Genomic DNA, 67,461 nt, shown 5'->3' on the forward strand with positions numbered 1-67,461 from the left:
GTCGTGAGCCTTGTCTCATAGCTAACCATGCTATAGGAATGCTATAGGAATGCTATAGGAATGAGTCTGGTTTTCAAAATAATCGTTATATAAAATTAGATGCATCTATTTTGGTTCATGATAATATTTCAATTAGAAAAAGAGCACAAGAAAAGATATTTTCATGTTTCAAAATATGAACTCTAATCAAATAATTAATATTTTAAAAATTAAGAAATTCTGAAATATTAACAATCTCTAATATTTTTTTATCTCAATAAACATTTTATAACGCATACCTTTCCGAAATTCATAACATCACTCATATCAGCCTCCACTTCTGTTATAACTTCATCCCGATCTACTACAATCACAGGTAGGACTCCATTTTCCATCACTAAATCAGATTCCACTTGTGGGTTTGGATTTGGAACTGAATTTGGATTTGGATCCTCGGTTACTTAGTGAAAAATAAAAATGTAAATTCCTTGATTAATAAAAATGACAAGGTACATGATTGCGGAAATACCATCATCCAACCTTTTCACCAACTCATCATGCGTCTCCCCTAATGAAACTTTTTGTTCCTCTATTGTCATTTTTGCTTGTGGATAATCAGAAATAACCTACAGTAACAATTCATATAAACATAATAAAACTTGTCACATTCAACTCAATGATGCATGCATCCAAAACTTGTTGAATTTGAGAATTGAGATATAAGGATTAGGTTGATAACAAAATTTGTGACATACCAGAACTTTCCAGTGGCTGCAATGACTTTTAATATGTTCCTTATTGTTAGATAATTATGGGACCACATCATATATATATGTAATGTTATCATTAAATCCAGTTATTATGGTAAGAGTATAAATTGTTGATGGACCGATTTATAGAATATTTACTTACCTTGTGGGTTGAGTTCCCGGTTTGACTCAAGATCCTCAAGATCCGTTCCATCTCTCACATTAGGGTTTATCTCCATTTATAAATACATGTGATGAGGAGCAGATCAAGACACACGAAATACACATGAAAATTCATTAGGGTTTGCTGAGGGATTTTAGAGAGAGCTCTTGAAATCAACTAGAAAAACCCAACCTAGTTATTCAAATCCGAAGATCATAATGAAATCAGGTATGTAATTGTTATTTCATGTTTAAGTTTTCTTTTAATCAGATTCGAGAGTAAAGATCTAAAGTTTATACTTCCGCGTTTTATGTTTTGGTTATGAAAATAACCAACAATTGGTATCAGAGCTTACTTGAATCTATTATCAGAAAGTAATTTTGGGTTGGTTCCAGATCTCTAAGACTAATATTCGGATATAAAGCAGTTTTTTTTTTTGTTTTAGGTTGTACACATCAGTATAGAACCTATGTGTAAAGTAGACAGTGCTTTTCAAAGAGTTGTTTGTCAAATTCAGTAAACTTATGTTTTAAGAGATTTGAATAAATCACTAAATAAAAGACAGACAAATAGTTGTTTGAATGTCTTGAACGAACGTCCGTAAGATGATCATAATACACAAAAGTGCTACTATTTGAAAAGTTACGTATCGTTCTTCATGCTTATCTCTTATGCATCTTTTAGAAGAAATCAAGTATCAATATTTAATTTTCTTTCTTGAAAATTGTAATCTTTCTCCTTTAATTAAAAAAAAGGTGATGATCATTTGGTTTTCGATCATGACAATTTTTTTTGTTTTATTATTATTATTATTATTATTATTATTATTATTATTTTTTTTTTTTGAGGTGTTTTCTTTTGATACCTTTTCTTTGTTTACGTTTAAATATTTTATTTTGGAATAACAAATATATGGTTATCTTTTGTTAGTAACCGAGAGTCAAAGACACATTTGGTATGACCAAAGTTCTTTTGATTTCATAATATATGTAAGAATCTAATTATAAGGTATTAGAAGGTATTTTTTTTAAAGGTATCAAATTGGATATTCATGTACAAACATGTGACCACTAGTTTTGTTATTAATCCTTTTCTAGATTTTATTTAATAGGATTAATTGGGTCTTATTAAATATATTAAGTTCGATAACGATCATATTTTAGGAATCTATGTTTTTAGCGCAGAAGGTAATATGGCGCATTACATAAATTATGATAGATTAATTTCTATTTTGGGCTTACAATCAAACATTGGAACCTATAAAAAAAATAAAGATATTTTTTTTGATGTGTGATCGATATAATATTGTTACCCAAGTAATCTCTATTATTTTAATCAATTTGGTTATTCGATATTTGCTTATGTGAATTGTGTTCCACCTAAAGGTATACCTTATACACAATGTCACAGTTTGACAAATATTTTATGTTATCAATAAACTAAAGTTATGACATGTTTATTTATTTTCAGAGTAAAGTAATTGACACAATATATCGCCAAAGTGATCTCTTTTGTGAAAATTAATTTACAAAGAACTTAAATTTTATGGTTTATGTTTATTAATACGGATATTAATCGACCCAAAGGTAGGTTAATATTTGGCTGGATAAACACATGTTTGATGATAAATATGCGATAATTTTTAGGTTACATGCCACTAATAAGTCAATTCAAAGAGGGGTTTACTGATTGACATGATATATTGTCAATTCTTATTATTAAAATTTATAGTTTATGTGTTTATTAATGCGGGTATTAGCCAACCCAAACGTAGACTGGTATTTGGCCGAATAAACACATATGTGGTGATAAACATGTGATAATTTTTTTTGGTTCAATGTGATTAATAAGTCAATCCAAAGAGGGGCTTATTAATTGACATAATTTATTGTCAATGTTTATTACTAAAACATGGTTATCTCTTGCAAGTTAAGATTATTGTCCAAAGACTTGATATTAATGTTGTGTTGATACCTTGTAAAGATGTCATAAAACGAATTTATTGATTATGGTTTATGGATTAATGACCATAAAAATAGATTTACTTATGTTCTCAAAACAACAAATTTGAATTATGTTATTATATCTGGAAACATTGATTATATTTATGATTCATGTACTCAATGAGATTAAGTTTAAGGAATGGAATGAGGGCATTATGTTAGTTCTCAATTGCATGGATATTGGCATTGCATTTTGGATAGAGCAACATTCTTTGAGGATGTTGAGTTTGAGGGAGAAACAAGGTTAAAACATTGTCCTAAAGGAGGAATCAATCTTGATTCCTATCATTGCTTTCGGTAGTATGCAGATTATGAATCAGTGATCGACAATGTTATGCAATATCCTATTCTGAATACACAAACTCAACAACCTCAACTTTAGATATCCTATGTGTGGTACCACATTTTTCATCAATTTATTATCTCTTTTGGTTTTAAGGTAAATACAGTAGATGATTTTGTGTATCACAGATTAAGTGAGAGTAAATTTATGTTTTCTGTTTTTAGGCAGATATCTACACAACCCAAGTTTGGATCATAAGAAAGCAGCCAAATGGATTTTGAGATATCTATATATAACAAAAGGCTACATGTTAAACTATAGGAAATCAGATGTTTTGGAGATCATTATTGAGAATCTGATTTTATTAAATGCCAAAATGGTCACCGATCCATATCGGGATACTTTTACATTTTAGCATGATGAGTCATTTCATGGAATAGACTTCGGTAGCTTCTTCCATAATGGCAGCATAATTTTTAGCATGGAATATGGTTGTGGAAATTTGTCACGAGGCTACACATTATTGGTATTGAAAGACCACTAAAGTTGTGATAATAAGTCAGCAATGTTATATTCCAATAACAGAAGTTCTATTAAGTCAAAGCATATTGACATCAACTTTCCTTCTGTTAATACAATAGTGCAAAATAGAAATATATATAGCACATATGAACAAACTCCATAAAAGCGGATCCGCTCATAAAGGGATTATCTCCCTAGGTCTTTCATGAGCATACTACACACGTTAGTGTGATATTTGGTTTTAGTGGGAGTTGTTATGGTGCTTTATGTGTTGTTTAACAGCAATTATGTTTTTCTGTACATAATTAAGGATTCGGTTAACTCCATCATTAGTTGCACTTATTTGAAGTTTGATCTCACTTCAATCTAAACAGGAACTCGTTGGAAATCTATTTAGATTTTAAAACCACACATCATGTTTAATCTATGTCGTTAGTTATATATGTATATGTGACCATTGATAGGTATAGTTACGTAAATTGTAACGAAGACCGCTTTGATCCTATACTATTATGATTAGTGGACAAGATTGTTTAAGGGTACCAATGTTATGATAACATTCATTAAAGCGCTTATACAGTTATACGTATATTTATATATTCGTGGTCCAGTGGGAGATTGTTAGATAATTATGGGACCACATCATATATATGTAATGTTATCATTAAATCCAGTTATTATGGTAAGAGTATAAATTGTTGATGGACCGATTTATAGAATATTTACTTACATTTGTGGGTTGAGTTCCCGGTTTGACTCAAGATCCTCAAGATCCCTTCCATCTCTCACATTAGGGTTTATCTCCATCTATAAATACATGTGATGAGGAGCAGATCAAGACACACGAAATACACATGAAAATTCATTAGGGTTTATTGAGGGATTTTAGAGAGAGCTCTTGAGATCAACTAGAAAACCCAACCTAGTTATTCAGATCCGAAGATCATAATGAAATCAGGTATGTAATTGTTATTTCATGTTTAAGTTTTCTTTTAATCAGATTCGAGATTAAAGATCCAAAGTTTATACTTCCGCGTTTTATGTTTTGGTTATGAAAATAACCAACACTTATTTCCTCTCCTTGTTCAGCAGTCTCTTGCCTCATTTCTATAACCCTGGGGTTTAAACTTCAAATAAGGCTTATAAGTTGTTTACCACAGTTATAATGTTATGATTAAAAAAAAGTAATAAAACACTCACTGGTGGTTTTCAGGAGAAGAAAACAAGTTATCATGATGACTATTATCAGTGACTACAGGAGGTATGACTGATTTCTCTATAGTTTCAGTTGTCTTTGTTTCTGTCAAAGGGGGACGGATTGATTGCTCCAAGGTTTCAGTTGACTGTGTGTTTATGACAGGTGGAGGGGTGGAATCAGTATCATCTGAGGGTTCAGTTGTATGTGTGTTTGTAACCTCAGGCAAAGAAGCTTCACTTTTCGGCATGTTTGTCACCGGAGGCGGTGGCAGTGGCGGCTCAGATGTTTCAGTTGTCTGTGGGTGGGCAATCACAGGTGGTGTTAATTGTTCCAAAGTCTCAGTTATCTCTGTGCTTGTAATAGGAAGTGAGGTTGAATTCTCTGAAGTTTCAGGTGTCTGTATCTCCATTATTGCATACACCTAGAAAAAATGGTCACAATCATCATTGGGGAACATCTTAACAACATATATAGAACGTTCTTGTACAAAAGATGAACAAATATCACAAAGATTCAATTTAAAAGAAACATAGATTTATAAACATCTCCCAGGATGTTGTTCAAACAAAAAGCTTCATCCAATATTCATTTCAAACCTAACGCTTTCTGAAAACAAAATTTATGTACGCAGATTACATAAATGTGTTACACAATCAGCTCCAAGAACTAGTGATATCTCAATTTACGAATCTGTTAACGTAACGTAGTCCCCTAATTAAAGGATTAACCAATCTGTATGGAAACAAAATTACTCGAATGATGTGTTTAAATTAGGGGTTTGTGCCGATTCGTTAAACCCAAATCAGAAACCCATCGGATTTAAAGAGATCACTACCTGATGGTGTAACCGATGCTTCGGGATCAGGTTCCAGAGGCCGAGACATCCGATTGGGGTGAATACGTCGTCCTTTAATACCAGTGCTCATTAGATCCTACAAAAGCACATCAAAATTGAAGGGATAACAGGTGATCTGAATTCAAACAAAGTAAAGCAAAATTATACGGTTGTACAATATTCGTGTCTGTGATGAGTACATACCGATTCTGAGATCAGGATGAATGATTGCGATGTTCATCTTCGATCCTTTTTTCTTTGCCAACGCCCTCTTCCTTCTGCTCTGTTAGATGAAGAAAGGTGAAATGAGATAGCAGTCGATGCTGATTTTATGGCAGTCGATGGTTTGCAGGGAAGATGGTTTGAGGTGTAATGGCACAAGCTGATGCTTCCTTCAAACGCAAACAGGGAAGATGCTTCTGGATATATTTCTAGTGGTTGTTGTTTCGTTGTCACACCCCGAACCAGAACGGCGGAAACGTCCGGGGTTAGGTGACTTCATTTTGTAATATCATCACAGTGTATATAATTGAAACAAAACATCATCATCATCACACATACAATATAACAACCATCATAGTTTACATAAGTGTGTTGGGTTACAAATTACATTCCAAATGTTTAATGTATGATGATAACAAAATACAACAAAAATCCACCTGTTCTGGATGTCCAATCTGCTTAACGATTCCCTGAGAATACAAGTTATTTTGAAAACGGTCAACATATATAATGTTGGTGAGTTCATAAGCATGTTTGTAAGAAAAGTTTTGTATCATTTGTAAACTCCAGAAAATCCGATATTTCCCGTAAAAGTGGTTTGAGAGTTTTGTTTCAAATCGTGTATTACAGCATGTGTGTTCATATTTTTGAAAATATATAAGGAGAGAGTTCCAGAAAATCCTATATTTTCTATTGTAGCGTAATGTATAATGTATTTTCCCAGAAAATCCGATATTTTCTGCTTGTAAAAGTGTTGTAGTCTTAAAACCCTAAGACCGAAAAATGGTGTTTGTATGGTTTCGTATCAGCATCAAAGTATATGTATTCCGTAAATTTTTACAGTGGAGTTAATCTCTATGTGAATTGTTATAACCATACTTGATATGACTATTATGCATGTCATGACGTTTTTCAGGCGTCGCTTGTTTAAGGTAAGACATTTGTCACCCTAGACTGGCCTAGTCTAGCTATAGCGAACAACTCAGGTATGGGGCTGTCAACCCCGTATAGATCTATACACAAATTCTCGCTCTCCCTCCAGGAGACTCTAGTTATAACTACAGGACTTAAGGTTGTACACTAGGTAGGTACGAATGAAAGAACGTCTCACAAGAACCTTAACTATGTTTACGCGAATATTGTAACACACTATTTAATGTTTTAAACAATGTTTCCGTGTATGTATTTAGGTTACAAGGCCCAATGTGTATGTACATGAATGAATGAGGCCCAATAAGCATGAAATGTGTATACAAGGTCTATCGAGCATGTAAATGGGTCAACGAGGCCCAATAAACATGTAAAGAGTATACAGGACCTATCAAGCATGTAAATGGGTCACTAAGGCCCAATAAACATGTAATGAATGTATCAGGCCCAGTAAGCATGTAAATGGACCACGAAGGCCCAATAACATGAAAATGGGTAAACAAGGCCCAATAAAAGTGAGAATGACGTAATTAGCCCGTTTGTTATCATATTGCTTGTTTTAGCTCAATTATTTAACAAAATGACATAAAAGGCCCACTTTTTGTAAAAATAACATTCTTCGCCCATTAAGCCGAAAATTTACAATTAATGCACAACTTTTGGTAAAAATGACACTTTAGGCCCATTAAGACCAAAAGTTTACATTTAAGGGCCCATTTTGAATAAAATGACATTTTCAGCCAACTTTTGATAAAAAATAACATTTTCGGCCCAAATTTAATAGAAATGACATTTTCAACCGATTTAACCGAAAATTTACATTTTTGGCCCATGTTTGTTTAAAATAACAATTTAATCCATAAAAAGTCAATAATTACCTTTTTAGGCCCATGAAACTATGAATTTCTAAACAAGACCCATTTTGTGAAAATTGACAAATTTAGCCTATTAAAACCGTGAAGGCCCAAATAGAAGCCCATTTTGTGAAAATTAACACTTTTGGCCCCTTTGAAACCGTGAATATCATAAAGATCCATTTTTTTATTTAAAAATGACTCTTTTGGTCCTCTAAAAAACCGTGAGTGTTATAAAGGCCTCATCTTTTGTTTATTTGTCAAATATGGCCCCTTATACAGTTTTATTTAGTTTTCAAACCTCCTTAGCATGTTTAATCCTTTCAACTTCATAGTAAGTCACATAAGATGGTTTAGTTTACAAACATCACCAAGTTTAGTAGATATTTCGAGTTTGGTGAAGATTTAACATGTTTTCATAACATAATCACAACATATAACATGAAAACACACATATACATGCATAAATACATAGATCTAACACAAAAGCAACTTGTATCCTCCCCCAAAACATAGTAAAAACCGAAAACAAGGGGGTATGAACTCACCTTGATGATGGATTCGGTTTTGAAGAAGGGAAGGAGGTGTTTTCAGTCTTGCAAGCTCCTTTGATGAGATTTTCGGTTCCTAGAGTGTTCTAGGAGCATAAACACCAGATTGGGGAGGTTTTGAAGGAAGATCTTAGCATAAGATGGATTTATTCAACTTAAGAGTGAAGTAGCTTACCTAGTATGCGAGTTTGAAGGACCTTCTTGATCACACACACACACACTAACTCACGATTTCTTGTAGGAGAAATTAGAGACTTCTTGAGAGTTATTAGAGGATTTTAGGGATTGAAGATGGATGAAGTGGGGAGGGGTGTGGGATATTCGGCCGTAAGTAGAGAGGAAGGAGGATACAGATTAGACATTATTGCATGGAGGATAATAGGTTTCTAGATGTATGTGATTACCTTGATACATGAAGTTTAATTATGTCTTGTCAAGCCTAAATTAAATTCCATTTCCCTTTTTTTTTTACCGAGAATGGAGTGAGGGAAAGAAAGAAATGTGGTGTTGGGCTTGAATTGTGCATATAAAAGTCGAGAGTATGTTAGCCCAATAAGGATTTTCGGCCCATTGGGCCCACATATGTGTTTACGGCCCAAAATGACAAAGGAATGGGTTTTCGGCCCAATAAGGGCCATGATGAGTCTTATGGCCCAAAATCAATTACTTAGCGAATGTAGGCCCAATTAGGGCCCAAATGAGGTATCTTAACCCAAAATAATCAAGTTTTGGGTTTATTGGCCCATTAGGCCCAATAAATGATTACTGGCCCAATAAGGGTTTGAACCGGGAAATTAGGGTTACAAGCCCTAAATTGAGTGAGTGTAGTGCATTGAATTAGGTTTAGGGCTTCACGAGTGAGTTTTGATCCAAATAGTTGTTTTTGAGTGAATAATATGTATAACATCAAACTTAGAGTTACAAGATACATCAAAGGTTAATCATACATAGACATAATTTCCTAGACAAAAATGCTAGTTGTGACATCATCCCCCCGTTAGAGGGAATTTCATCCCGAAATTCTTTTGAAAGTTATTCTTAGGAACTAGAGAAAAGGTGAGGGTACTTTTGCATCATTTAATCTTCGTGTTGCCTTGTGAATTCCGGCCCGCGCTTTGCGTTCCATCGAACCTTCACAATCGGAATGCGGCTTTGTTTTGTACGCTTCACTTCCCTGTCCATTATCTCAACCGGCTCTTCGACGAACAGGAGATTCTCGTTTACTTCGATCTCATCCAGGGGAACGACGAGGGTTATCAGATAAGCACTTTTTGTGACAACCCAAAATTTCTATCTTGTAAAGCCATTCAATTCAATCAAAAGTCAGACTTGTTTCTTCTATCTTTTAGCATTGTTAAGGGTCTGTTTGAGTGTTCTAAGCCTAGTACATTCAAGGATTGTGTGATAGGATGTGTTAACTAAAGTTCATTGTGTTGCATTCAAGCTGGAAACTCCATCACAAGGAGTTTACGGCCGCAAACTAGATTTTACGGTCATAAACTCTTGGCAGTCGTGAACCCTTTCCTATATCATATACTTCCTTCATTATTTCTTCACTTCTCACATCTTCAAGTCAAGAACACTCATTTCTCTCTCAAGTATCATTAAGAACACTTCCATTTCTCTTCAAATATGTAAGTTATCCATCCCCTTTGCTAGTTAATCTTCATGATCATATGAATCCTATGAATCACATCCTTTAATTCATCACTTTTCCTTCAAGATCTTCAAGCCTTCATCTTTTCACCGAGAACACCAAGAACATACACTTGTTCTTGGGGTCGTGAACACCTTCAAGACTGCCATTAAGTAAGTATCTTTTCCATTCACTTGTTATCCATTAGAAGCTCTTAAATCCCCATGAAACAAACACCTAAAATGCAACATCTTCAAGAGTTTACGGTCGTAAACCCTTCATAGGATCATGATATGGCCGTAAACCCCTCTTAGACCAAGCTTTGGTTGTAAACACTTAATCATTCTTGGCCGTAAACACTCCTTGGCCGTGAACACACCCTTGTGTGGCCGTAAACTCCTTTCATACAATCATATGTGATTGTAACACTTTATTTCAAGTGTTTCCTAGTCCCTAAGGTTGTTTCCCTTGCATGATTAGTTGTTATAGACACTAATTATATACATATATGTATCAATATATGTCATTTAGGACTCATTTGTGCCTCGGGACTTCACTCGTGGAACTTCTCATCCTTACTCGAATCTTCAATTGAATCACCCACATAAGGTGAGTTCATACCCCTATAATCAATCTTTTAAATAGTTTTAAATGCTTTTAAGGGGGGGGGGGAATACAAGTAAAACACAAGAAATGTTGCGTTTTAAAATATAAACTACTTATTATGTCTTTGTACCAATGAACTGTAGTTAGAACACGAAACTTTTATTAGAACAATGATATAAGCTTATAAACTTTAATAAGCTTAACTTAAAGAACAAAAGGATTTTTTTATGAACTTATATGTTAAATATAAAAAGGGTTTTCCACATTATTACTTGTAAAGTCGTTAATCCAGCTTGTGAGACACGTCTTCTAGTACTCATATGAGTACCAGCGAAAGTCTACCCTTACGACCAGAGTCTCGTGGAGGGAGAGCGTGAGTTTGTGTATAAATCTATACGGGATTCACAATCCCGCACCTCGCTGTTAGCTACAGCCAGACCGGCAGGTCTGCAGGTGACAAATGTCATATTCTTTTCGACGTCTACAATACGTCGTGGTTAACCGGTCCAATCAGTATGGTCATAAAACTCACAAATAGATAAAAAACGATATATTTACGTAGTAATAAACTTTTCATGAACAAATCTCAAAGGACACTAACTATATGATTATCCAATGTATACTCTAGGGTTAGATAGAACTGAAGTCCGATAGACAGTGGAATGTGTGCTTTCCGCCTCATTTCCTGTTCCTTGTTTGGTTGTGGGCTTAGGGAAGATTCACCCAGTCAACTGTCTATTAGATCTTGGTTATATGCAGCTCGTATGTATTAGGTAATCATAGGAGGGTAGTATCGTCGTATCAGGTATCCAGAACAACCAAGTCTTTATTCAGTTTAACATATCAACAAAACTATACATCATTGTAGTAAGTATAGGGAGTATACTTGTGCTTTTCAAACTTAGAACAACATGGACATCTGTAAGGGTCGAAATGTTGTAATTAGTCGAAGTATGTTTTGTACCCTTCGAACATTTTGTAATCTATTTTACTAGGGCATTGTATTCGAAGCTTAACGCATAGTCCTTAGTATATTTTTTGTACGCTTTCCTCTTCTATAAATAGGAGTGTTTACTAGAGTCATAAGTACGAGTCTTTACAGTATTGTCATTTGTACTCTGTAAAACTTGAGAGCGTAATAGAGCTGAAACAAGATCATATTTACATCTGTGTTCAAATCTCTCAATCCTACTTTGATCATTAAACTCTGATTCATTTATTCATTGTTTCATCAATTGGTATTAGAGAAGGAATCATATCTCTGATCTGGTTTTCATTTTTTCAAAAGTTTTTAAATCAACTTTTTGGTTTAAGAAATTCCGCACTTTTTGAAAGTGAAAAATTCATTGGATCTAAGTCTGTGATTCGATTCTGCACTTGAATCATTAAATCAAGTGTTCTGCTAGTGATTCTGATTTGAATAATATAGTTTGTTGTCAAATTCTCAAAGTTTCTTCAAAAATTCTCAATGATTTATTCCGTACATCAATGGCGTCTTTCAATCTTAATTCCATGACTTCATTTTCTCATCTTCTAGGATCATCCACCATAATTCCTATGCTAATTCCTGAGTATTACGATCAATGGGCTGATCGTATGCAGGATTATCTCAACGGATTGGATGAAGAACTGTGGAATTGCATTTCTGGAAATATCAATCCACCAACGAATGTACAACCAATTGGATCATCTTCTGGAAGTTCTGAAGTTGAGAATCAGTCTGATCGTCTGAAAAAGCTAGAGAAGAGATGCATAAGAGACCTAAGAGGTGCTTTGCCTCCAGTTGTTTACAACTATGTGAGGAGTTGTACAACTGTAAAGGAGATCTGGAACATTCTCAAGGAGAAATTTCAGGGAAGTGAAAAGACAAAAGTTAACTTAGTGAAGCAATTCTTAGTGGAACTGAAGGACTTTAGACAGAAAGATGGTGAAACGATTGAAGTTTACTACGATCGTCTTAATGAATTAATCTATCGATACAATCGATATGGTATCACCAGATCAGCCATGGAGTTCAATTTAATTTTTGTTATGGGTCTTCGTAAGGAGTGGCATAGTGTGAGCATGATGGTTAAGAATCAATAGAGCTTTGATACGTCAACTTTGAATGACTTGTACAATCAGCTGAAGTCTCATGAAAGCAAAGTGAACGAAATTGCTGAAGAATCGAAGGCAAGTTTGGGAGGTCCACTAGCTTTGGTTTCGAAGATCTCTGAAAGGGAAGCTGAGAAAGATGTTTCGGACGAAGACGAAGGGTTCATTATGAACTCAGATGATGAGGCGATTGCTTTCTATTCAAACAATCGTGTGAAAAAGTTCTTCAAAAAGCCATTCAATCCGAAGGCAAAGTCATCTGAGACAAAAGGGAATTTTATGAGTAAAAGTGTTGGGGATGAGAAGAAGAAGGAAGAGAAGAAAGATACGAAGTTTATTGAGGGAAAAACAGATAAGAAGTTAAAGGGAGATGATGGGATTGATTGTCATTATTGCAACGGGGCTAATCATTTAGCTAATGATTGCATGCTGAGGAAGAAAGATGAGAAAAAGAATAACACGAAGGATGAAGCGTACTATGTGGAAAAGATGGAGGAGGTGCGTGCGAAGGCAAAGAATCTTTCATTAATTGCTCGTGGTGAAAAAGAAGAAGATGGAACTTATCAAATTTGGTCATCAGAATCAGATGATGAGGAGATGCGAAATCCAACCCATGGAGAAATGTTTGCAAAGATGGAAGAAGAATCAGTTGAGGAGGCATACGAAGTTCATGGGAGATGCTTCGTATCAAAAGCCGCTGACAAATCTCCGATGACCACAAAGGTACGTAATATTCTTGAATCTTTCAATATTCCAATACATGCTTATAATTCTGAATTAGTATCTTTCGATGAAACTGTTACTTATTTTGATTCAATTGTGGTATCTGCTAGCAATGAGGCTAAGAAGCTGTCTATGCAGTTGCTAGAGACACAGAAGAAACTAGATTCGAAAATTACTAAGATAGATTGTTTAGAACTTCAAATAACTAATATCATGGTTGATAGGGATAACTTGTCTAGTGAATCTAAACTGTTGTTAGCTCAGAGGAACATTTACTATAATTCAGCTAAAAGATTGTATGGGAAATTAACTGAACTACATCATTCGTGCGAAATCAGTAAAGAACAACATAGAAAATTGCTACCATTTTTAGCTTATGAAAGAGCTACGGTAGATAACATTTCGTATGATTGTGAAAAAGAAATAGCTGATTTTAACAAAGTTCCGAATGATAAGTATAGATATGGAATAGTCCAAGTAGATGAATGTCTTGATTCAATTGAATTGGTTAAAATTGTAAATGATACTTTGACTAAGTCTGAACAAATTCACATCTTGAAAAAGACTGAGAATTCAACATCTGATTCTCAATCTAATTTTGCTGATATTGAGGATAATTCTGACAATATTAGTGAAATCAGTGATATTGAGGATGTTGATTGTTCTCAATTTTCTATTATAAATGTTGCTTCATCATTTAAAGGAAAAGAAAAAGGTAAGGATTTGTTGGTTGAGATTGACACTGATCAACCCTCAACTTCGAAAGTTTGTGATGAGGACTTTGTGGAAGTCAGAGACAACCAAACAGATGATAGTGATGATGAGAAAGAAGAGAAACAAATAAAGAAAAAGGTAGTTACAAAGGAAAAAGAAATTCCTCGTATAGTTGTTGAACAAGTGTATGGAGATACACAAAAGTTCGAAAAAGTGCTGACTGAACAAGGTGCTCATTACCTAGAAGCGAATACGGTGGTTTACCCGATCTTCAAGTGTACTGATGATGTTGTTTTTCCAAACCAAGTCTTCGTAACTACTGGAAATGTTGAAAATATCAAACCCGAATTAAAGAAGTTAGTTGAGGAGGATAATTCAAAAACAACTGATGAAGGCTTTTTCGCAAATCAAAACACAATTGAAAACAACTTAACAAAGAATTCGTATGTGTTTCAATGACAAAAACCACAAAGCCAATGGGTTGAAAAATCAAAAATTGAAAAAGAGAATACAAAACATGTTGAAAAGGAAAATGAAAAAGTTGTCAAACTAAACTCTAAGGAATTTAAAGATCAAATTGACAAATTTTCGAAGGAAAATAACATTTCAAAACGACAAGCAAGAAAGAAAATATTTTGGCAAAATGTTGAGTCTCAAAAGATGTCTGAATCACAATCAACCAAAAATGTTTTCAAAGCTAAAAATTCCTCTTTTTCAACAAAACCCAACATTCATCTCAATCAACTCATACAAGGTCTGAAGTGAATAAGCAACCAAAGTTTTCGAAAGTTTCTGACACTAACAAATCAAGAGCATTTTCAAATAAATCTAATTCAAATCAACAAGTCTTTCAACATCAACATTTTAAATCAACTGTTGATACATCATATGCTCATTCTTCTCTAACAAATCCAAAAGTTAATTTTGTTCCTCAAAAGCCAAATTTTCCTAATCATACGAAGAAACAAACACTAAAGGCTTCGCATGAAAAAGGCATAACTTCAAGGAAAAATATAGATCACTGGCTCGAAGCACGAGGAAAAGATTATCAATCCAACAAATACTCAGAAAAACAAATCAACAAAGCTTATGAAAAGTATTTCAATACTTCTTCGAATGGAAGTTCATCCTCAAAAGATTCGAATATCTCCATCAAAGCTTGGAGACCATTCCCAAAAGCGAAGACAGTTCAGTCACAAACTCAAAATGCGAAGGGTAAAGTCAGTGTACATCCGAAACCAACAAAATCTTATGTTTCGGTTCCTACAAATGATGATGTGGACATTATTGATAGTCTCAAAACTAAAGTTTGTGACTGGGTCAAAAATTCTTCATTTAATTCCATGTTGAAATCTAATTTCCAAGGACCCAAAAAGTCTTGGGTACCTAAATTTTTTCACTGATTGTAGGTACTATGTGACGAGCAATATGATAACAAGTGGTACATTGATAGTGGTTGCTCTCGTCACATGACTGGGAAGAAGGAAAATTTACGAGATTTTCGAAGTCTCAAAAATGCTGGAGTAGTAAAATTTGGGAACAATCAAAAATGTCAAGTCAAAGGATATGGAAAGATCACAAATGGACAATTCACAGTGAATCGTGTTGCATATGTTGAAGGTCTCCAACATAACTTGATAAGTGTTTCTCAACTTGTTGTGGGCACTGGCAATCAAGTTCTCTTTAACGAAGAAGGAAGTATTATTTCGAATGTCAACACAAACGAAGTGTTACTGAAATCCAAAAGGAAAGGTGACATGTTCACTCTGGACATCAATCCTATTATAGGCAAACCTGTTGTATGCCTTCTTTCGAAAGCCACATCTGATCTAAGCTGGCTATGGCATCGAAGACTTTCACATCTCAACTTTCGAAACATCAATAAACTGGTGGTACAAGATTTGGTAAGAGGTTTACCTGTACTTAAATTTGATAATGACTCTTTATGTGCAGCTTGTGAAGTTGGCAAGCAACATAAACAAGGTCATCCAATTACGATAGATTTGAAAATTGTTGCACCTCTGGAGCTTTTACATATTGATTTGTGTGGTCCTTCGACTGTTTCAACTCTCAACAAGAAACGGTACATTTTAGTTATTGTTGATGATTTTTCCAGATTCACGTGGTTTTATTTTCTCAGGCTTAAATCCGAAGTTGCACAAATCATGATTGATTTTATCAAAAAGATGGAAACAACATTAAAGAAGATTGTTCGAAAAATCAAGAGTGATCATGGAACTGAATTTAAGAACAATGTTCTTAATTCATTTTTGGTGGACAAAGGGATTTCGCATAATTTTTCATCTCCATACACACCACAACAAAATGATGTTGTAGAACGAAGGAATCGATCACTATGCGAAGTAGCAAGAACCATGTTGGCATATGCGAATTTACCTCAATATCTTTGGGCTGAGGCCATATCCACTGCATGTTTTACACAGAACAGATCTTTCATACACAGGCGTTTTAATATTACACCATACGAAATTCTGAATAATCGTAAACCTAATGTGAAATTTTTTCATGTTTTCGGATGTAGGTGTTTTATTATGAATCTCAAGGATCATCTTTCGAAATTTCAAGCAAAAGCTGATGAAGGGATTTTTCTTGGTATTCGCACAATTCTGTCGCATATCGTGTGTTAAATAAGCGAACACGAAAAGTGGAAGAAACTTTCAATCTCACATTCGATGATTACTATGTTAAAGAAAATAAGCATAAATTTACAATTCATCCAATTTTACAAGAAACACAAGTTGAAATTGAATCTTTACAAATGGATGATATTGATTATGATTTGATTTTTGGAATTTCAGATCATGCAGTCGATGCTGAAATTCATGCTCCTGATAATCACATACCAGAATTTGCAAAGTTTACTGATGACTCACCATCAATTCCTCAAGAAGGCGAAAGTATGCAAAATAATCCAGTGGAGGGGGAGCACTTGGATTCGAATACTTTAAATGACGAAGTGCATTCTTTCGAGGGGGAGAAAGAAAAATTGAATGCTGATGTTGAGGGGGAGCCTAGAATTGAGGGGGAGCATAATGTTGAGGGGGAGCATATAGAAAATATTGCAAATAATAATGATTTTGATGATGTTTGTTCGATTGCAGGTTCTGAGAATGATGATATATACGAAGATGCTCCTTTGGAATTTGATCCAGCATATCCACCAATGGAAAAATGGACAAGAGATCATCCAAAGGATCAAGTAATTGGGAATCCACAAGAGGGAGTTTTAACAAGAGCTCAAATACGTGCAAAGAATGAGGTATTAAATACTCATCAAGAATTTTGCATGTTCAATGTTTTCATATCTAAACTTGAACCAAAAACAATTAAGGTTGCAATGGAACACTCAGATTGGGTTGTTGCAATGCAATCTGAATTGTCTGAATTCGAACGAAACAAGGTTTGGAGATTAATTCCTAAACCTGAAAATGTTTCGATTGTCGGGTTAAAATGGATTTTCAAAAATAAAACTGACAAAGTTGGAAACATTGTTCGAAACAAAGCCGGACTTGTTGTTAAAGGATATTCACAACAAGAAGGAATCGACTATGAAGAAACTTTTGCCCCTGTCACAAGACTCGAGGCTGTTCGAATATTTCTGGCTTATGCAGCTCATAAAGATTTTGATGTTTATCAAATGGATGTGAAGTGTGCATTCTTAAATGGAGAGCTTGAAGAGACTGTTTATGTGGAACAATCCCCAGGTTTTATTAACGAAGAATATCCACATTATGTTTATATTTTAGATAAGGCAGTTTATGGTTTAAAACAAGCACCAAGAGCATGGTATGCCACTCTTACTTCGTTTTTGAAACAATCTAAATTTAAACAAGGATCTGTTGACCCCACATTATTTCGAAAGAAAGTTGGGAATCATCTAATGCTTGTTCAAATTTATGTTGATGATATTATTTTTGGCTCAACTGACCCTGCTTTGTCTAAAGAATTCGAAGATTTGATGAAAAGTAAGTTCGAAATGAGCATGATGGGCAAAATCAATAATTTTCTTGGATTAAATATTCGTCAAAACAGAGAAGGGATTTTCATCAATCAAGAAAAATATACGAAGAATCTGCTCGAAAAATTTGGATTGACGAATAGCACAAAGTTACGAGTTCCAATGGCAACGGGCATAAAGTTAACACCATCATTAGATAAACATGCAGTTGACATAACTTTATATAGGAGCATGATTGGTTCATTACTTTATCTTACAGCAAGTAGACCTGACATCATGTTTTCTGTGTGTAATTGTGCTAGGTATCAGTCTAATCCACGAGAACCACATCTCACTGCTGTGAAGAATATCTTTCGTTATCTTAAAGGAACAATTTCGTTAGGATTGTGGTATCCTTCGAAAACTGGGTTCTTTGTACAATCATATTCGGGTGCAGACTTGGGTGGTTGTAATCTTGATCGAAAAAGTACAAGTGGTGGATGTCAATTTCTTGATGGCAAATTAGTGAGCTGGCAATCGAAAAAGCAAACATGTGTATCAATCTCAACAGCTGAAGCAGAATATGTGGCTGCTGCTGCTTGCACTTCACAAATAATATGGATTCAAAGTCAATTACGTGATTATGCAACTAATATGAAAAAGATTCCATTATATTGTGATTCTCAAAGTGCAAAAGAATTTTTCATAATCATGTGCAGCATTCGAAGACTAAACATATAGCTCTTCGTTATCATTTTATCAAGGATCACGTGGAGGATGAGAATATTGAAGTACATTTTGTGAAAACAACTGATCAGTTAGCTGATATTTTCACGAAGACATTAGATGAAAAATCTCTTGTGCGAATTATAGAAGGACTTGGAATGATCGATGGAAATTCAGTTCCATGCGAAAAAGAAGAATGATGGGTGACAAAGCATGAATCAGAGGCGTTGAATAAAAGATAACGCAAAGTCATTCAGTATTCAGCGGTTACTGTTCATAGTCAACGCTTCGACCCCTTCGAATTCGCACGTTTGTCACTTATTTTAAGGGTTGATTCAGTGGTTACTGTTCATAGTCAACGCTTCGACCTCTTCGAATTCGTATATTAATCACTTCTCAGGGGATGATAAAATTTCGTGTTTTTGCAACAAGTACAATATATTCTTATTTTCGAAAAATCAACACTCCAAAAAGATTTTCTTTTGTTTTGTCATTTAAATTTTCAAAAATTCAAAAATCCAAAAAGATTTTCTTTTGTTTTGTCATTTAAATTTTCGAAAATTCAAAAATCCAAAAAGATTTTCTTTTGTTTTGTCATTTAAATTTTCGAAAATTCAAAAATCCAAAAAGATTTTCATTTGTTTTTGTTCTGTCATTTCATTCTCGAAAATTCAAAAATCCAAAAAGATTTTCATTTGTTTTTGTTCTGTCATTTCATTCTCGAAAATTCAAAAATCCAAAAAGATTTTAGCTTGTTCTGTCTTTATTTTCGAAAAATCAAAACAACAAAAATATTTTGATTCTTACTTCTTTTTAGTATTTTGTTGCAGATTATCATGACGATACAGAGGGGACTTTGCATGCAGTATTAGGGTCAGGTAAATTTTTTCGTATGAATTGATCAATATTTTTCGCATTTTGAACTAGTTAAGTTGTCCCTAGAAGCATGTTGTTGCATGTTGTCCAAAAGCCTCCAATGACTCAATGTGTGTGTACGAAAGCCTTAATGAAATTCTTCATACGAAAATTTCTTCCCAATCAGGCTTATATTCACATTAGTCTCTGAGCTACCTGACTCTTCTCATATGAGTAAAGAGTTTACTGTTTTGTCCAAATATAACAGAGGTACACTTCGTGTCTTCACCAATCTTTTTCATCTAAAATTTCTTTCACAATCACACACAAAGACATATGTCCGAGAGGTCTTTGATCAAACCAATCGAGACTTAGACATATCAACAATCTGTGTTAATGATCTTACATCATGAGACCGTGATGAAAGTGAAACCCAAATTTCTTGCAAATTAAGGAATTGACGGGGAACTATGTTCCAGATTTTACGAAACATTTGTTTCAGTACCTATTTTCAAAATTCCAAATCATATTCATTTCATATGAGTGATCTTGATCAAACATTCGAAACCCACGATGTTTGTTACCCAACAAGATCCAGCACAATTTTTTTTTCATGAATATGATTTCTGTGCGAGTTTACTTCGAATCCCAAAGTTATTTTAAACATTTTTCAAAACACACTTGCACACTGACTACACTGGTCAAACAAGTAATTTCTGTTACAATTACTCACCTTATGTTAAGGCTGATATGTAACGAAATTTATTAAGCCACCTATGTAGCTTTACAAAAGATGCCCTTCAAAACTTCTCTACAAGTTTTCGATTGTAATTCACGGGAACATACACAAGTTGTTGATCATCTCTCTTGATGATTAATGAAGCAACCTTTGCCTGGGGTTTAACTGCATTCGTGTCAAATTAAATTTTTGACATCACAAAATCCCAAAATTTTTATTTCATTGTTTCTTGTCTAACTTTCTTTGGAACACTGCACTCACGAAATCCTTGAGGTTCTGAGTAATACCAACTCAGGCTGATGATTTCGAACTTCTGGCGCATGACATCGCTATTCAACCCAAAAGTGAAAGAGCCTTGCTTCCATACGAAGAGTCATAACGGTTACAAATCATCTTGGGGATAACAATACAGGCTGTCTACATATGATGTATGGTATTCTGTCCGGTTCTCAAGGAGATGTGACAGTTCCTTTTTGACGCATGGCTACTTTTACGCAGTAATGGTCCGATTTTCAAGGTGCCATGTTGGATCTCATTAAATGCATCCCGCTTCAAATTCAAAAATTCAAGGTAACATATAAAAGGGGATTCAAGGGTTCATTCTCAGTTTACGCGATCAAAACAAAAAATTCCTAAATTCTCTGTTCATCATCATCTTCAAACCCTAACAATGGCAACTTCTGCTCATGTTGATCCTTCCACTGAAGATATTTCATCTGCACCAGTAATGAAGATTCAATCCACTAACTATTATGTGGATGGTGAAATTTCTCAATACCTAGAAGAATTAAAGATGCTCATCGTTGCTTTGAAGCACTCTGTTTTATCTACGGCGATGTTCAATTCTTTTTCTGTTCCATTATCCTGGCTTTCTCAAGCAGGATCCACTGCGACTTACAACAAAGCATCTGATACGATCACTTTCCATCTAGTGAACGACAAAAAGGTTAGGCTATCCAAGAAACTCTTCTGCCAGATTCTTGATATTCCGAATTCGCCTCCTTATGTTGATTTCACATTCCCTCAAATTGTCTATATGTTTAATGAGATGGGATATCAGCCACCATTGTCCAAAATAAGTGATTTTAAGAAATCTGGTCTTCCAAGACTGTGGAATTTCTTATTTGGTATTTTTCTACGCTGTTTAACTGGGAGAACAGTTGGTTTAGACAAAGGAAGAATGGAGGTGTATGCAATGGTTGCAGGTCTATACTACAATCTTCAAGTGGACTATTCTACACAATTATGGAAGGAATTCCAAAAGGGTGTAGAACATACGAACGCCCTTCACGGTATTTCGTGTGCAAGATATTGGAGCCTGATTCTGCAATATTTTTATAATAAGGAAGGGATTTTGGTACCAAATGACGAAGAAAAAGTTGCTTTTCAATCATACCAATATTCGAAGGAAGTTGTAGATAATGCTGATGATTTCCTAACTGTGGCTCGAATTCCAGATGCGATGCTCAAAAGGGTTGATCCTACGAATTCTGTTTTGGTGGCATATTTGCAAACCATTGATTCTTCTGTTCAGACTGGGATTTTGTTGCCTAGGGAAGAAAAGAAGTCTAAAAAATCAAAGAAGTCTGATCCTGCTTCATCTGAAAAGACAACCAAGGATTCGAAATCCTCGAAGTCTCCAAAGAAAAAGCCTGAAACTGGTGAAGTATCTATTGATGAGACCCAAGTGATTGAGCCTATCATTGCAGAAACTCAAGAGAATGTCATTATTCCTTCGAAGACTGGAATGTTTCGAACAATTAAAATGAAATCCACTCACAAACGCAAGTCTCCTACACAGAAAATGGTTCGAAAACCTCAAATCACTCATCAAGGAGTGTTAATTCGCGAAGTACCAGCACCTGTCTCTCCGGTGTCCAAGAAAAGAATGGCTGAGGATATGGCCAAACGTTTGTCCAAGAAGAAAAAGAGGAAGACTCGAAAGCTGGTGATTACCACTGAGTCCACTGAGGATGATGAAGAACGAATTCCTGAAACTCCTGAACCAACTCTTAATGATCAGACTTCGACTCCTGAGCAAATACTCATTATACCACCCGAAGATTCGATTACCAAGTCAGTTTCTGAGGCGGTTCGAACTTCAGGCATCCCTGCACGCGTATCTGATACGGATGCAAATGTCGATATGGGTGAAGACGGTTCGAAAAATGCAGCTTCAGGTCATACTACTTCTACTCCTTTTGAACATATTGTTTCGTTACCATTATCCACTACTCCTCTCACATCAACTGCACATTCCCCAACATTCGAACATATTCTTGATCAACCTTTTACTTCCATTTTTTCTTCACAATCTACTGAGCCACCCAAATCAACTTCTCCTATTCAAGACACTACTTTTATGGAGACAGAGACTGACAATGAAGGGTTTGGAGGAACGTTTGAAGACTTGGAATTTCAAGATGAAGAAGAACAATTTCCAGATCACATGTTGATGACCATGAAGCAGTTTAAGATCTTAAATCAGAAGTTGAATTCCATACTTCAGTCTCAAGCGGATATGGGGGTGGTTCTTCTGTTTCAAGTTTGGAGGTTGACACTATGATCAAGATGTTCGAAGCCAGAATGGTGAGCAAAGTATCTGGCATGATTAAAGATTCTGAATCTCGAGTCTTGGAGAAAGTTGATCTCAATGATCAAAACACTGAAATTCGACTCAATTCTCAAAGTTCGAAATTTGCTAGTGATTTGAAAGAGTTGAAGAATGTAGCAAAGGAACGACATGTGCTTTTTGTTCAAGATGTGAAGAAAGTACGAGAGGATGTCAACTTGCAGATTCACGAACTTCTTGACGATATGAAAAGAGAAATCGCTACGGCTCAACAAGACTATGCTTCCTTGCATCAAAAAGTTGATATAATTTGTGACGCTGTCACCAAATTTGTCAAGTTATATGAAAATTTGAGTCCTCAAATTTCTCAAATTTCAACAACAGAAAGTGCGAATTTTGAAGAAGTAATTTCTCTACTCAAGGAGTTCATGGAACTTTCTGTCAAGCCGGTTTCGTCTCCACTGATGACTCCTGAATTTTTGTCTCGGAAGTTTATCCAATTCGAAGTCATTCTTAACAAACAACTTGCTCCTCTCTTTCGCATATCAAGTCTTCTTCCAGCCACAAATTCCCCACCTGCTATCACAGGGGTGCAAGGGGGAGAAAGGAAAACCAGTGAGTCGAAGACTAGTGGAGAAGATGCGAAAGTGGTGGGAAAAGTCTTTTCTTCGAAAATCCCAACAACAAAGTCAGTAATAGTTTCGGCTGGGATGGTGACTTCTACAGTTGTAACAACATTACCCATTACAAGAACTTTTTCGAAAGGGATTGTAATTGGTAAATCTTCGGAGACTGGTGGAAGTGGTTCAATTCCAAAAGAGATAATTGATAATTCAGCATTGAAAGACAAGGGGAAATCAATTGTTGTCGAAAAGTCGAAGGAAGAAAAGAAGGCTGAAGCTGAAGCTGAGATCGAAAAGCTCAGAATCGTTCAAAGTATAATGGCTCCGCGAGCAAGTGATCCAAAGGGAATGGATAAAGGGGATCCAACGAAACACTATAACTATGAAACAATCGAAGCCAAGGTTGCATTCAATCACATGTATTCGTTTGAAAAGAAACCAAAGCAGAGTTACCTGGTCACGAATACTGATGCAAGCCAGCTAGATTTCCCGATAAATGAAATGATGTTTATCATGCCTCAGTTCAAGGCAGAAGGGAATTTTAAAAACAAGGATGAAGGGACACACATGAAAATTCGTTTTCATGTTGTTCTAGGAAAAGCCCCTGAGGATGTTTGGTCTTTGATCAAAATCAAGAAGGTGATAAGTATGAAAAAGGATGTGGTTTTCGAAAACACAGTCCAAAATTTTAAATATGTGATTGCCAGGGAAGATGGAAAAATTTACGAATTCACTGTTGCAGATTTTCATTTAATGAACTTGTATGATCTTATACAAGTTGCATTACTTTTGAAAGATAAATCCTTTTCATTCCTTCAAAACACAGAACCAGAAGAATTCAAGATTGGAGTTGCTCACATCAAAATCTTCATCGAAAATTACTATGAGTGTTTGGCAATGACTGATGTGGAGTTAGCAACAGCTAAAGGAATGGAAATAACTGCTCCAATGGCTCCTTCGAAGACTCAGGCTGATTTGAAGAAGTATGCTAATGGTGAAATTTGCCTAAAGCCTTTTGGATTAGTCTTCGCAGGAAAAGACAAAGCTGGAAAAGCGAAAAGGTTTTTATTCCAGGCAAGTAAAGTGGAGAGATACACTACGTCTCAATATACGAACTTAATTGTTCGTATGAATCACTGCAAGAAGAACAATGAAGGAGATAAGAAAGAGTTGAAGAAAATTATCTCTTGGTACACAGAGATTCGAAGGGTGTTGCTGTATTCCATCACACTTCTTACAAACTGAAGACTTCGACTATGATTACAAAGGGGGAGATTGTAAGGGTCGAAATGTTGTAATTAGTCGAAGTATGTTTTGTACCCTTCGAACATTTTGTAATCTATTTTACTAGGGCATTGTATTCGAAGCTTAACGCATAGTCCTTAGTATATTTTTTGTACGCTTTCCTCTTCTATAAATAGGAGTGTTTACTAGAGTCATAAGTACGAGTCTTTACAGTATTGTCATTTGTACTCTGTAAAACTTGAGAGCGTAATAGAGCTGAAACAAGATCATATTTACATCTGTGTTCAAATCTCTCAATCCTACTTTGATCATTAAACTCTGATTCATTTTATACTCGATTCATTGTTTCATCAACATCTAGTCAGTTTTTATAAAAGATATAGGATTTTCTGGTAAACATCATTCTTTTTAAGCTAAACAGTTTTGATTGTACTTTCTGAAAACAATAGCGTTTTACCAAAAACAACGTTTCACAATTAAGTTGGCTAAACTAGTAACTTATCAGTAAAAAGTTTAATTCATTTTATTAAACCAGTATAACTTAAAGGACCTTTAGTGGTTAATTCTATAATACCTTAGTTTATACATCAGGGTTATATATAATTAATATCCGATAGGCAGTTGAATGGGTGTTTTCAGCCTCATTTCCTGTTCCTTGTTTGGTTGTGGGCTTAGGTCAGATTCACACAATTAACTATCCATTCGATATTAGATTATATATAACTAGTATAAACTAAGTGATTATAGAAGGAACTATTGTGGTTACCATTTTTACTAAAGGAAATATAGGTTTCCTTAAAGAATGTTTTCATCAAATATAAAGGAACTATTACAGTTAACTCCGTAAGTACCAAATGAATACGCCAGGGTTGTATACAATGAAGATCTAACAAACAATGGGATGTGTGCTTTCCGCCTCATTTCCTGTTCCTTGTTTGGTTGTGGGCTTGGGGCAGATTCACACAATCGATTGTATGTTTGATCTGGATTGTATATAACCTGTATCCATTTAGTACTCATAGAAGGAATTGTAGAGTCATTTTTACTTTCATTCATCATATCAGAAGATATAGGATTTTCTAGAGCAACAGGCGAACTTTTCTAAAAGAACTTACAACTTACATTACATCACTAAAATACTTATGAACTCACCAGCTTAAATGTTGATCTACTCTTTCAAAATAACTTGTATTCTCAGGGAACTAGTAGACAGGTACGCGCCCAGGGATTCAGAAGATGGAGCATAGTAGCTTCATGTCTTGTTTTGTTATTTACTTGGAGTCAACCTTTTGTGAATCACATACTTTGTAAACACTTTAATATTAATGCAATGGTTGCTTGTTACTTTGATTACTATGATGCATGTGTTGTGATACTAAACATGATGTCCTCTGCCCCTGAACGTTTCCGTTGTTCCGGTTTGGGGGTGTGACACTTTTTCAGATTCGACACGTGGAACACGGGGTGTACGTTGTTGACTCCGCAGGTAGCTGCAACTTATATGCCACCGAACCAATCCGGGCAAGAATCTCGAACGGTCCAATGTATCGTGGATTTAGTTTTCCCCGCTTCCCAAACCGGATCATTCCTTTCCAGGGAGAGACCTTCAATAACACTCGATCCCCGACTTGAAATTTCCAGAGGCTTTCGCCGTTTATCAGCATAGCTCTTTTGTCGGTCTCGTGATGCTTGGAGTCGTGCCTTGATTTGAACTATTTTCTCCGTCGTTTCTCGAATGATCCCGGGTCCTGTAAAAGTGTTGTTTGGTGTTTGTCCTCTTGCCAACTGAGTGTCTCCCACCTCAGCCCAACAAAGAGGTGATCTGCATTTTCGGCCATACAAAGCTTCAAAAGGAGCAACATTAATGCTTGTGTGATAGTTGTTGTTGTATGAGAATTCGATTAGGGAAAATGGGTATCCCATGCTTTGCCAAAATCAATCACACAGGCTCAGAGCATGTCTTCAAGCGTTTGAATGGTTCGCTCACTTTGGTCGTCGGTCTGAGGGTGATAAGCAGTGCTCATATCCAGATGTGTCCCTAATGCCTTTTGGAGCGACTACCAAAATCGAGAGGTAAATCTACTATCTCAATCGGAGATAATAGATATCGGCACCCCATGAAGTCTCACCACATCTTTTATGTAGATTTGTGTTAACCTTTCCATTTTGTATGACTCCTTTATTGGTAGGAAATGGGCAGATTTGGTCAACCGATCGACAATCACCCAGATAGCGTCCAATCCGTCTGCTGTCTTGGGTAATTTGGTTATGAAATCCATGGTAATCCTTTCCCATTTCCACTCGGGGATTTCGGGTTGTTGCAGTAATCCTGAGGGCTTCTGATATTCCACTTTAACCTTGGCGCAAGTGAGGCACTTGCTCACGTAAGTGGCAATTTCTGCTTTCATGTTTGGCCACCAATATTGTTGCTTCAGATCCAAGTACATTTTATCAGCACCGGGATGGACTGAATATATTGTCTTGTGCGCTTCGTTCATGACCACGTCTCTGAACCCTCCAAACTTTAGGATCCAGATTCGGTTCATGAGGTAATAAGCTCCATCCATTTTGATTTTGAGATTCTTGTCCATCCCACGTAGCGCTTCGGTCGCAACGTTTTCTGACTTCAGGGCCTCCAATTGAGCATCCCTACTTTGCGTGGACAAGTGGGATTTGATGGTCAATGTTAGGGTCTTTGTTCGTCGACTCATGTATTCTTTCCTACTCAGGGCATCGGCCACCACATTAGCCTTGCATGGGTGGTACTTGATCTCGCATTCATAATCGTTGAGCAGTTCTACCCACCTTCGTTGCCTCATGTTTAGCTCCTTTTGATTTAGAATGTACTGGAGGCTTTTGTGGTCCGTGAAGATGGTTCACTTTGTACCATAGAGGTAGTGCCTCCAAATTTTTAGGGCGAAGACCACAGCTCCCAGCTCGAGATCATGGGTGGTGTAATTTACCTCGTGTGTTTTCAATTGTCTGGACACGTAAGCTATCACTTTTCCGTGCTGCATAAGAACACAGCCTAACCCTTGATTCGAAGAGTCCCAATATACTACGAAGTCTTCAGTTCCTTCTGGCAAAGATAACATCGGAGCACTACAGAGGGCTCGCTTCAGGGTTTGAAAAGCAGCTTCTTGTTTGCCAGTCCAGTTGAAGGGTACGCCCTTCTGGGTTAGAGTGGTGAGGGGCTTGGCAGTCTTGGAGAAATTCTGAATGAACCTTCTATAGTAACCAGCAAGGCCCAAGAATTTCCTGATCCCCGTTGGCGTTTTCGGAATCGCCCAGCCTTCAATAGCTTTGATCTTGGAAGGATCCACATGACTTCCCTCCTCACTGACTACATAACCCAAGAAATTCACACTGCAAATCCAGAACTCGCATTTAGAGAGTTTTGTATATAGCTTTTCAGCTCTAAGAGTTTCCAAGATCTGGTGTAGATGCTGACCGTGCTCCTCCTTACTTCGAGAGTATATGAGTATGTCATCAATGAAAACGATTACAAAATTATCGAGGAATAGGCGGAAGACTCGATTCATGAGGTCCATAAATGTTGTGGGAGCATTTATCAGACCGAAAGGCATAACAACGAATTCGTAATGGCCATATCGAGTTCGGAAAGTGGTTTTAGGAATATCTTCTTCCCGGACTCGGAGCTGATGATAACCGTACCTTAGATCTATTTTAGAAAAATAACTGGCTCCTTGAAGCTGGTCGAATAGATAATCAATCCGAGGAAGTGGATATCGATTTTTGATGGTGATTTTGTTCAACTCCCGATAGTCGATGCACATTCTGAAGGATCTGTCCTTCTTCTTGACAAACAAGACCGGAGCTCCCCAGGGTGAGAAGCTCGGCCTGATGAATCCTTTGTTCAGAACTTCGCTTAATTGACTTGATAACTCCTGCATTTCGACGGGAGCTAACCTGTAGGGTGATTTGGCAATTGATGTGGCTCCCCGTATTAGGTCGATTCGAAATTCAACCTGTCTTTGTGGGGGTATTCCCGGAAGGTCTTCAGGAAATACGTCCGGAAAGTCACATGCCACTGGGATATCTTTAATGTTTATTTCATCTTCTGTTTTATCTACAACATGGGCGAGGAAGGCACAATTTTTCTTGTGCAGACATTTTTGTGCCTTGATGCACGAGATAAGACGAAGATTGGCGCCAGGTTTATCACTGTAGATTATTAGGGTTTCACGGTTGGGGAGGTGAAGGCGAACGACCTTCTCGTGACACATAATATCAGCATGGTGGGGGCTTAACCAATCCATGCCGATTATCACATCAAAACTCCTAATATTAACTGGCATCAAATCTATTTGAAATGAGTGGTTGTTTAATGTTAATGTGCATCCTACGTAAACGTCTTTGGTTGTTTCAGTTTTCCCATTAGCCATCTCCACCATGAAGGCTTCGCGTAGCTTTTGGGGTTGTTGGTTTAGCAAGTGTTTGATTTATTACTCACGAAACTCCGCTCAGCCCCACTATCAAATAGAATGCATGCGTAAGTGTTGTTTAGGGGAAACGTACCAGTAACAACCTTCGGGTCGTGAACTGCCTCTCCTTAAACCAATTTCAGGACCCTGCCTGATCCTCCTGCTCCTTGGTTGTTGGCTTTGGGGCAATTTCGCCTAAAATGGCCAGTTCCTCCACATCCATAACAAGTATGATTGGCCCCGACATTATTGTTGTTGTTGTTGTTATTGTTGTTGTTGGTTCTGTTGAGGTTGAGATCTGCAGTACCGGGCGGTGTGCCCCTTGCGGTTGCAGTTGGTACACTGCATTTCTCTACACTCGCCATTGTGGTGGTAGTTGCATTTGTTACATTTTGGTAAGGTTCCTGAGTATGGCCTGGTATTGGTTTGCGCCGATGAGGTTGGAGCAGCTGGGGTTGGTGCAACTTGAGCGGTAGCAGCATGCACTGCTACGGTTTGCTGCTTTTTAGAGGATCCCTGGTTCTGTCATCCCTTTCATTTATTGTCCCCAATTTTCTTGTTATTCCCTTCCTTCTTGACCTCCGTCTCAGCAGTTTTGGCTCATTTCTTGTTGCCATGGTCGTAAAGCTTCTTAGATAGCCTTTTCGCACTGTCATAAGTCTCAAGGTTTGCTGCTATTACATTTCCTTGGATTGGAGAAGTTAGTCCCCAAATGAACCGCCCAATCTTCTTTCCTTCTGAGGTGATCATACCCGGGCACAGAAGTGCCAATTCACTGAATCTTGAGAAGTAAGCATCGATGTCTGAGTTTTGTACTGTAAGATTTCATAGCTCCTGCTCCAATTTCTGTACTTCCCCACGAGGACAGTACTCTGCCATCAACATTTCCTTGAGCTCCCCCCATGGCATGGCATTTGCCACTGGGAGTGTCATAGCCTCCACATGACCATTCCACCACGAAAGCGCTTGATCGACAAACGTGCAAGCTGCAAATTTCACCTTGCATTCTTCAGGACATCCGCAGATCTCAAAAACTGACTCGATCTTTTCTATCCATCGCTTTAAAGTTATTACGCCTCCAGTCCCATTGAATGTTCGAGGTTTGGCATTTGAGAAGTCTTTGTACGTACAGACTTTTGTAGGACCTTGGTTCATTCCTTGGTTCGAGCTTCTAATTCCTTGACCGTTAATGCCACCGTTGTTTCCATTATGAATGTGAGCCAATGTTGCGGTGACCGCAACCGATACTGCTGCCTGGAATGCAGCAGAGTTTACCTCCGGCGGAGGCGGTGGTGGTGGTGCCGTGTTGTTTTTCCTATGAATGTATCTTCGAGGCATCTTCTGTCATGGAACAAAAAGATGGTGAGTATATAGTGGTTCGTGGTTTCGAGTTCCTTTGGCATATAGCGGTTTCGGTGGTTCGGTTGTGCATATAAGTGAATTCATACAATATCATGAAACAAGGAAAATAGAACACATAGCAGATAACAACATCACAAATAAAACATAGAACCATTTCATTACTAATAACTTTGTAGTACAATGCATGAAAATTCGACTTGGGAGGCGTACAGTACATCGGGAAAATAAAATATGTCAGCATAACAGCTCTATGAGTAGTGTAGTCACTTAATCATAAAGTCGGTCCTACATACAATAGTACATAAAAGAGAACCATAACAATAGTGGTAGTGGGTGGAGCTGATCCTAGTCGTGGCGGGAAGTGTCTGGTGGTGATGCTCAGATGCCGAAATGACGCACCAAAAGGTCAGCCAATTCACTCATCTCCCGATTGATTTCATCCCTCTCTTGCTCCGCTCAAACTGCTCTTTCTTCCGCTGTAAAAAGTTGTTGCCTAAGAGTGGCAACTTCCTCCTCCAAGGAGCGCATCCGGTCTGTGGGGTACTCCTGTGCTATGCGCGGATCTGGTATCATCTCTAAAGGGTAGGATTCACTAGGAACTTCCCCAACGCCCTCTACCTCTTCAGTCTCCTCTTCGGATCCCTCATCCTCGTAATTTGTCTCTAGATACTCTTCAGGTCCTATTCCTGGATCTGCCTCTTGAACCATTTCAGGTTCCTCCTCCATCCACCCGTGGACCACGAGGGCCTGATAGTAAAGATCACCTTGCTGGTATTCAACCATGATGTCTGTGCGAGAATTGGAGGTGTGAGAAGTGTGTAAGGGGGTGTATGTAGATAGCATTCTAAAATACTCTTATAGTATTTTAATTGTTTATGTTTGAGTTCCTTAAAAACTTTTTGGATACGAGGTTGGTAAGTTTCTAGATTCATTGCCCACCATGATCACTCCCAAACACACGTTGGTCGTATTTTGAATAAATATAGTTGATCAGACTATATTTACCCCCAATACGATTACATAACTGCCCAGGTTTAACCGCGATGTTCAACTCATCTAAAGACTTTTATTGCTTCTTACTGTGGCAGTACCCTAAAATGCACACATAGGTATGTATTTTATTTTCGTTAAAAGTAATTTTAGTCCCAATGTATTTATAGTTGCATATCTTGTATGGTTAGATATGCCAGTTCACTATAAACATTGCTCGGATACCAATCTGTCACACCCCCGAACCAGAACGGCGGAAACGTCCGGGGTTGGGTGACTTCATCTTGTAATATCATCACAGTGTATGTAATTGAAACAAAACATCATCATCATCACACATACAATATAACAACCATCATAGTTTACATAGTGTGTTGGGTTACAAATTACATTCCAAATGTTTAATGTATGATGATAACAAAATACAACAAAAATCCACTTGTTCTGGATGTCCAATCTGCTTAACGATTCCCTGAGAATACAAGTTATTTTGAAAACGGTCAACATACATAATGTTGGTGAGTTCATAAGCATGTTTTTAAGAAAAGTTTTGTATCATTTGTAAACTCCAGAAAATCCGATATTTTCCGTAAAAATGGTTTGAGAGTTTTGTTTCAAATCTTGTATTACAACATCTGTGTTCATATTTTCGAAAATGTATAAGGAGAGAGTTCCAGAAAATCCGATATTTTTTGTTGTAAGTAAAACATAATGTATAATGTATTTTCCCAGAAAATCTGATATTTTCTGCTTGTAAAAGTGTTGTAGTCTTAAAACCCTAAGACCGAAAAATGGTGTTTGTATGGTTTCGTATCAGCATCAAACTATATGTATTCCGTAAACTTGACAGTGGATTTAATCTCTATGTGAGTTGTTATAACCATACTTGATATGACTGTTATGCCTGTCGTGACGTTTTTCAGACATCGCTTGTTTAAGGTAAGACATTTGTCACCCTAGACTGGCCTAGTCTAGCTGTAGCGAACAGCTCAGGTGTGTGGCTGTCAACCCCGTATAGATCTATACACAAACTCTCGCTCTCCCTCCAAGAGATTGTGGTTATAACTACAGGACTTAAGGTTGTACACTAGGTAGGTACGAATGAAAGAACGTCTCACAAGAACCTTAACTATGTTTACGCGAATATTGTAACACACTATTTAATGTTTTAAATAATGTTTTTGTGTATGTATTTAGGTCACAAGGCCCAATGTGTATGTACATGAATGAATGAGGCCCAATAAGCATGAAATGTGTACACAAGGTCCGTCGAGCATGTAAATGGGTCAATGAGGCCCAATAAACATGTAAAGAGTATACATGACCTATCAAGCATGTAAATGAGTCACTAAGGCCCAATAAACATGTAATGAATGTATCAGGCCCAGTAAGCATGTAAATGGACCACGAAGGCCCAATAACATGAAAATGGGTAAACAAGGCCCAATAAAAGTGAGAATGACGTAATTAGCCCGTTTGTTATTATATTGCTTGTTTTAGCTCAAATATTTACCAAAATGACATAGAAGGCCCACTTTTTGTAAAAATGACATTCTTGGCCCATTAAGCCGAAAATTTACAATTCAGCCACACTTTTTGGTAAAAAATGACACTTTAGGCCCATTAAGACCAAAAGTTTACATTTAAGGGCCCATTTTCAGCCCACTTTTTATAGAAAATAACATTTTCGGCCCAAATTTAATAGAAATGACATTTTCAGCCCATTTAACCGAAAATTTACATTTTTGGCCCATGTTTGTTTAAAATGACAATTTAATCCATAAAAAGTCAATAATTACCTTTTTAGGCCCATGAAACCGTGAATTTCTAAATAAGACCCATTTTTGTGAAAATTGACAAATTTAGCGCATTAAAACCGTGAAGGCCCAAGTAGAAGCCCATTTGTGAAAATTAACACTTTTGGCCCCTTTGAAACCGTGAATATCATAAAGATCTATTTTTTATTTAAAAACGACTCTTTTGGTCCTCTCAAAAACCGTGAGTGTCATAAAGGCCTCATCTTTTGTTTATTTGTCAAATATGGCCCCTTATACAGTTTTATTTAGTTTTCAAACCTCCTTAGCATGTTTAATCCTTTCAACTTCATAGTAAGTCACATAAGATGGTTTAGTTTACAAACATCACCAAGTTTAGTAGATATTTCGAGTTTGGTGAAGATTTAACATGTTTTCATAACATAATCACAACATATAACATGAAAACACACATATACATGCATAAATACATAGATATAACACAAAAGCAACTTGTATCCTCCCCCAAAACATAGTAAAAACCGAAAACAAGGGGGTATGAACTCACCTTGATGATGGATTCGGTTTTGAAGAAGAGAATGAGGTGTTTTCGGTCTAGGAAGCTCCTTTGATGAGATTTTCGGTTCCTAGAGAGTTCTAGGAGCATAAACACGAGATTGGTGAGGTTTTGAGGGAAGATCTTAGCATAAGATGGATTTATTCAACTTAAGAGTGAAGTAGCTTATAAAGTATGTGAGTTTGAAGGACCTTCTTGAGCACACACACACGCACACACTAACTCACGATTTCTTGTAGGAGAAACAAGAGACTTCTTGAGAGTTATTAGATGATTTTAGGGATTGAAGATGGATGAAGTGGGGAGGGGTGTGGGATCTTCGGCCGTAAGTAGAGAGGAAGGAGGAGAGAGATTAGACATTATTGCATGGAGGATAATAGGTTTCTAGATGTATGTGATTACCTTGATACATGAAGGTTAATTATGTGTTGTCAAGCCTAAATCAAACCTTCTTCCATTTCCTTTTTTTTTACCGAGAATGGAGTGAGGGAAAGAAAGAAATGTGGTGTTGGGCTTGAATTGTGCATATAAAAGTCGAGGGTATGTTAGCCCAATAAGGATTTTCGGCTAATTGGGCCCACATATGTGTTTACGGCCCAAAATGACAAAGGAAATGGGTTTTCGACCCATTAAAATTAAACAAGTGGTTTTCGGCCCAATAAGGCCCATGATGAGTCTTATGGCCCAAAATCAATTACTTAGAATATGTGGATCCAATTAGGGCCCAAATGAGTTATCTTAACCCAACATAATCAAGTTTTGGGTTTATTGGCCCATTAGGCCCAATAAATGATTCCTGACCCAATAAGGGTTTGAACCGGGAAATTAGGGTTACAAGTCCTAAATTGAGTTAGTGTAGTGCATTGAATTAGGTTTAGGGCTTCATGAGTGAGTTTTGATCCGAATAGTTGTTTTTTAGTGAATAATATGTATAACATCAAACTTGGAGTTACAAGATACATCAAAGGTTAATCATACATAGACAAAATTTCCTAGCCAAAAATGCTAGTTGTGACATTCGTACCCGTCGATCACCACCAAAAACCCTAGCACGTACTAAGTCGATAGAAAAATGAGAGAATCGGGATTTTAGAAGAAAATAAAAGACATCCCGCTACCTACTAAGAAGGAAGACGCACGTTAGGGTTCTTCGTCTGTGTGTTGTTTTGATTTATCTATGGGAAATCAGAAACAAACGAGAATCAAGCTTTGCATTCCATACTTCATAGCGATAACTCATGGAATTCACAGAGCTTCATTAAGCCAAACCATGGAAAAGATAAAAGTAGAAACGAAGGAAGATGAGAACAAGGCGGGGTTTTCTAATTTTTGGGGATTTAGTTTCCCGCTTAGCTATTAAAGGTTGGAAAACGCGCGTTCCATTAAAATTTATAAAGCGACATCCTTAGATGACACGCATTTTATTATAGGTGTCTTCCGTGTTTTTTTTGTTTAGACAATAATTTAAGGGCACGTAATAATGTGTGACCTAAATCCTTAAATTTTTTGAAGAGATGACACTTTTTTAATGTCACATGTTTTTGCGTAACATAAATCAATGAGTGTCGTGGTTTGCACGTCGTAAAAGGCTGTTTTTCTAGTAGTGCGAGGTACCTTACATTTCAATTTTTTTGGCATTTTAGGGTTTGCCACGACATGGTGGAGGCAACATGATGTGGCAAATCAAGATAAGATTGTGTGGTTCATTTAAGTCGTCATGGCATGACAATATATGGCCACAGCGTGGCAGCTGGGAAATGGAAAACCCTATTTTTTAGGTTTTGATCCCTATTTAAAGGAATGAGGAGACTACGGTTTGCTCACCCTCAGCCTCCTTAAGATCTGAGAAACCATAATCTCCTTCGTCTTTTATTTAAGCCTTTTTGGTGTTCTTTGAATCCATTGAAGGAAGAAAGAAGAAGAAGTGAGCTAAGATTCAGCAAGCAAGTCTTCATCCTTTGTTATAGCACTCTTCTGGACCTTTGTAAGTGTCCAAGACTCGATTTTCATCACGATAGGTTGCTAGATCTTGATTTTTGTACCTAAATTTTCATGTTCTTGTTGGTTGGAGCGGTAAGATCTCATAAAGCTTGCAACTTTATGAATCTCCAGGCCATTTGGAGTATTTGGTGTTTTAGATATGGATTAGAAATGATTTTTGGTGTCATGCATGAACTTTTGGCTATAAACCCTCATTTTGACCTAATAGGAGTTCAAGACATGCATTGGAAATGCATGTCTAAAAAGCATGGATTTTTATGTTATTTATGATGCTGGAAGCCTTTCTGGGAGTGTTGGACTAGAGGTCTTCAAGATTAAGTGTTATTGATTTAAGCCAAGTTGTATTTTGCCCCTTTTAGACCTAGGAGTGAGATCTTTATCTCTTGGAGAGTCTAAAGGGATAAAGTTGGAAACTTTATCCGCTTAGACCATAGAATGGATCATATCTGAGCTTTGGAGCCCTTAGAATCGAAGAAAACGGCTTAAACCATTAAGCTGTTAGGAACACAATGCTCACGACGTGGCCTTAGGTCGCCACGACGTGGTGACTGGGCTAAGGCTCGTTTGTTTCGTCGTTTGGCGGCCACAACATGGTGACCAGTTGGAGTTTGACTTTTGACCGTTGATCATAGACTTTGACAAAGTTTGACTTTAGGTCATCTAGGGTAATTTGGGTAGTGTTTGAGTTGTGGATTGACGATTGGTCCTTCTATTGCTATATAAGTGACCTGTAGAGTCGATATTCGGAGCTGCGTTCTTTTCGGTAATCATCTTGGTTTTGAGGTGAGTTTTTCTCACTATTCCTATGGGTCGAAGGCATCAAGGTCGGCCCATTCATTTTGTTATGTACTTGATGTAGGATCGTTATATGATTAATTGTTATTTGTATATGTCGACATATTTGGATGGTTGGGTTGAGGCGCGAAGCCAACAAACCCGGATGGTTGGGTTGAGGTATAGCTCTGTGCGGTGGACTAACAAATACGAATGGTTGGGTTGAGACTCTATGTCAACAAACCCAGGATGGTTGGGTTGAGGCCATGGGCCCACAAACCCTATATGCATGCACTACAATTGTATTTCCGATATGTTGGGTATTTTGGGAACTCACTAAGCTTGAGCTTACATTTGTAGATTTCTTGTTTCAGGTACTTCAGATAATCGGGGAAAGACAAAGGCTTGATCATACACATCCTCTACAGTTTTGATTTTCGTCTGTTTTGGATACTCTGATTTTGGGATGTTTGTATTTGATACTTATGTTTCGTGACTTGGGTTTTATGAAAACAATGGTTTATCTAAAATGAAAAAAGAATTTTTTTTTACCGTGACTTTTGGGATGTTACAAATAGATTTTGGTTTAGATCATATTCCAGTTTTTTGACAATTAAGAAAATGTATTTCTTAAAACTCTTTTTAGGGTTTAGGATTCTATTTATGGTTTTAATCATGATCTAGGGTTAATCATGTTATTGTTTTATATGTTTCCCTTTCTTATTTATTTGTTTTATGAAATTCGAAAATACCATTATGATCCAACAAGAAGCTGATACTTAATGATGTATTCATGTTGTGTAGACCCTGATATATTGATATTTAGAAACACATATGAATTGTGTTTGTTCTTAGTTTATTTGCAGATTACAAAAATATTGTATATCATATTTTATATGACTATCATGTATGTGTTAGATAAAGAGGTTTGGTTTCACTACACCTTTTAAATTATATATTTTCATGCCAACTGAGTGTGGCATTATTTTCCCATCTCTCTCCCTTCTCACCTAGACCTAATTAATACTCACTCGTCGCTACCTTTTCCTTTTTAGATATTTCCGATTAATACACAAGAAATATAATTAATTATCTTAAATATGATAATATAATACAAAATGTTTAAACTAAAAATAATGTAATAAAAACGAAAATATGATGATATAATACAAAAAATAAATAAAATGACTGATTTATCTATCTGCGACTTCACACAATCTATGTTGTATGCCGATTTGAGATGGCAATTCTCCAAGAACAGAAGACAGGAAGAAGTGGAGCAATTTTCTGTATTTTTTTCCTATCCTCAAATGCAAATTACAAAATACTTAAATAATCAAGGAAGCAACTGAAAATAAGGAAAATCTAAGTGGTCGTGGACCTTATGCAGCTAAACTTAAGCAGAAAGTACTGGAAACACTACTTCTATTCGAGACTAATTCTCATAACTGACTTCTTCCTCTTATCCTTGTTAGTCCAAGAATCTTACAGGCTTATGGATCACACGTTTGGGCCTGGTTGGCTGTCTTGCTGGACTGATATGAGTTGGACTCGTATCAATTGCCCCGTCCTTAGCATTGAGCTCGTCCTCGAGCGATGTCGCGATGTTGTTATTGATGCAGAATTCTGGAAAGCAAAGGCGGAATTCCTCAAATGGTTCCCATGTTGGTTCTGTCATGTCGGTCTTGTCCCACTGGACAAGGACTTGTTTTTCTTGACCTGTTGTGCGATATTTGAGAAGTTCTTTAGGTGTGCCTTGGTCACTTGCTGTTAAATCTGGAGGTGGTAGCGGAATGGGAGTAGACTGGCCATGAGCTTCGCGTAGGAGGGAGACATGGAAAACAGGGTGTATGCGGGCTTCTGGCGGTAGTTGGAGACGGTATGCAACCGCGCCGACTCGTTCTGTAATCTTGAAAGGGCCGAAGAATCTTTTTGTTAGCTTTTTTGTTTCCCTTGAATGGATTCATTTTTGACGATAGTCCCGTAGGCGGAGGTAGACCATGTCGCCTACTTGAAATTCTTTGTCAAGGCGGTGTGAGTTTTCCAAGGTGGTCATGCGTTGTTGTGCTCTACGGAGATTGTCTTTTAGTATGGTGCACAGCCTTTGGTGTTCTTTGAGTGTTGCGTCAATTGTAGTGATAACCGCGGTTCCTGATTGGTAACGGTGTAAGTCTGGTACAGGTGTTCCATAGAGGGCCTGGAATGGTGTCATGTTGATTGCACTGTGGTGGGAAGAGTTATACCAGAACTCTGCTAAATATAGGAACTTGGACCAGTTTTTTGGTTCGTCACTAGCAAATGATCGCAAATAGTTTTGGAGGCAACTGTTGAGGACTTCAGTTTGCCCATCCGTTTGCGGGTGGTAGGCGGTTGAGTACTGAAGTTGTGTGCCCATTTTTTTGAAAATTTCTTTCCAGAAGGTGCTAAGAAAAATAGGGTCACGGTCCGATACAATGCTCTTGGGGATTCCATGCAACCGGTAGATGTTGCTAAGGAAAAGGTTAGCTAATGTGACTGCACCAAAAGTGGTGGGAAGGCCGATAAAGTGTGCAGTTTTGGAGAAGCGGTCTACTACGACCCAAATAGTTGTCTTTCCTGCCGATAAGGGTAAGTGTGTGATAAAATCCATGGATATATCTTGCCATGCTAGAGATAGAATTGGGAGGGGCTGCAATAAACCATAAGGTTTATGATTTGGTGGCTTGATTTGCTGACATACAACACATTCACGGATGAAGCTAGTGACATCAGCTTTCAATTTGGGCCAGAGGAAGGTGGCTGAAATACGCTTGATGGTGGGTAGGATACCAGAATGGCCACCTAGAGGACTGGAATGGTATTCACGTAGGAGCGTGGTGCGTATGGTTGGCTGGTTCGGTATGCATAGACGATGAGAATGGTAGAGCAGACCATCATGAATGTGAAACTCGTTTGATCCTGTGGTTTTGGAAAGGAGTGTGTGTATTAGAGCTTTGCCAACGGTGGTAGTGTAAAATGATCGAAGATCAGCGAGCCATCCTGGTTTTGTAGCAGATAGGGCGAGTAGTTGTGGTTGATCAATTCTGCTCAGGGCGTCGGCGACGATATTCTCCTTCCCCGGCTTGTAGATGATCTCGAAATCGTAACCCAGCAACTTGGTGGCCCATTTGTATTGCTCGGGGGTCTGTACCACTTGTGACAACAGATGCTTGAGACTTCGTTGATCGGTGAAAATGCGAAATTTCCTGCCGATCAGGTATTGGCGCCATTTCTTCACCGACTCGGTAATAGCAAAGAGTTCTCGTACATAGGCAGAGGATGCTTGCATGCGTGGGCATAGTCGTTTGCTGAAGAAAGCGATCGGTCGATCTTCCTGGGATAGTACAGCACCTATGGCGATGTTGGATGCATCTGTTGTGACTTCAAAGGACTTGGTGAAATCCGGTAGGGTGAGAGTTGTTAGCTTAGCCATGGCAGTTTTTAGCTGTTCAAAAGAGTGTGCAGCTTCTGGTGTCCATGCAAACGTACTTTTCCGGAGAATATCTGTGAGACCTGCAGCTATGGTTGCATATTGTGGAACAAAGCGCCTGTAGTATCCTGTAAGACCTAAAAAACCACGCAAGTTAGTCAGATTTGTTGGTGTTGGCCATTGCTGAATTGCTGATATCTTGTCTGGCTCCGCTTGCACTCCTCCGGCTGAGATTATATGCCCCAGGTAATTTATTGTTTCCACTGCAAAGGAGCATTTGGACATCTTGGCATGGAACTGGTGTTGTGATAGCTTGTGGAATACTTGTGACAGATGCTGATAATGGAGGTCGATAGATGGGCTGTAAATTAATATGTCATCGAAAAAAACAAGCACGTATTGACGTAGGACATCCCGAAAGAGCTCATTCATAGTTGCTTGGAATGTAGAAGGTGCATTAGAAAGACCAAAGGGCATTACGAGAAATTCGTAATGTCCATCCACCATTCGAAAGGCTGTTTTATGCGTGTCATCTGGGTTTACACGGATTTGGTGGTATCCTGCTCTTAAATCAATTTTTGAGAAGATGGTGGCGCCATGGAGTTCATCGAGGAGCTCGTCTACTGTGGGAATAGGAAAGCGGTCCTTAATGGTGATCGCGTTTAAGCCTCTGTAGTAGACACAGAATCGCCATGTCCCATCTTTTTTGCGAACCAAGAGGACTGGTGAGGAGTAAGGGCTTGTGCTTGTTTTGATGATACCTTCCTGTAACATTTCGTTGATGAGGGAGGTCATAATTTGTTTCTGGTAGTAGGGGTAGCGGTATGGTTTAATGTTGACTGGGGTAGAGGAGGGTAGAGTGGGAATATGGTGATCTTGATTTCGATGTGGGGGTAGGGAGGTGGGGGCTTCGAAGATGTGATGGTATTAATGGAGAAGGTTTGCAACGGTAGGGTTTGGGTGTGGTGCTTGTGGATTGTTTATGGCTGGGGAATGAGGTTCAAAGTGGAAGTATAAGGTATGTAGGGATGCTATGCTGTTTTTGTGAATAAGGGCTTGTACATTTGTGGGTGAAGCTACACCGGACATGGGCTCACCTTTGAGAGTTATGGTTGTAGGCCCAACATTGAATGTAAGTTGGGGGATAGAAAAGTCTGCTAAGATGGGGCCCAAAGTGCTGAGCCAAGCGACCCCTAAAATGACGTCTGCTTCTTCAGCCGCTAATACGAAAAAGGGAATGGTGAACTTGGTTTTCTGGAGGTGTATGTCGACTGCTGAACAGAATCCACTACACTGGAGGAGGTCGCCGCTTCCGACCATCACGGAAAAAGAGGGTATTTCCCCTTGGGGAAGGTGGAGATGATTTGCAATTCATGGTTGTATGATGTTATGAGTACTTCCTGAATCAACAAGAACTTTTACCGGTTGATTATTGATGTAACCTGTGACCCGTAACGCTTGTGGTGACGCTAAGCCGTACAGAGCCGCTGTGGATAGCGACAGAAATTCACCGGTGGTGGTGGCTATTGTATCTGAGGCATCTTCGACTTCAAAAACGGACGTTTCTGTGGCCGGGTCTTCCTCGTTATCTACGATCATCATGAACTGAGGGGGACTACATTTATGACCAGGGCTGTATTTAGCGGGGCACCGGAAGCATAGCCCTTCGGCTCGTCGTTTTTGGAGAGCATCTGGTGACAGGCGGGTGAAGGGGAGGGTAGCTGGTGGTGATTGGGTGGGAAGGAGGGGGTAGTTGTCGGTTTGGGTGATGGTGATAGATTTGTGGTGGGGGTACTAGCCACAGAGGGTGAGAATGATCTGGGGGTTGTATAACGAGGTTTATTGTTGGCTAGTTTTTCTTCAATGAGTGTGGCTAGGCCTTAGGTTTGATGGAGGGTAGTCGGGTTCTGGATAGCAATTTCATTTTGGATGTCGGGGCGAAGTCCCGATATGAAGCAGTTACGAATGGCCACTGGTGTTAGTCCATCTACCATGTTGCTCACTCTTTCAAATTCGGCTTGAAAGGCTGCCACTGTGGAGGTTTGTCGTAATTTGAATAGAGTTGTCTGGTGGTTTTCGTAGGATGATGGGCCAAATCTGAGTTCCATGGCTCGACAAAATTCTGGCCAGGTGGTTAGTAGCTGATTGTTGGTTAAGTGCTTGTACCAACTAAGAGCTTCCCCTGTAAAATAGAACACAGCCAAGGGTAATCTTTGATTATTAGGCAGGTTATAATAATAAAAATAGTTATTAGCTTGGAATATCCAATCTAATGGGTTAGACCCATCGAAGTTTGGCAGAGTGATTTTGGGTGGTCGAGGTTGATGTGGGGGCGGTGGTGGTGGTGGTGGTGGTGGTGGTGGTGGTTGTTGGTGGGTCTGTTGGTTGGTGATTAGATTGACCAGGTTGGTCATATTAGTGGTGAGGGTGTCCAGCCGGATGTTAGTGGCGGTTGTGAGATGGAGTAAGGCTTGAAGTTGGTCATGGGTGGAGAGAGGTTCATCAGGTTGATGTTCTGGTTTGGGAGGCATTGTAAGAAGATGAAAGCACCAATTGTTGTATGCTATCCTCAAATGCAAATTACAAAATACTTAAATAATCAAGGAAGCAACTGAAAATAAGGAAAATCTAAGTGGTCGTGGACCTTATGCAGCTAAACTTAAGCAGAAAGTACTGGAAACACTACTTCTATTCGAGACTAATTCTCATAACTGACTTCTTCCTCTTATCCTTGTTAGTCCAAGAATCTTACATGCTTATGGATCACACGTTTGGGCCTGGTTGGCTGTCTTGCTGGACTCGTATCAATCTAACTACTATATATCATCTTCATTTTTACAACATCGTCATTCTCGCAATATCTTCATCTACATTCTCACATAAGCTATTCTTCACTCCATCATACTATTCATCCTCCTTCCTCTTCTCCATAAGATGAAGTTTATGAACCTAACCATTGGTGAAAATGTCATTTGACTGCGTAATTTATTTCCTTCCTATTAAACTCGAGAACACATCCATCCTCTCTCTCTTTTTTCCTTCCATATCTTTCTCCCTTCCTCCTCCTTAATTTTTACATTTAAAAACAAAGGTGTAAAGGTGTCGGTGACGCATAAGAATATAATTTGTTTCTTCTTTCTACTATTCCTTAAAAAACAATAATATAAACGGTCTTGGGCTGAATTAAACAACTATGATATAAACGATCTTGGGCTAAATTAAACAATAATATAAACACTCTTGGGCTGAATTAAACAACCATTTTGGGCTGAATGGGCCAGATCAAGGTCTGAACTCTGAACCAATAACCTGCATCACGATACTAGATCCGTAAATTGGTTTAATGGATTAGAAACTAGCAAGTAGCAAAGTGCTGCGTCGATTAGATCAAGCGAATTGTAAGCTAAAGTCTCCGTGGTTTCTCCAATCAGGTAAAGACTCTTTGATTTTTCATCCTATTCTAATTGGAAAGAAAACCCTAAATTTATCGTTGTAGTTGTTTGCTAATTTTAAGCTAAGTGATCTAAGATTTAGGGTATTATATCACCGATTGCTCCCGGAAGTCATTTAAACGGATAATTTCTGGTGATTTCATCGGATGATCTTTTCCTTACTTTCCAATTCTTTTATATGGTGTTATCAAAATCTTCAAATTCCTGTTTCTGTTTAGTAAAATTCCGGATGCTGCAGAAATTTTCTGATACTTTGTTTCTTACTTGGTTGCAGTTTGAAGTCATTGAAATGGAGAACAGAAGGTACAACGGCAGACAAGACATACGTAGAAGACAACATAAAGCAGATGAGGTCATATGCTTGTGCAAGTTTTTGTTGTGTTATTTGACTGAAGTTTAATCATGGTTAAGTTGATTTATGCTATCTATTTGTATACAAGTGATGCTGTAGAATCATTAGTGTGTTAATTTGGTTCATGTTTTGTAAACTGTACAGGAAGATGAGGCATCTGTTCTTGAGGAATTTGCAGAGGAATTTCGCCTACCAATTCATCACAGACCAACAGAAAACGTAGATCTTGATAATGTTGAACAAGCTTCATTAGACACACAATTAACATCATCTAATGTTGGTTTCCGGCTTCTTCAAAAGATGGGGTGGAAAGGGAAAGGTCTTGGGAAGGATGAACAAGGTATGCAGATAACATTACTGCTGAACTTCTTGCACATTGTCTTCTGTTCTAGTTATTGTTTCTAGATTAACACGAGTGAATGTACTTGTTCAAATCCAATCATTTTCATATGCTTAAACAATTTATTGAATAATTGAATTCATAATACAGACAAAGTTAATTGACATTTCATTTAAATGTAAGAAAATATAATCAGAACAGTGCATTTGTTCCATCTTTACTTCATGTTGTGCCTAGTGTGTTGATTTTAAATCTATTTTTTAATGCCTCAGTCTCACCAACTTAAATTTACCTTTTCTGCATCCTAACAAACAAACAAGCCCTAATTCTTTCCATCATGATTCCGTAGGAATCACCGAACCCATCAAATCCGGAATCCGAGATTCAAAACTCGGAGTTGGAAAACAAGAACAAGACGATTTCTTCACATCAGAAGAAAACATCCAACGAAAGAAACTCGACATTGAAGTCGAAGAAACCGAGGAAACCGCAAAGAAACGAGAGGTATCCCTTTTCACTCTTAAAAAAGAAAAACATATATAAATACATTAAGAAAAAAAATCTTATCTTATATATAACATATAATATATAGCAGAAGACAGCATATGTCTGTTTTTTATTAGTATCTCTATCTGGTGGCTTCTTCTGCCCCCTTTCCTGCACATTATGAAAATCCAGGTTATGGCAGATCGAGAGCACAAAATTCAAACTGAAGTCAATGAAATCCGCAAGACTTTCTATTGTGAGCTTTGCAATAAGCAGTACAAGTTAGCAGTTGAATTTGAAGGTCATCTTAGCTCATATGATCACAATCATCGAAAGGTATGTATATAAGTAAACTACAATTGGGAATTTTTTTTTTTTTTGAGGTGGAGGGTATTTACGTCTTTTGCGGTTTACAGCGGTTTAAAGAAATGAGAGAAATGCACGGAAGCAGCAGCCGTGATGACAGGCAAAAACGTGAACAGTTGCGTCAGGAAAAGGAGATGGCTAAGTTTGCTCAAATGTAAGCTTTTTATGATAAGGACAAGAAGGGTATTTATGTCTTTTGCACAGAGACTAAACCAAGTTTCTTCTTCCTACTTTTTTGTGGGTAGGACAAAAAATTGGACTGTTATCCCATTGATAACTCTCTCAGTCTCCGTCCAATGCATGTCAAACACAATCAGATCATTTCAGATGATTAAATATATTTTACTTTTTTTTGATTTAGGGCTGATGCGCATAAGCAACAACAACAACAGCAAGAGGAGTCTGGGAAAAGTAATTTAGCAGTGAAGAATGCTGCTACTGTTCTTGCTGATCAGGATCAGAGGAAGGTGTTGAAGTTTGGATTTTCATCAAAACTTGGTGCATCAAAGGTATTAACAATTTTTTTTACTAGTTTGTTTTTTTATTTATAAAAACATACTTATTGGCTATATTGTGAAAAGGAGTAAAGTATGTTGGTATTTCATGCAGAGTTCAGGCATGAGTGCAGCAAAGAAGCCGAAAACACCTATTGCATCAGTTTTTGGAAATGATAGCGATGAAGAGTAGTAATATTCATATTGTATACTGTTTACTTGACTTCATGTGGTTGTATTGTATACTTAAAAATATATTTTCTCTTGTATACTACTTGGCTTGGTGTGGTTAAACACTTAACTTTAACAACTATACATTAAATGGTTGTTTCTTTTTGACTTAATATGGACAGCATGACCTAATAATGGCTTAATGTATCAAGACACTGATGAATGTTGTGAAATTTGTTTTTAAAATGCAAAAGCAAAATGGTCATAGGTAGTCTCATTATGATTCAGACGGTGGTTTATTCTGGTAAAGAAACAACTAACTCTCATTCACTCTTGGTTATATGTCTATGCATTGACAAGCAGCTTATACATAACTTAACTTTTGATTGGTCGATAAATTAATGTTATGAAATATTGAACTCGACTTGAGTTTGTTACTTAATTAGGTTGCTAACTGAGGTTCAAGTTCCTATAAGACATAAGGCATAAGGTATTGTTTTGGTCGATCAATCTAAGCCGTGTTCTGACAAACAATTTAAGATGAATAATTTTGTAATCACTCATCAACATCAATGTTTGTCTTGCATAATTATTTTATAAACATCAGTTTAAAAAGAAAACCAAAAAAACAAGGTTTTACAAAAATAACCATGTAATCCGTAGAGGGCTTTCTCTGTACTTAGTGTTAAATCAAATATTAGGGTATTTTGGTAAAATTCAATGAATCTGCATTACTATCGTATCAACAAGTCTGCGGTATCCTCTCTGCGGACTTTATTACCTTCTGCAAATTCGTTTGTATAGTCATAAAATTTTTTAAAAAAAATATTTTATACAGAAAAATGTCTCGAAATAAAACGAAATTTTAAATGATTCTTTTATTCATTACATTAGTAAGTTTCTATGGAGAAAACATGTATTTTTTTTATCATTAATTTGTTATGATTCAAAAAATGTTATATGATCCAAAATATTTAGATTAAAAGTTATATGATTCAAAATGTTATTATCAAAATATTGTGAACCAAAATCTATAGTAAAAGATTTTATATGGTTCTGAAATGGTTTGATGTAAAATGTTTATGATTCTTAAGTTTTTATCCAAAATTCAAAACTTGTTATGAAAAAAAGTCTATAAAAATTAAAAGAATATATTTTTGGTTTTTATAAAAATAAAAAATTTAATGAAAACTATTTTTTTTTAAATTAAAGTTTGATATAAAAAAGAATTTATTTTTGAAAAACTCATAATATAAGATATATAAAAACCTTCAATTTTTTATTATTATTTGGAGGACAAAAATTTTAATGTCTTGGTATTTATAGAAAACTTGGATTTCATTAAACAAAATGTAAGTACCCTTAACAACAATATTTTTGAACCACCAAGTCTTCTCTTCACATTAAAACTACTTATTAGCGATGACAAACTGCAATAAATGGATAAACACCTTAAATAAGCAATCCTAAACACACCATCAGGGGGCGTAGCCAATATAGGGCAAGAGTGGGCTTTAGCCCACTCACACAAAATTAAGGTTATATATATATAATAGCCCCACATAAGTTTAGGTACTCTAAATTATACAGTTTTATCTTAGTAAATATAACCGAGTCAGATTTCATTTGGTAAAATATACAATTTCCCATTGCATTTGTTTCCTCTATTATTGTTTAACTATCTATGTTTTCTTTCCTCCATTATCGTTTATTATTTCTCGTCAGTGAACATTATTATTTTCCACCATCACGAAGGTGGAAGATAATTAAACCTTTTGCTTCCATATCAAAATTATTGTTTCAATATTGAATCTGCAACATCAAGCTTTAATCATGAATCCCTTAATTGCAATCTTTAACTAGTAAAACGACGTAGAAGAGAATATATTGTTGTCTATGTCGACGAGACTCAATTTTAGATTATTTTAATGATATAAGACAACATCTTGTGCAACTTAAAATAAATAATTTAGTTAAAGACTGTATATATAATTTTTTCCATATCAAAATTATTGTTTCAATATTGAATCTGCAGCGTCAAACGTTAATCGTGAATCCCTTAATTGCAATTTTATATAATTTAGTAGAAGATAATATATTGTTGTCTATGTCGACGAGACTCAAATTTAAATTATTTTAATGATATAAGACAAAATCGTGTGCAATTTAAAATAAATAATTTAGTTAAGAATGTATATATATAATTACATTTTGTTATTGTTTGAAGAATTTTGCCACTCATTCATATTTTATATATTATTTGGCATACCATAAAACAAAATCCTAGCTCCACCACTGGCCCTCAATGTATTAAACCACCAACTCTTCTCTTCACACTAAAACTGATTTATACTGTTAATTATCGACAAAAATTATTAAAATTGTTTGCTGAAATGCTGAGAGCATTTAATCTCAGTCAAGCCTGTTTTTGGATCTAAAAAAATCAACTTTATGTGTACAACTCTTTGGCCAAACACATGTCATTAGTCATTACCCATTAACCACTTTAACCATATACACAATAACACGAGTTAATGAGAAAAAATAAAACCCATACTCCAAATCTTCGTTTGTACAAAAAGCAAATGTATGTGTTATCCACGAAAATCCCCCACAGCCTTGAAGAATAAACCAACCATATGAAAGCAAAGAAAACATCAAGTTGAAAATTGCAAGATTGCATTAATTTAATTTAAGGTACGTAAAAAGGTAAAACATTGAAAAGCTCTAAACACGATAGATGACATAAATGTTCCCGAGTTCTAATCTATAACAATAATATAAGAAGAAAGATAAGATACAATTGATTGGTTCAAAGCTCAAACCCGGTTGTAAGCAACCGACTTGCTAAACAGGCGACGTATGTAAACCACTTGGAGTCCACTTGCAAGTGCCAACAAAATGTATTCTCCAATTGTGTAAAAGATCACCCTTTTATGCGTGCTCTCATTTGCTACACAACAACCAGTTATATATCACATGACATGACATGACAGAACAAATTATACTGTGTTTGGCATATAATTAGGAATAATAAATATGATTGAATTGAATGAGAGAGCTTTACTATGGCGATGTCGAGCATCACGTGCTTTCAAGTATTTTTGTTCAGCTGTAACAGATTCTAATGCCTCCCTCAATTCAGCAATTTTCACATTCACAGGGTCCAAATGCTCTACAAAACATACAAAAACAATATAAAAACTTGAGCTTTAAAAGATAATGGTTGCAAGAAATAAGAGGGATTTCAACAAACCATCTTTTGCTAGGTCATGCTCATTGGGAATATGACCAACATGTATGTAGAAAGAGACAGTTTCTGGAGTTGAGTAAGGGTTATGGAAACAGAATTGATACATTCCACTTCTTGGAGCTTTAAACTCAAATTTTTCTCCAGATGTTCCTTTCATTGTTTGTACTACATTTCCTCCAGGAGATGACACCTGAAACAAACCCAAATGAATTAATTTCAGCTCTTCTTCTTCCCTACAATTTTAGCTTATATTGCTGTTGAAACACCCTTGATGATGACCTAAAGAGTTTTCATACAGCCAATCGACAAGGGAGATAGTTATGGAAGGGATGTTAAAGATCAACATAATCCTTGTTTATAATCCAAAAAGTCTGTGCTAGCCAATTGTTTTTAGGGTAACTTCAAAAATCAAAAGACCTAACATGCATTGAAATTGAGAACAAATTATATAAGATCCATACAACAAAAAGAAAAGAAAAGAAAGAAACTTGTCAACTGGATTGCGTAATCACAAATCACATAAACAAAGGAGCTAAAATGAATAAGTGTTCGACGAAATTCGATTGAATTCAGAAGTTCTAGCCGAAATAACCCATGGAATTTCATTCCAATTAAAATTCACGTCCCATGAGCAGATCAATGAAACATCAAACGTCAATAAAACAAAACCCCTAAAATTTAACTCCAATCTATAATTTTCGAATAGAACAGCAAAATCCTTTATCCAAATTTCTGATTTAGGTCAACTAGGTTCCAATTTTGAGAAATCCAATAGAAGGGGAAAAAAAACATGGTGATCTGAAGTATACAGATCCAGTTACTCACGATAAAGTCGATGCCGGGGTGATCGGAGCTCCAGAATATATCATGATCGACAACAACAAAGTTGCCTGAAACCGTATCGCCTTCGTAAAGTACATACTCGTATACACATTCGACGTCGTTGACGGTGACTGAAAGAGCCGATACATCTCCGGCAAAAGCAGAAAAGAGAAGAAGCCCCAAAATCGCATACACTTTCATTGTTCTCTCTCCTCTCTCCATCTACTGATTTCCTTCCGATTGACAAAACGATTTGCACCCAGACGCTTTTTCAGGGCTTCTTCCGGGTTGGAACAACCCATCCAATTTACTAATTTACCCCTCTCTATAAGCAACGGGTTGGATTAAACTTGCTATTGGTCATCTCGACGTAATCAATTTCACTTGTGTGTTTGTTGGTTGATTTATTCGAAAATTGTTATAAAAGTTATTTTTATTTCAATTTAGAGTAAATAATATTTATGTTTCAATTTAGAGTAAGAGAGCTTTATTACAACATTGGATGTAAGAAACAACATTGGATGTAAGAACTACGCAAATGGCTTACTCTACTTTCTAACTAACATCTCTATTTATAGTTTGACAAACATAGAATCGACTAGAACATAACCAATAAGGTTATGACACCTGGGCTATGATAATCAGTTAAGCACATGTCATTACAAAATCTAAGGTGTACAAAACTCTGAAACATACAAATATTTAGAATATTACATTGAAGACTAAAATATTACAATATGAACTTTCGCAATCAGACTCCGACACAACATACATAACACCAATATTCACAAACATGAGGACTAGGCTAAAAATTATCTATGTAGGCTAGGGTTTGAGATAGAGAGAACATTTCTGGAGGTGGATACTTACTTAAGAGGAAACCCTAGATATGAGAGCCGTTAAATAGGTTTCAATGCCTAAAAATTAGGGTTTCTCCAAATATGTCATGTGCATCGCAACCTCCTATGTGTCCCTTCATGATCCTCCTTACAACACATGCTTCACGCTTTACCACTTCATTACCCAAAGAAGAAACCATAGCGTTCTTTGTTGCTTCCTTGTGCTTGTGAGACTAAAAGGGTGCTTTTTGTGCATTTTGTTGAAGGAGTTTGAAGGGCGAGAAGCTTGGAACGGGAAGGAGATTGTAGATCCAGCATCTACAACGTTTGGGCATCCATTTGAAGGTAACAAGTTGTTACCTTGAGCATCCTAGCATTAGATCCCCTTTTCTTGGGTTTTAGGCCATTTTTAGTATACTTGTGAAGCTTTTCGGGTGTTGGGTAAGATCTGGAGTTGTAACTTCAGATCTGGACTCCTCTAAGTCCTTAGAGTTATAAAGTTATAGAAAGCATTAAGCTTTGGTCCTTCTCTTTGGTTTAAACCCCTCCCTTAGCTTGGTTTTGGCAATTAGAGCTTGCATGCATGTAAAGTTTGCAACTTTACGTGGAAACCATGCCTTAGGAGGCTAGATCTGCAATCTGGAGCTTTGGGGTAGCTTAAAAACGTCTGAACACCAAAAAGGACTGAAGGAACTCATCGAGTCCCTTAGCCAACTCAACGAGTCATGTAGGGTTTACCCGTTTTCGAGATTTCGAGTGATTTCCTGTGAAGGATTGGAGTTTTCGGTCTTCATGAGTTTTCAGTCTTCTGGACATTGAGGAACTCGACGAGTTACACAGGTAACTCGACGAGTTGACGAGTTACTCAGGTAACTCGACGAGTTGTTGGATGCACTCGACGAGTTGAGGTCAACATGGACTGTTGACCTTGACTGTTGACTTTGACTTTGACCAGGGTTGACCTTGAGGGTATTTATGGTATTTCGGGATAATGACAAGTTAATCACATGATGCTTATAGGCATTTGAGTTGGAGCTGTGCGTTGGACATATCAGAGCTTGTCTTGTCAGTTCAGCTTTCACGAGAGGTGAGTCTCCTCACCATACCAATGGGTCTAAGGCACCAAGGCCGGCCCATTTTATGATATGTAATATCCTAGCTGAAGTGGTAATATGTGGCATGTTAGTTGGTACGTGCTAGGAAGTATGCTAATGGTATATGTGGTATGTTTGTATGGAAGACCATGGGAGAGCCCATGGCATCCTGGATGTAAGACCATGTGGAGAGCCCATGACTTTCCTACTAAAAAACCATGGGAGCGCCCGTGTTTCACACTCCCGAACCAGGACGTCGGAAACGTCCGGGGGCGGATGACGTCATTGTATAGTATCATAACAATTGAATATGAATGAAACACAGTAACCAAACATCATACATTAAAAGATACCAACATACATTGTTTACAGATTGTATTTTTTCACAAATTTACACAAAAGTGACATAAAATATGATGTTCCAAAATGTAGCAAATATCCAAATTCCATAGCCCAAATACCTGCTCACTGAGTCCCTGAGAATACAAGCCGTTTTGAAAAGCGTCAACTAAAAAGTTGGTGAGTTCATAAGCATATTTGTATAAAAAGCTTTGTAACATCTTTGATTGTAATAATTTGTAAAACTCCAGAAAATCCGATATTTTCTGTGAAAAATGGTTTGTGAGTCTCGTCCTAAAACTGTGAATAATTGCATGCGTGTCCTTTGTGTTTCTTTTAGTTGTAATTAGCGAGAGTGTGTGTTCCCAGAAAATCCCATATTTCCTGTTTTATGAAAAATTGTAGTCTTAAAACCCTAAGAATGGGATGGTGATATTAATGTACAAAAATATGAGCGTAGTTTTATATTTTATAAAACTAGTGAAGTGTATAATTTCTTAAATCCAAAATGAAACATCCCAAAAATACAACCCAAAAATTTCGTTTTCAAAATATTATTTAAGCCATCAACCATCCAAAATTATAAGTAAAATCATAATCGTGTATCATAAACATCATAGTATATGTCTCAAATCAAATCTCATATCCAAATATCAGAGTCTAGCTCCCAGGCTAAAGACTGTGGTGTGTGCCATGCGATCATCTCGAGCCCTTCCCAATGCTAGTGGAAGTACCTGAAACCAAAACTGAAAACAGTAAGCACAAAGCTTAGTGAGTCTCCCCAATCTACCACATACCATCTACACATAGCATGCAACTAGGAGATACGGGTCTCGCCCACACTCGTGGAGATACGGGCCTCGCCCACACTCCGCTATCTAGGAGATACGAGCCTCGCCCACACTCCACTGTCTAGGAGATACGGGCCTCGCCCACACTCCACTATCTCTGAGGTACGAACCTCGCCCATGCTCAGCTACTTCGAGATACGGGCCTCGCCCACACTCGACTACGATGAGGTACGGGCCTCGCCCACACTCAACTACTAAACCCAACATACAAGTATAACATAGACAACATGTAAAGCTAATCTACTGCTCATACATCATATTTAACTACTACTATGAGATACGGGCCTCGCCCATGCTCTGCTAGGATAGGATACGGGCCCCTCCCACACTCAGCCACTATCATTTCACACTACGGGCTGGCCTTGGTGCCGTAGACCCGTTCCTACTGAAGGAGAACTCACCTCGTATAACTGGCTGCTGATATCCCGAGTGAGAAATCTCTGTCCGCTGCTCCGGCGACTCCCCGGCTATAATTACATAACATTCTGAATCAACTGATGATTCCTCATGGAGTAAATGACCCATTTACCCCCCCTGGTCAAAGTCAAAGTCCTGGTCAGAGTCAACTTCCAGGTTGACTCTACTCGCCGAGTCCTACTATGGACTCGCCGAGTTCCCTAACTCACAATTCTCTAACTCGCGACTCGACTCGCCGAGTCGGGGCGTAGACTCGTCGAGTCCTTCTACTTTCAGATCCTTGTTCTAACTCACTGAGTCCTCTTCCACTCACTGATTCAACTCGCAACTCTCAAATCGGAGAAATCGGGAGTTTGCACTCCTACTCGCCGAGTCCAATGAACGACTTGTCGAGTCCTATGCATGTCTTCACTATACAGTTGATTCTAATCGATTCCAGTGCATCAAATTCATAGATCTGAGCTTCTAGGGCCGATATAACACGTAAAGTTGCCAGCTTTACGTACATGCATAGAGGTATGAAGCTAAAACACCAAAATAAGCTAGAAATGGGAACCTAGGGTTTGGAACAAGGCCTTGCTTTGCATAAAGGTAGCTACTTTGAGCTCCTGGAGCTCAATGATGTCCAGATCTATAGTTCACTGCCCTAAGGGAGCTCCAATCTCGAGTCTGGACCTTGAAATACCCCAAAAGTGGCAAAACAAGCATATATGAAGATCTACTAGGAAAATAAACAAGGTAGAGGCTTTATTACCAGATGAAGTAGCAAATGGAAGCTGGTTTCTGGATCTCCTTCTTCTCCTTTGCACCTTCTCTCCTTCCTTCTCTTCTATACTTCCAAGAATACACCAAAACACTCAAAATCAAGAAGGAATCACTCAACTCACCAATGAAGGGCTAGGGTTTTAAGGGGGAACGCTCTAGAGGTGCTGGAGGCTGGGATGGGGGCTATAAGGACGTTTAAATATGGTACAAACCCTAAGAATTAGGGTTTCATCCAGACTGGCAGACTCGCCGAGTCGCCCCACTAAGTCCACGTGTATTCCCGCTTCTACTCGACGAGTCGGGGCTACTGACTCGTGGAGTAACCCTAAGAAAGGAAATTCAATATTTAAATTACATACCAGGAATGAGGCGTTACAATTCTCCCCCACTTATCTTAGACTTCGTCCTCGAAGTCTGCTGTCTCTGGAAACAACTCTGGGTAGTGCTCCCTCATCTCTTCATCGGGCTCCCATGTCCACTCCGAACCCTTGCGGTGCTGCCACTGCACCTTCACCAACTCTACTCTCTTGTTCCTCAGCTCTTTCACCTTGCGATCTAGAATCGCCATTGGTCTCTCGATATAGTTCAGGCTGTCATCAACCTGAATGTCCTCCAGGGGTACCACTGCTGAATCATCCACTAAGCACTTCTGCAACTGAGAAACATGGAACGTGCTGTGGATCTGGCTGAGCTCTGCTGGAAGGTCTAACCGATAAGCAACCCGAACCACCCGGGCCAAAACCCTAAACAGACCAATGAATTTGGGGCCCAGCTTGCCCCGCTTCCGAAATCTAATAACACCCTTCCAGGGTGACACTTTTAGGAGGACCATATCGCCCACCTGAAACTCCAAGTCCGAACGCCGCTTGCGGCGTAACTCTTCTGCCGGCTCTGAGCAGTTTGGAGTCTGCTCCGGACTTGCTGAATCTGCTCCGTAGTCTTGAGTACCACCTCTGTACTCCCCATGACTCGCTGACCAACCTCACCCCAACAGATTGGGGTCCTACATTTCCTCCCGTAGAGCATCTCAAAGGGAGGCCGGTCTATACTGGAGTGATAGCTGTTGTTATACGAAAATTCCGCTAACAGAAGATACGTATCCCAACTGCCACCGAAATCTAACACACATGCCCGAAGCATGTCCTCGAGAGTCTGGATCGTCCTCTCGCTCTGTCCGTCCGTCTGAGGGTGGAAAGCGGTGCTGAAATGGAGACGAGTACCCATCTTGTCGTGAAACCGCTTCCAAAACCTGGAAGTAAAACGGACGTCTCTGTCTGATACCACTGAGACAGGCACTCCATGACGTGCCACCACCTCTCGCACATAAATCTCAACCAATTTTTCGGCTGAGATGCTCTCCTGGATCGGTATGAAATGCGCACTCTTGGTCAACCAATCCACGATGACCCAAATCGAATCTACCCTACGTGCGGTCCTGGGAAGCTTAGTAATGAAATCCATGGTGATATCCCCCCATTTCCACACGGGAATGTCCAGCGGTTGCATCTTGCCGTGGGGCCTCTGGTGCTCTGCCTTGACCTTTCTCCAGGTCAGGCATCTCTCCACATACCAAGCTACGTCCCGCTTCATGCAGGGCCACCAGTAATCGGGTCGAAGATCTCTGTACATCTTCGTCGCCCCTGGGTGGATGGAGAACCGAGACTTGTGGGCCTCATCCATCAATACCTGCCATACTCCGCCCTAGTACGGTACCCAGACCCTCCCGTGTAGGGTCAACAGTCCTCGGCTATCATAATCAAAAGAAGTCACCCGGCCCACGATCCTCTCACACTTCTGTCTCTCCTCCTTCAGGCCCTCAACCTGTGCTTCTCTAATCTGCTCCAGCAATGGAGTCATCACTGTCATCCTCAAACATATGTCTCGTATCGGGGCCGCCACCACCTTGCGGCTCAGGGCATCGGCCACTACGTTGGCCTTGACCGGGTGGTAAAGGATCTCACAATCGTAATCCTTAACCACATCTAACCATCGACGCTGCCTCATGTTCAGATTCGGCTGATCGATGAGGTACCTCAGACTCTTGTGATCCGTGTAAATAGTACATCGGACCCCATAGAGGTAATGCCGCCAAATCTTGAGGGCGGAAACAACGGCCCCCAACTCTAAGTCATGCGTCGGATAGTTAGCCTTGTGAGGCTTCAACTGTCTAGAGGCATAAGCTATCACATGACATCGCTGCATCAACACTGCTCCCATGCCCGTGATCGAAGCGTCACAGTAGACCACAAAATCATCTACTCCCTCTGGCAGGGTGAGAATCGGTGCCTCGCACAATTGCTGCCTGAGCGTCTCGAAGGCTGCTTGCTGCTCAGGACCCCAATGATACGCAACCGACTTCTTGGTCAGTCGAGTGAGCGGTACTGCTATCTTGGAGAAATCCTGGATGAATCTCCTATAGTACCCTGCCAAGCCCAGGAAGCTCCGAATCTCAGATGGAGACTTCTGGACCTCCCACTGCATCACGGCCTCTATCTTGGCCGGATCGACTAATATACCCTTCTGGTTGACGAGGTGTCCCAGAAACTGTACCTCGCACAACCAGAACTCACACTTGGAGAACTTTGCGAAAAGTCTCTCCCTCCTAAGTGTCTCTAACACCTCTCTCAGGTGCTCCTCGTACTGCTCCTGAGTCTGGGAGTAAACCAATATGTCGTCAATAAACACTATCACAGATCGATCCAGCATCGGCCTGCATATGTGGTTCATGAGATCCATGAACGCGGCTGGAGCATTGGTGAGCCCAAACGGCATCACCACAAAATCATAATGACCATAGCGGGTCCTAAAAGCAGTCTTCTATACATCATCATCTATGACCCGCATCTGGTGATATCCGGACTGTAAATCAATCTTGGAAAACCAAGATGCCCCCTGCAGCTGATCGAACAAATCATCTATCCTCGGGAGTGGGTAACGGTTCTTCACCGTTACCTTATTCAACTCCCGGTAATCAATACGCATACGGTGCGACCCGTCCTTCTTCTTCACAAACAGGATCGGAGCTCCCCATGGCGAACTGCTCGGTCTGATAAAACCCTTGTCTAGTAGCTCCTGCAGCTGCATAGACAACTCCTACATCTCAGGAGGAGCCAACCGATACGGTGCCTTGGCTATCAGAGCCGCACCAGGAACCAGATCAATCCTAAACTCAACCTGTCTCTCCGGGGGTATCCCAGGTAAATCCTCTGGGAATACGTCCGGGTACTCTCGCACTATTGGTACATCATCAATTGTCGCCTTACCCTTTTCCCGGGTATCCATAACATAGGCGACGTATCCTGCGCATCCCTGCTGGAAATAGCGCCTCGCTCTCACTGCTGAGCAAAGAATCGGTCCGTGCTGCGGCCTTTCGCGCTGAATCACTAACTCTCCCCTACTAGGAGTGCGAACCCTCACCAACTGGCGCTCACAGTCAATCACTGCCCCGTTCGGGCTCAACCAATCCATACCTACTATAAATTTATTCCCTCTTAAGGGAATGGGAACCAAATCCACCATGAACTGCTCGTCATACAGCCGTAATGTACATCCCCTATGGACTCTCGCGACCCTGACGGTCCTGTCATCGACTATCTCAACATCAAGTGGACAATCCAGCTCCCCTGGAGCTCTAATAAATCGCTTGTTAAATGCGAGCGAAACGAATGATCGGGTAGCCCCCGAATCAAACAATACCGTAGCTGAAATGCCGTTCACTAAGAACGACCCTATATACAAACACATAATCATGAGAAACAAACTATATCAAAAACAGAGATAAGAGGAAAATACATACCCGTCACCACATCAGGAGTCGCTCGCGCCTCCTCTGCTGTCGGCTGAAAGGCTCTACTCTTCGCCACTGGCGCCTCGGACCGACCCTGACGGCCGTCTGTAATCCTCAATGTAGCAGGGGCAGGTGTCGCCACTTTCCCTGCTGCTGCTAAGCTCGGACACTGGGACCTCTTATGGCCCCTCTGATTGCACTGAAAGCAAATCAGGTCAGAAAGTGACGTGGTAGTAACGGTAGAAGTAGCAGTATAATCCCTGCTCATATGACCTGTTCGGCCGCATTTGAAGCAGCCTGAACTCCCTGCCCTGCACGCCCTATCGTGCGACCTACCACACTTGCCGCAGCGGCCTCGACCCTGCTGGCCCTTCCCTCGGGAATCTGTCTTGGGCCTTTTGCCCGAACTATCTGAACCAGACACTACCTCTGGTTTCCTCTTTCTCTCCATCTTAAGATCAATCTCCCTCTCACGAGCCCTCGCAATTATGTCATCCATCGTTTTACAGCTGGAACGGCTCACAAACTGTCTGATATCACTCCTCAACATCTCATGGTACCGGGCCTTCTTCATCTCCTCATCTGCCGCGTACTGAGGAACGAGAAGAGCCCTCTCCCTGAACTTGGCGGTAATCTCCGCCACTGTCTCCGTCGTCTGCTGGAGATCCTGGAACTCCCTAGCAAGCTGATGCACCTCTATGACAGGTGCAAACTCGGCCCTGAACCGGGCCACAAAATCCGTCCAGGTCATAGCATCAAGGGCTGCATCATCCCCAATGACATGTCCAACCTCCTCCCACCAATCACGTGCCCTGCCCTTCAGAAGATAGGATGCAAGTCGGACCTTGTCCCCCTCGGGACATCTGCTAGTGCGGAAGGCGTTGGCCACATTAGCCAACCATCTGGTACTCGCAATGGGGTCTCGGGCCCCATGGTAATCTGGAGCTCCACAAGCCTAGAACTCCCTGAAGGTCAAAGTATGTGACCCCATCATAGTCACCATCTCAGCGCGGAACGCACTCAACCTCTCATCCAACAACTCAAGAATACCCTCCTTGACCGATCCAAAGATCACAGGAGTCTGCTCAAGTATGCTACGCGTGACCTCTGAAGAGATGAACTCTCTGGTCTGCTCATCCAAATGCTCGGCTCCCGAGCCTGAACCTGATCCCTCTCCGGCACCTGAACTGCCGACTGCTGGTCTAGGGCGTAAAACCACCATTCTGAAACACATAATGACAATCGTTAGAAACACTGATATAACTAGAGGGATCACATCTACCACAAGTTTCCTGGTTTCGCCTCAGCCTTCCTCGATTCGAGTACGGATCCTCTGCTTTCAGTAGTACGGGCCCATACTACCTTCCACATCTATCCGTACTTTCTTCAAGAACTGCCTTGACTCCACCAAGTCCCTTCTACTGCTACTGATCTCTGCTACGCTCTTCCTAGGCTTGCCCTAGGGAAATCTCCAACCCACTCTCCGCCATCAGCTGCGTAAGAAGTCCCTACTTTCTTCCTCTAACTAGCTTGCAAATACTATTACATATCACTCAGACTAGATAATTCTTCGAATGAGAGATCCTACCCTACAACGGTTGGACTCTATCAAGAGCTGCGAGGGCTAGACCTAACCTTCTGGAATTATTTAGTCCTTGCAATATGTAACTTAACATATTTGTTTACTAGCTAGTGAAAGAAAACTAGAGCTCCTAAAAGCACAAAGCAAGCAGCATTCGGACATCGAGTGCACATAATCAAGCATATACTACTCAGGCTATCCTCCTGTCTAATCTGTACTAGCATGCAGTTCTCATAAAGCTTAAACACATATAGCAGGCACATAAGGCATCCTCCTAGATCCTTAGCCCTAATCTAGCATGCTGTTCCACTAAAACTGATAATCATAACATAAACTTGTATGGGTAAATTGGGAGTACTTACTTGAGCTCGGCTGATTGCATGCACCACACCCTTTTCTCTTTTTCAAAACTCTTTTCTCTTTTAAAGTTTCTTTTTCAAAAATTCTTTTCGAAAATGATTTCCTTTTGAAAACCTTATACCATTTCCTTAGTTTGAGTTCAGACACACCCGAAAGCATGCTCGAATCCCTCAAACCAAGGCTCTGATACCAACTTGAAACATCCCAAAAATACAACCCAAAAATTTCGTTTTCAAAATATTATTTAAGCCATCAACCATCCAAAATCATAAGTAAAATCATAATCATGTATCATAAACATCATAGTATCTGTCTCAAATCAAATCTCATATCCAAATATCAGAGTCTAGCTCCCAGGCTGAAGACTGTGGTGTGTGCCATGCGATCATCCTGAGCCCTTCCCAATGCTAGTGGAAGTACCTGAAACCAAAACTGAAAACAGTAAGCACAAACCTTAGTGAGTCTCCCCAATCTACCACATACCATCTACACATAGCATGCAACTAGGAGATACGGTCCTCGCCCACACTCGTGGAGATACGGGCCTCGCCCACACTCCGCTATCTAGGAGATACGTGCCTTGCCCACACTCCACTGTCTAGGAGATACGGGCCTCGCCCACACTCCACTATCTCTGAGGTACGGGCCTCGCCCATGCTCAGCTACTTCGAGATACAGGCCTCGCCCACACTCGACTATGATGAGGTACGGGCCTCGCCCACACTCAACTACTAAACCCAACATACAAGTATCACACAAACAACATGTAAAGCTAAGCTACTACTCATACATCATATTTAACTACTACTATGAGATACGGGCCTCGCCCACGCTCTGCTAGGATAGGATATGGGCCCCGCCCACACTCAGCTACTATCATTTCACACTACGAGCCGGCCTTGGTGCCGTAGACCCGTTCCTACTGAAGGAGAACTCACCTCGTATAACTGGCTGCTGATATCCCGAGTGAGAAATCCCTGTCCGCTGCTCCGGCGACTCCCCGGCTATAATCACATAACATTCTGAATCAACTGATGATTCCTCATGGAGTAAATGACCCATTTACCCCCCCCCCCCCTGGTCAAAGTCAAAGTCCTGGTCAGAGTCAACTTCCAGGTTGACTCTACTCGCCGAGTCCTACTATGGACTCGCCGAGTTCCCTAACTCACAATTCTCTAACTCGCGACTCGACTCGCCGAGTCGGGGCGTAGACTCGTCGAGTCCTTCTACTTTCAGATCCTTGTTCTAACTCACTGAGTCCTCTTCCACTCACTGATTCAACTCGCAACTCTCAAATAGGAGAAATCGGGAGTTTGCACTCCTACTCGCCGAGTCCAATGAATGACTCGTCGAGTCCTATGCATGTCTTCACTATACAGTTGATTCTAATCGATTCCAGTGCATCAAATTCATAGATCTAAGCTTCTAGGGCCGATATAACACGTAAAGTTGCCAACTTTACGTACATGCATAGAGGTATGAAGCTAAAACACCAAAATAAGCTAGAAATGGGAACCTAGGGTTTGGAACAAGGCCTTGCTTTGCATAAAGGTAGCTACTTTGAGCTCCTGGAGCTCAATGATGTCCAGATCTATAGTTCGCTGCCCTAAGGGAGCTCCAATCTCGAGTTTGGACCTTGAAATGTCCCAAAAGTGGCAAAACAAGCATATATGAAGATCTACTAGGAAAATAAACAAGGTAGAGGCTTTATTACCAGATGAAGTAGCAAATGGAAGCTGGTTTCTGGATCTCCTTCTTCTCCTTTGCACCTTCTCTCCTTCCTTCTCTTCTACACTTCCAAGAATACACCAAAACACTCAAAATCAAGAAGGAATCACTCAACTCACCAATGGAGGACTAGGGTTTTGAGGGGGAACGCTCTAGAGGTGCTGGAGGCTGGGATGGGGGCTATAAGGACGTTTAAATAGGGTACAAACCCTAAGAATTAGGGTTTCATCCAGACTGGCAGACTCGCCGAGTCAGGAATGGACTCGTCGAGTCGCCCCACTAAGTCCACGTGCATTCCCGCTTCTACTCGACGAGTCGGGGCTACTGACTCGTCGAGTAGCCCTAAGAAAGGAAATTCAATATTTAAATTACATACCAGGAATGAGGCGTTACACAAAATAACATTGTTAATCCCTATGTGAGTCTTTACAACCATGCTTAATACGACTAAAATGCCTGTCATGACGTTCTTCGGGCGTCTGTTTAGGTAAGATATTTGTCACCCTAGACTGGCCCCGTCTAGCTGTAGCGAACAGCTCAGGTGTGGGGGTGTCAACCTCGTATAGATCTATACACAATTACCTCGCTCTCCCTCCAGGAGACTCTGGTAATAACTACAGGACTTACGGTGTACGCTAGGTAGGCACGGCAAAGGAAAGTCTCACAAGTGATTTAACAGATTTACGTGAACTTTGACTCCCATTATTGAATAATGAAAATAACATTACTAGTGTAAATTCGTGACTGGAGTTTTATGACGCGTGTTTTACAGCTTTATGACATACAGTTTATACTTGTACTTTTAAAAGCTTTATGATGGACAGATTATGACACGCAGATTTTTCTGTCGTAATAATTCTGTTTTGTATACTGTTTTGGTTAAATTATTTATAACACTATTTATAAATAATCATTTATGGACTTGTCTACTTGTAAAATATGTTGTGTAAATAGCATAATCCTCTAAGTTTTTAACCCACAAAAATGGTGACAACATATTACGACTATCTTGCTAGTAAAAATTATTTTTAGTAAAATAATCAAGTTTTGTAGTTTGCTTAACACACCAAATTTAGTTTAAGAGTTTTGTAAAACCAAATATACGATTTTGTTGTGACTCTAGCATATCACGATTTTCACCAAAATACACATAAAATCTTGAAATTTATTACATCTAAACATTTGTGTAAGTATAAGTGTTAAAAAAATGCATATGTCCAAAGTTAACCATTTTTTAGTGTAACACCCATATTTTCGCCATTTTAGGTGTTTTAACATGACCCCACAAACTTTTATAACACAATTATGTTGTTAACATTGTCTTTGATTTTTAACATACATTAAACACCCTTTTTATTTGAGAACTTGTTTTATGTTCAACTCATAAACATGATACATGAAACTTTCCAAAGGATAGATTTACTCTAGCCTCACGAGGCTTGTAAATCTCGAGTTTATGGAGTGTTAGCATGAGGTATTGAACATTTCAACCACAAGTAGTTACATAAACACATAAGTGCATGCAAATATCCAAAGATTTAAACAAAACTTGACTTGTATTCCCCCCAAAAGGATGAAAAACACGAAAATAGTGGGGTATGAAGCTCACCTTGGTTGATTTCGTGAGGTAGAAGAAGAAGAAGGAAATTTTCGAGCCTAGCCTTGTCTTGGAGAGATTCTCGAGAATGGTGGTGTTCTAAGAGCTTAACACACAACAAAAGTGTGTAAACAAGGAGTTGTTATCATAATAATGTTTGGATTTACAAGAGTTACATGAAGGTCTTACCAAACTTATGAACCTTTAAAGAATACTCCTTTGAAGATGGTACACACAGACCTACAAAATTTTAGAGGAAAAATGAGAGAAGTTTGAGTTTTTGAGAGGAAGAAGTGGGAGGAGTTGTTGAGACTAAGTGAGGAGTTGTTATCATAATAATGTTGTTCTTTCTTTTCAAATCCTCCCAAATTGGAAGGAAAGTTAGGAGAGAAAGTTTTCCTTCCATTTCCTTCCACTTCCTTCCTTTAATGAAACTCGGGAGCACCAATCTCTCTTACTTTCCTCTCATTTCCGTCCATTTCCTTTCTTTTCTCTCCTTAAGTTGAACTCGGGAGCAGGGTGTAAGAGAGAGGGGGAGGGGGGTCAAACCCTAACCGACCCCATAGGGTTCTCGGTCCAAAGGGTGGCCCAAAAAGAGTGGGTTTCGAGTTTTGGCTTGGTCCAATAAGAGTTTTCGCATTAAAGCCGAAAGGTAGGAGTTTTCGGCCCAATAAGGCCTAAGGAAGGGTTTTCGGCCCAATGGAAAGCCCAATAGGGCCCAACGAAGGGTTATCGGCCTAATAAGGCACAATAGGGTGTTGGGCCGAAAATTCTTGGATGAAAGCCCAAAATGGATTGGTCTTAACTATTGGATCAAGTTTTTGGGCTTGTACGAGGTTTAATTTACAATGTATGCACGTATGATTTTAAATAACATTGTAGTTTGAATTTCACTAAATGGGGTGTTGCAAGGTTACATGGAGGAAATTGTCTCGTACAAGAATCATAATCTCAACCCTAATTTGCTAGTTGTGACATCATCCCCCCGTTAGAGGGAATTTCGTCCCGAAATTTGTTCTGAAGTAACCTTCAAGAACTAGAGAAGAGACGGGGGTACTTTTGCATCGTCTGGTCTTCGCGTTCCTAGGTGAACTCTGGTCCTCGCTTGGCGCTCCATCAGACCTTCACAATGGGAATGCGACTTTGCTTTGTTCGTTTCATTTCTCTATCCAAGATTTCAACTGGTTCCTCAACGAAATTGAGATTTTCATTCACCTCAATTTCGTCAAGCGGGACAACGAGAGTCTCGTCAGATAAGCATTTCTTTAGGTTCGACACATGAAAGACAGGGTGTACATTGCTGAGCTCTGGTGGTAACTGCAGCTTGTAAGCCACCAGACCAATCCTGGCAAGGATTTCGAATGGTCCGATGTATTTTGGATTCAACTTTCCCCTCCTTCCAAAGCATATCATCCCTTTCCATGGAGAGACCTTTAGCAGTACGTGATCACCGACTTGGAACTCTAGAGGCTTCCGTCGTCTGTCATCATAGCTCTTTTGTCGGTCTCGAGATGCCTGGAGTCGTTCCCTGATCTGAACGATCTTCTCAGTTGTTTCCCTGATAATATCGGGCCCATTAAGAGTGTTGTTGGGTACCAGTACCTTCGCCAATTGTGTGTCTCCTACCTCCGCCCAACAGAGAGGTAATCGGTATTTTCATCCATAAAGGGCCTCAAAGGGAGTGACATTGATGCTTGTGTGATAGCTATTGTTGTAAGAGAATTCGATTAGGGGCAAATGGGTATCCCATGATTTGCCGAAGTCTATCACACAGGCTCGGAGCATATCTTCCAAGGTTTGGATGGTCCTCTCACTTTGCCCATATGTCTGGGGATGGTAGGCCGTGCTCATATCGAGCTGGGTTCCCAACGACCTCTGTAGCGACTGCCAAAACCAAGAGGTAAATCTACTATCTCTGTTCGAGATAATAGATATTGGCACGCCATGTAATCTCACAATCTCCTTTATGTAGATCCGGGCCAGCATTTCCATTTTATACGTCTCCTTTATTGGCAGGAAATGGGCAGATTTGGTCAGCCGATCAACAATCACCCAGATGGCATCCAATCCGTCTGTCGTTTTGGGCAATCTGGTTATAAAATCCATTGTGATTCTCTCCCATTTCCACTCAGGTATCTACGGTTGTTGAAGGAGTCCCGAGGGCTTTTGATATTCTACATTCACCTTGGCGCAAGTCAGGCACTTGCCCACATAGGTAGCAATTTCAGCTTTCATATTCGGCCACCAATAATGTTGTTTGAGGTCCAGGTACATCTTGTCGGACCCCGGATGGATGGAGTATCTTGTCTTGTGGGCTTCATTCATGACCACGTCTCTGAACCCACCAAATTTTAGGGTCAAGATCTGGTCCATGAGGTAGTAGGCTTCGTCATCCTTGATAGTGAGGTTCTTGTCCATCCCACACAAAGCCTCGTTTGTGACGTTTCCTGGTTTCAAGGCTTCCAGTTGAGCCTCCTTGATTTGTGAAGCCAAGTGGGAATGGATGGTCATCGTTAGTGTTCCTACCTGACGACCCGAGTATTCTTTTCTGCTTAGGGCATTGGCCACCACATTGGCCTTGCCCGGATGGTACCGGATCTCACATTCATAGTCGTTTAGCAGCTCCACCCATCGTCGTTGTCTCATGTTTAGTTCTTTTTGGTTCAGGATATGCTGGAGGCTTTTGTGGTCTGTGAAAATGGTGCACTTCGTCCCGTAGAGGTATTGCCTCCAAATCTTTAGAGCGAAGACCACAACTCCCAGTTCGAGATCGTGAGTGGTATAGTTCACCTCATGGGTCTTCAGTTGTCTGGATGCATAGGCTATAACCTTCCCTCGCTGCATAAGCACACAGCCTAACCCTTGATTGGAAGCGTCGCAATATACCAATAAATCTTCCATTCCCTTTGGAAGAGACAACATCGGAGCACTGCAGAGGGCTTTTTTCAGGGTTTGAAAGGCAGCCTCTTGTTTCGTATCCCATGTGAAAGGTACACCCTTCTGGGTTAGAGCGGTGAGTGGCTTGGCGATCTTTGAGAAATTCTGAATGAACCTCCTGTAATAACCAGCGAGGCCTAAGAACTGCCTGATATCCGTCGGGGTTCTCGGGGTTGCCCAGCCCTCAATCGCTTTGATCTTGGAAGGGTCCACATGTATCCCCTCTTGACTGACTACGTGTCCCAGAAAGTCCACTTTGCGGATCCAGAATTCGCACTTGGAGAATTTCGTGTACAGCTTCTCCGCTCTGAGTGTTTCCAAAACCTGTCGTAGATGTTGGTTGTGCTCTTCCTTGCTCCGAGAATAAACCAGTATGTCGTCGATAAATACTATCATGAAGTTGTCAAGGAAAGGTTGGCAGACTCGGTTCATCAGGTCCATAAATGACGCAGGTGCATTTGTCAGACCAAAGGGCATTACCACGAATTCATAATGCCCGTAACGAGTTCGGAAGGCGGTTTTGAGGACATCTTCTTCTTGGACTCGCAGTTGGTGGTATCCAGATCTCATATCTATTTCCGAGAAGTAGCTGGCTCCTTGTAACTGGTCAAATAGATCATCGATCCGAGGAAGAGGGTATCGATTCTTGACGGTGAGCTTGTTGAGTTCACGGTAATCGATACACATGCGAAAGGAACCATCTTTCTTTTTGACAAATAAAACCGGAGCTCCCCAAGGAGAGAAGCTCGGTCTTATGAACCCTTTGTCTAGCAACTCGCTCAATTGGCTGGAGAGCTCTTGCATTTCTGCAGGGGCTAATCTATACAGTGATTTGGAAATTGGCGTGGCTCCGGGTACCAGGTCAATCCGAAACTCGACCTGTCGTTCAGGGGGTATTCCCAGGAGGTCTTCAGGAAACACATCTGGAAAGTCGCATACTTCCGAGATGTACTTGATTTTCTTCTCTTCCTTCTTTTTATCCACCACGTGTGCTAGGAAGGCTTGGTTCTTTTTGTGCAATCACTTTTGTGCCTTGATGCACGAGATGAGACGGAGGTTTGCACCGGGTTTATCACCATAGATAATTAGGGTTTTGTCGTTGGGTAGGTGAAGGTGAACGGACTTCTCGCAGCACATAATATCGGCATGGTGGAGGCTTAATCAATCCATACTGATGATCACATCAAAGCTTCTAATAGTGACCGACATTAAGTTGATTTGAAATGAGTGATTATTTCGTGTTAACGTGCACCCTAGAAAGACGTCGTTGGTTGTTTCAGTTTTCCCATTAGCCATTT

The 67,461-nt window shown here is 39.1% G+C and overlaps 2 protein-coding genes across 4 annotated transcripts; one reads left to right on the forward strand and one right to left on the reverse strand.

The window, feature by feature from the left end:
- The first annotated feature begins 43,473 nt into the window (after positions 1–43,473).
- Positions 43,474–45,965, forward strand: LOC145126180 (D111/G-patch domain-containing protein). Of its 3 annotated transcripts, none has more exons than XM_079061582.1 (8): positions 43,474–43,562; positions 43,858–43,935; positions 44,080–44,275; positions 44,625–44,779; positions 44,954–45,097; positions 45,178–45,281; positions 45,489–45,636; positions 45,737–45,965. In XM_079061582.1, exons 2-8 carry the CDS (start codon positions 43,873–43,875, stop codon positions 45,812–45,814), a joined length of 888 nt encoding a protein of 295 aa, XP_078917708.1. In that variant the 5' UTR covers positions 43,474–43,562; positions 43,858–43,872; the 3' UTR covers positions 45,815–45,965. The 3 variants fall into 3 exon arrangements, with proteins under 3 accessions (XP_078917708.1, XP_078917709.1, XP_078917710.1); XM_079061583.1 differs by lacking the exon at positions 43,474–43,562 and adding an exon at positions 43,572–43,716; XM_079061584.1 differs by lacking the exon at positions 43,474–43,562 and having other exon boundaries at positions 43,852–43,988.
- Positions 45,966–48,454: 2,489 nt separating this feature from the next.
- On the reverse strand, positions 48,455–50,149 carry LOC145123232 (emp24/gp25L/p24 family/GOLD family protein). The gene is made up of 4 exons (XM_079058445.1): positions 49,871–50,149; positions 49,049–49,235; positions 48,860–48,967; positions 48,455–48,745 (listed from the first exon to the last, which is right to left on the reverse strand). The coding sequence occupies exons 1-4, from the start codon at positions 50,087–50,089 to the stop codon at positions 48,612–48,614; spliced, it is 648 nt and encodes a 215-aa protein (XP_078914571.1). The 5' UTR covers positions 50,090–50,149; the 3' UTR covers positions 48,455–48,611.
- Positions 50,150–67,461: the final 17,312 nt, after the last annotated feature.

Source organism: Lactuca virosa, chromosome 7 (genome assembly GCF_052849685.1).
Source record: "Lactuca virosa cultivar CGN04683 chromosome 7, Lactuca_virosa_CGN04683_v6, whole genome shotgun sequence".
Taxonomy (NCBI): Eukaryota; Viridiplantae; Streptophyta; class Magnoliopsida; order Asterales; family Asteraceae; genus Lactuca; species Lactuca virosa.

Bases quoted from the DNA above. Each gene is read 5' to 3' on its own strand.
- LOC145126180 (XM_079061582.1), top strand. From the start codon at position 43,873: ATGGAGAACAGAAGGTACAACGGCAGACAAGACATACGTAGAAGACAA. The intron at 44,276-44,624 runs GTATGCAGATAA...ATGATTCCGTAG, and splicing joins TCTTGGGAAGGATGAACAAG to GAATCACCGAACCCATCAAA. The intron at 45,098-45,177 runs GTATGTATATAA...TGCGGTTTACAG, and splicing joins ATGATCACAATCATCGAAAG to CGGTTTAAAGAAATGAGAGA.
- LOC145123232 (XM_079058445.1), bottom strand. From the start codon at position 50,089: ATGGAGAGAGGAGAGAGAACAATGAAAGTGTATGCGATTTTGGGGCTT. The intron at 49,236-49,870 runs GTGAGTAACTGG...GGTTTGTTTCAG, and splicing joins ACCCCGGCATCGACTTTATC to GTGTCATCTCCTGGAGGAAA. The intron at 48,968-49,048 runs GTTTGTTGAAAT...TATGTTTTGTAG, and splicing joins GCATGACCTAGCAAAAGATG to AGCATTTGGACCCTGTGAAT.